This window comes from Arabidopsis lyrata (genome assembly GCF_000004255.2).
Source record: "Arabidopsis lyrata subsp. lyrata unplaced genomic scaffold ARALYscaffold_2, whole genome shotgun sequence".
In the NCBI taxonomy this organism is placed as follows: Eukaryota; Viridiplantae; Streptophyta; class Magnoliopsida; order Brassicales; family Brassicaceae; genus Arabidopsis; species Arabidopsis lyrata.
The window spans coordinates 2,623,143-2,684,704 of record NW_003302554.1 but is presented as its reverse complement, the minus strand read 5'-3'; the positions used below and the strand labels follow the sequence as shown (position 1 = coordinate 2,684,704).

The 61,562-nt window shown below is 32.3% G+C and overlaps 8 protein-coding genes and 1 pseudogene across 14 annotated transcripts; 5 read left to right on the top strand and 4 right to left on the bottom strand.

Annotated features, from left to right (window-relative positions):
• Nucleotides 1–12,283: 12,283 nt before the first annotated feature.
• On the top strand, nucleotides 12,284–18,061 carry LOC9322626 ((E,E)-geranyllinalool synthase). Its single transcript, XM_002888061.2, has 12 exons — nucleotides 12,284–12,999; nucleotides 13,720–13,921; nucleotides 14,020–14,249; nucleotides 14,360–14,483; nucleotides 14,573–14,688; nucleotides 15,254–15,447; nucleotides 15,540–15,655; nucleotides 15,766–15,864; nucleotides 15,999–16,214; nucleotides 16,642–16,771; nucleotides 16,928–17,173; nucleotides 17,332–18,061. The coding sequence occupies exons 1-12, from the start codon at nucleotides 12,615–12,617 to the stop codon at nucleotides 17,908–17,910; spliced, it is 2,637 nt and encodes an 878-aa protein (XP_002888107.1). The 5' UTR covers nucleotides 12,284–12,614; the 3' UTR covers nucleotides 17,911–18,061.
• Nucleotides 18,062–18,173: 112 nt separating this feature from the next.
• LOC9322625 (serine carboxypeptidase-like 32) lies at nucleotides 18,174–22,440 on the bottom strand. Its single transcript, XM_002886513.2, has 10 exons — nucleotides 21,842–22,440; nucleotides 21,581–21,688; nucleotides 21,084–21,179; nucleotides 20,898–20,990; nucleotides 20,678–20,772; nucleotides 20,022–20,288; nucleotides 19,818–19,948; nucleotides 19,617–19,718; nucleotides 19,263–19,368; nucleotides 18,174–19,154 (listed from the first exon to the last, which is right to left on the bottom strand). Exons 1-10 carry the CDS (start codon nucleotides 22,152–22,154, stop codon nucleotides 19,008–19,010), a joined length of 1,458 nt encoding a protein of 485 aa, XP_002886559.2. The 5' UTR covers nucleotides 22,155–22,440; the 3' UTR covers nucleotides 18,174–19,007.
• A 5,570-nt stretch (nucleotides 22,441–28,010) lies between these two features.
• On the bottom strand, nucleotides 28,011–34,360 carry LOC9324170 (helicase-like transcription factor CHR28). Of its 2 annotated transcripts, XM_021034367.1 has the most exons (13): nucleotides 34,096–34,360; nucleotides 33,842–34,010; nucleotides 33,552–33,621; nucleotides 33,091–33,414; nucleotides 31,837–32,978; nucleotides 31,423–31,494; nucleotides 31,120–31,197; nucleotides 30,140–31,031; nucleotides 29,927–30,057; nucleotides 29,619–29,810; nucleotides 28,850–29,401; nucleotides 28,538–28,747; nucleotides 28,011–28,450 (listed from the first exon to the last, which is right to left on the bottom strand). In XM_021034367.1, the coding sequence occupies exons 2-13, from the start codon at nucleotides 33,986–33,988 to the stop codon at nucleotides 28,340–28,342; spliced, it is 3,921 nt and encodes a 1,306-aa protein (XP_020890026.1). In that variant the 5' UTR covers nucleotides 33,989–34,010; nucleotides 34,096–34,360; the 3' UTR covers nucleotides 28,011–28,339. The 2 variants fall into 2 exon arrangements, with proteins under 2 accessions (XP_020890026.1, XP_020890027.1); XM_021034368.1 differs by lacking the exons at nucleotides 33,552–33,621; nucleotides 33,842–34,010; nucleotides 34,096–34,360 and having other exon boundaries at nucleotides 33,064–33,153.
• Nucleotides 34,361–38,891: 4,531 nt separating this feature from the next.
• LOC9324169 lies at nucleotides 38,892–40,236 on the bottom strand (annotated as a pseudogene).
• On the top strand, nucleotides 40,073–42,195 carry LOC9322623 (glucose-induced degradation protein 8 homolog). 5 transcript variants are annotated; one of them, XM_021034459.1, is made up of 8 exons: nucleotides 40,073–40,230; nucleotides 40,421–40,430; nucleotides 40,520–40,543; nucleotides 40,652–40,811; nucleotides 40,920–41,026; nucleotides 41,126–41,257; nucleotides 41,395–41,551; nucleotides 41,787–42,195. In XM_021034459.1, the coding sequence occupies exons 3-8, from the start codon at nucleotides 40,541–40,543 to the stop codon at nucleotides 41,906–41,908; spliced, it is 681 nt and encodes a 226-aa protein (XP_020890118.1). In that variant the 5' UTR covers nucleotides 40,073–40,230; nucleotides 40,421–40,430; nucleotides 40,520–40,540; the 3' UTR covers nucleotides 41,909–42,195. The 5 variants fall into 5 exon arrangements, with proteins under 5 accessions (XP_020890118.1, XP_020890119.1, XP_020890117.1 ...); XM_021034461.1 differs by having other exon boundaries at nucleotides 40,124–40,230; nucleotides 40,370–40,430; XM_021034460.1 differs by lacking the exon at nucleotides 40,421–40,430.
• Nucleotides 42,196–43,210: 1,015 nt separating this feature from the next.
• LOC9324168 lies at nucleotides 43,211–43,845 on the bottom strand (the record flags this gene model as incomplete). The annotated part of the gene is made up of 1 exon (XM_021035065.1): nucleotides 43,211–43,845. A coding segment is annotated over one exon (516 nt), but the record flags the coding sequence as incomplete, so codon positions are not given.
• Nucleotides 43,846–46,317: 2,472 nt separating this feature from the next.
• On the top strand, nucleotides 46,318–46,664 carry LOC110230866 (the record flags this gene model as incomplete). Its single annotated transcript, XM_021035064.1, has 1 exon — nucleotides 46,318–46,664. A coding segment is annotated over one exon (333 nt), but the record flags the coding sequence as incomplete, so codon positions are not given.
• Nucleotides 46,665–52,001: 5,337 nt separating this feature from the next.
• Nucleotides 52,002–53,084, top strand: LOC9324167. Its single transcript, XM_021034454.1, has one exon. It carries the CDS (start codon nucleotides 52,160–52,162, stop codon nucleotides 52,910–52,912), a length of 753 nt encoding a protein of 250 aa, XP_020890113.1. The 5' UTR covers nucleotides 52,002–52,159; the 3' UTR covers nucleotides 52,913–53,084.
• Nucleotides 53,085–56,268: 3,184 nt separating this feature from the next.
• On the top strand, nucleotides 56,269–59,729 carry LOC9324165 (probable disease resistance protein At1g61180). Of its 2 annotated transcripts, XM_021034379.1 has the most exons (3): nucleotides 56,269–58,631; nucleotides 58,698–59,258; nucleotides 59,443–59,729. In XM_021034379.1, the coding sequence occupies exons 1-3, from the start codon at nucleotides 56,556–56,558 to the stop codon at nucleotides 59,461–59,463; spliced, it is 2,658 nt and encodes an 885-aa protein (XP_020890038.1). In that variant the 5' UTR covers nucleotides 56,269–56,555; the 3' UTR covers nucleotides 59,464–59,729. The 2 variants fall into 2 exon arrangements, with proteins under 2 accessions (XP_020890038.1, XP_020890037.1); XM_021034378.1 differs by having other exon boundaries at nucleotides 56,269–59,258.
• The last annotated feature ends 1,833 nt before the right edge of the window (nucleotides 59,730–61,562 follow it).

The following is a 61,562-nucleotide window of genomic DNA, read 5'->3' as shown; positions in this document are numbered from 1 at the left end:
TCTTCCTTCAGCAGGCTGAACACTTTTGCATTGAAGTGTGAGACAGGTAAGTTGGCTAGAGGCAGCTTGCCTTTAGATGTCAGCACACGGTGGAACTCAACATATCTGATGTTGTCTTCTGCTTTGAAGTTGAGGGTGGCCTTTGAGAAGATGGAGGCTGAGGACAAGTTGTACTGTGATTATTTCTTGGAAGAGGAGGATAAGATTACGAGAGTTGGACCACCAACTTCTATTGACTGGGAGAAGGTTGCAAGGTTAGTCAAATTTCTGAAAGTCTTTTACAAGTGTACTTTGATATTCTCTGCTTCCAAGACTGTGACTTCATGTTTGTGTTACTCTGAAATTGTGGACATTGAGAGGAGTCTGATCACTAAGTGTAGCAGTACTGATGAGGAGACCAAAAAGCAAGCTAATGACATTAGGGATAAGTTTGACAAGTATTGGGATGGTTTGAGTAACATGAATCCTCTAGTGATTGTGGCCAGTCTCTTTGATCCTCGGAACAAGATGAAGTTTGCTTCCCTTTGCTTTGACCAGTTGTATGGTAATGATACCATAGAGAGTAGGAAACTGCATGCTTCAGTTTCAAGTGTAATGGAAACACTGTATGATCATTACAATTTCAAGCCCACCAACTCAGAAAACAATGAAGATACTGAAGATCAGACAGAGCAAACAGACTCTCAGCCGCAGCCTTGCACCTTTGAGCTATCAGATGATGAAGATGATTGTGAGGGGATGCTGTCAATATATGATAAGGTGGTTGGATTGAAGATTAATGAAGTTAGCTACAATGAGTTAAAGGTGTATCTCACAGAAAAACCAGAGCCGAGAGTTGAAAATCAGTTGGGGATGCCTTATGATGTTCTCAGTTGGTGGAGACGTAATTGCTCTAAGTTCATTGTCTTGTCAGAATTTGCTAGAGATGTTCTAGCAATTCAAGCTTCATCAGTTGCTTCAGAGTCTGCTTTTAGTACAATTGGCAGGGTGTTGGATCCTTATAGGAGTTCTCTGACTCCTTACATAGTAGAGGTTTTGCTATGCACACAACAATGGTTATAGTGTACCTATAAAAAAGAGGATGCAGTAGCAAACTTGGCCCAAATGTTACAAGAATTTGAATTCTTTGAGTCTCTTGGTAAGTTTAACTATTCTCATTGACAGTTTAAATTTAAAACCTTTCATACTCTTTATCATTATAAGTCTGTAACTAATCTCTTGTTTTCTTCTGTAGATGCTCGGAATTCAGCGGTTGGTCTTACATGATTCTTCATAGTATGGCAGGTATGATTGTGGTTCTATTATAGATTAAGTAGTTTAGGTTTTTGAGGAGATTGTTAATTCTTTGTTATGCTTTTCACAAATAGGTAGGTGCTGCGCTTTTGTCCTTTTTGATGCGGAAAAGCAGCCTTTTTAATGTACTAACTGTGAAGCTGCTCTTTTGGTGCGGATTAGCATTTTTTGTGAATCTACAACTGGTAAGCTAACCACTAAATCATACTTGATATTTGTATGGTTCTACATTGGTTTCTTGATGTAATGCTAGCTTAAACTTGATAATATGCTAGCTTATCAGCTTCAGTAGTAGTTTGTAATGGTCTGTACTGGTTTGTACTTATAGCTTTAACTTACAAACACAGCTTTAAGCTACCAGTACAGCTTTATGTATGGTTGTGTAATGGTTTTTGCTTTTGGATGTCTTTATTTAGTAGTTACACTAGTTTTTTCTTTGAAAATGTCTATTTTGGGTTAGATAAACCGAATTGGTCATAGGATTCAATTTTCTCGGAACAAAATTAAAATCAACTAACCGACCCGAAAAAACCGACTACCGACCGAACCGAACCGAATTTAATTTCGGATTGATTCGGAGAAAATTTCAAGAAACCGAATTTTTAGAAAACCGAACAAACCGACCCGAATAATCCAATAATTCCGAACTCCCAGGCCTAAGTCAATTCCTTCTTCTTTTTTTTGTCTACCTCATTGCGTTTTTTTTTTTTTTGCCGATTTGTCTTTCGATTTGACTTTTCACTACCTGGCAGTTGTAAATTGGACCACTATTGGATTTTTCTATTGGTGTCTCCGTAATGACATGCAATATGAAAACGATAAATCGATGGTGGGACGTATAGCTAACAATCTTCAAGATTTTGATAGATAAGTTGTTTATTTTGAAAACTGTTTTACAGTTATAATTCTTTAACAGTATTTATAATCTCGTATATAAGGTTTAAGTTCATTAGTGTAATCATTATTATCGACATCCGAAATTCTGAATTATTCCTGCCAGAAAATAACAATTACAAAATAATGAAATTAATATAAGGTTTTAATATCATTTAAAAAATTGTAGAGAATTAACTAACTATATTTGCTTACCACAACAATTTTAAAAAGGAAAACTGCCAAAAAAATTAATCTCTTTTTTTCTTGCCACTAAAATATTGTACTGTGGAAAAGCACTCCGCTTGTTCATTGAAATAAAAAGAAATTTTTTTCCCAAATCTTTATTTTTAATTTCGACGGATTTTCTTTCTTTTTTCCCATATCAATTGTATATATACACTTCTACTTACAGATCCTACCCTACACAACCTAATGACTCCTGTGTCTCTTCTTCTCTGCCATTTGACAAAAAAAAAAAGAAAAGAAAAGAAAGAAGAGATTCGTTAGGACTGAGTGACTGCCATATCCGAAACAACCAAACAGTCTGTTTGAAACAGACTTATCACTTTTTAAACTGTTATTAGTTTTTAGATTTTCCAAAGATGGACGAATGCGAAGGTTCTGTTTTGTGGTACACCATTTATTTTAACAATTATAACATGCAGTGCCGGCTCAACATTTTTATGGGCCCTAAGACAAAAAAAAATTTTAGACTCTTAGAAATTTTTTTTTAATGTTTTTTGCTGTAAAACAATTTTCTATGCTATTTTTGTTAAAAATATTAATTACTAATACTAAAAACAATAAATAAAAAATTTTATAGATCTTTCTAAATTTTATTTTTATGTTATAATCTAATTTTTTAATATTTTTTAAAAAATATTTTAGAAAATGGGCCCCTAAATTATTGGACTATGGATTGGACCCCTGGCCGTCGCACCGCCCGCCCACCCATCTGAGCCGGCACTGATAACATGGCAATTTTATGCTAAATTATACAGTAAATCTTGTTTCAGTTACAATTTGCATGCACCAAAATTTTTTGCATCATCATTCTCCAGAACAAACCAAAACATTGAGGGGAAAAATGATTATTCTGACAAGTACAGAGGTGAAAATTGTAACGACCAGGTCCGGATGTTTCGGAAACGAACGATGATGATTAGTCACTTCAGTGAGCATGCATCCGGATGAAGCGCTTGTGACGGTGGCTTTGACAATGACTTCCTAGTACTGATGAGAGGACGGTAGTGCCAAGCGTGAGGAAGCGGCGGAGGATGTGACACGATTGAAAAAAATGTATGGTTGAGACTTAAATATTTATGAAACAAAAATACATCAATGAATAAAATTGGATTAGGGTTTGAGGTTGAATTGAATTTTGATTATTGTCAAAACAAGATGTTGTGGATGCAACGGTAAAGTATCGAGATTTGGATTGAGATATGGATTTGATGCACCAAAGTTTTCATCGGAAAATTTCCCCGGAAATGGCTATATTTTCTTGTAGTGAATGGTCGAGGAAAGAAAGAAGTGGTGCACTATATATCTGTACAATAACTTACGTACATAACTAATTAATGTGGTGCATTGATTCACAGAGATTATATGAATCATTGTAGTTGTAGATGAATGGAGGCAAGTCTACCAAACATCTCTAACGTGGTGCATCTAAGAGCATTCTCATCGGTAAAGTTCTAAAAAAGAGTATCTATTGAATAAAATATATAATTTAATTATAATTTTCTTATTTAAATAAATTTAAAATATTAATTAACTAAATTAGACCAATAGAATTAATACATCTGACAAAATAAGGTTGTCAAGGTATCTCAGAGTTTCTCTGCAGAGAAACGTGTCTCTCTCACTCATTCTTTTTCTATTTTTTCATTATTTTAATTGTTAGAAACTGTGAGACATCTCCCCAATGGAAATGCTCTAACTTTGGCAACCGATGTTCAAGTTTAACCATCTAAAACTTGTTTTTTTTTGTTAAATTTGTTGCATTAATATAAAAGTAACCCAAAACAAAAATGGCACATACAAACCGGATAAGAAAATCGAAACCGGTTCACCGAATTCACAAAACTCAATGTGAAGAAAAAGAAATCTGGCGAGGCAAGCCGAAGAGATAGAAAGTGTCCCCAATCACCGGAATCCCTCAACGTTGACTCTCAGTTACCACCTAAAACTTTGTGCTATAAATAACTATATTCTTGTACACAGGCCCGGCTCACTCATCGGCAAGACCCGGTGCCATACAAAAAAAAAATTCTATCTTTAATAAAAAAAATTGGATATATTTCATAAACTATTTTGTATTTTATAGCTATTTGGACCTATTGTTTTTGTTTATTAATTTTGGGCTTCAATATTACCTTTTAAAATAGAATTTTGGGACCTTTACATATAGATATTTTATAAAATTTCAGCATAATTAAATAGTTAAATAATAGAAAAACTATTAATTTGGACCTTAAATTTGTTGGACCCAGTGCAAATACACCAGTTGCACATGCATATAACCGGCCCTGCTTGTACATATATACAAATATACTATTTACTTAATGCCAGCATTTTTCTGTTATCAATATAGTTATATATATTATGCAATTTTACATAGGGAATTAGGGATGGATCCACGTACGACGACTTTAACACACTGTAGATTACTAAACTACCAATATTAATCTTTAATGTATTATTATAATTAACTAATCAAATATATTATAGTCAACATCATTTTCTCTTTCACATCATAATTCAACATCCATTTAATATTTACCATCTAGTTTTGTTTAATGAAATTATAACATTTTATCCTACTATTTTTATATCATATTTTTAGTTTTCTAGGCAAGCCAAGGAGATAGAAAGGGTCCCCTATCACCGGAATCCCTCAACAGTTGGCTCTCAATAACCACCTAAAACTTTGTGGCTATAAATAACTATTTTTTTTGTACATATATACAAATGTACTATTTATTTAATGTCAGCATTTTTCTGTTATCGATATACCTAGTGATATATATTACTAGAGAGAAACTCACGCGATGCGTGGGATACTGATTAAAAATGTAATTGCAAAATAAATAATACAATAATAGGTTTTGATGTCCTTCCAAATAATTATACATAAATTTGTTTAACACTTTAGTTATTCTTTTTGTTATCAGTGTAAGAATTTTGCTATAAGAAAGGTAAAGTACGTATAGAGTGACTAAAAATAGAAAGTATTGGCATATACATTATGAAATTTATTTTGAATGTAAAAATTCGTATGTAATAAAACTTTTTCTGAAGGACAAAGGTCAGCAAAGAATAAAAAGTAGACATTTTTTGGTAAAGAAAAAATACCCATCTTCCAATGAAAAAATCAGTGATCATAATCTCAAATATTAGATTTTATCCTTCAACTCTATCATCATCTTCTCCTTCTTTTTTCTATAACAAAAGTATAGATAAGGGTTTGGCCATTAATTCTAATTTCAAAATGAGCTCGTCATGAAGTTTTTAACTTTCTTTTCACGACATGTGGTCCTTTTTTTTTGTCTCTAAATGCTCAACACAAAATCCTATATTTTGTCTTTGTCTTTTTTTCATCATTCAAAGTTATAAGAAATATTAAAATAGTTTAGAAATAGATAAGATGCTATATTATTTATTTCATTTATCCCTTCACTTTATAATAAATATTTTGCAAGACCTTATTATTATAATTTATTTTTGAAAATGCACTTATTGGTGTGCCATTTCTAAAAAATGTCCCCTTCTTTTGTGTATTTTCAAAAATACGTCTCATTAAACCTGAAAAGGTTTATGAGGTACTTCTGGATGGTAAGTACTACTCAAGCCTCGATCTAAGTATTTATAAGGTTTTATAATGTATTTATATAACATATTTATAAGATTTTTTAAGATATGTATAAGATTTTATAAGGTATTTATAAGTTTTAATCATGTATTTATACACATAAATGTAGTTTTGTATGCTTTTATAATGTTACATACGTACTTAGGTAAATCTTAGATTTTTAAGGAAATTTTAAAAGGTTTTATGTAGGTTGTATATTTGAAAAGAGGTATTGGTAAAAAGCATTTCTAACAATTCCTCAATTTACAATGTCATTTTAATAATTTTATTACATTTTGCTTTTTGAATAGTATTCATTTATGTAATGATTTATAGTTAAATTAAATATGAAATAATATTTTAAAATAAACTATTATAAGATAATTTGCTGTTAATTGTTTAATATAAATTTGTGGGAAATAAGGTAAAATGTAGAAAAAGACAACATTAAAAGAATACTTGATTTAGTGCTATATGCGTTATAGAACATTGATGAATTTTGAGAATGAATTTTAAGTTTTTAAGTAAAATATTTTTAAGAAAATAGAATGGAAAATGATCTTATAAAAATGTATACGTACATCTTTCATTGTTCCATTTCAATTTGAATCTATATATACATTTTCGAAGTACAAATATGAAATAAATCTTTGAGTTGACACTTATTTACAAGATAATGTTATTGTTATAAATGTTTATCTATTAATTAATATTACAAATTATTTTTGTAACAATTTTTTTTAGAAATTGTGGCTTCTAAATATGGTAACAAATTGATTTTGTTTCTAAATTTGATTAATTGCTGATATCCAAAAACCTCTCTACCTAATTTAGACATTAATATATGATTCTTCTTTCACATCTATATGATCTTATATTTAATTTATTTTGAATTTATGTAAAATACATATAATTAATAAAATAATATATTTTTCAGCATGTAATGTGATTCAAAATTTAAAAAACGGACATATATTACTCAATCGATGAAGAAAAAAATATGTATACAATGTCCAAGATTGCTTAAAATTTTGAGCAATAGTTGAGAGTCATACTATAAAATGGCCAAAATGATTCTGAATACAAATGAGAAGGAAGCTGGATTTATCAGGCGTCCAAAATTAAAATTGTTATCCGGTTTACTACGGTTCCTTATTTTATTGAAACTTTTAAAAATTTTTAAAATATTATAAATATTTAAATTTTATTAAAACTTAAATATTATAGTCATTTAAATGATTGTAAAATTCAACTTTATAAAACGTTTTAAATATTTATATAACTAAACCTTCTATGAAGTTTCAAATATGAATATTTGAACTTTATAAAAATTTATAAGAAGTTTAAACATTATAAATATTTAAACTTTAAAAAATGTTTAGAGTATTTATAATATTTAAGTTCTATAAAAAGTTTATAATATTTGAACTCTATAACAATTAAAAACTATATATATAGATATATATTATGTCAACCATTTAAAGAAAAGTTTTAAATTGACTCGAATTATATGTCTTTTAAATAAAACTATTATTAAAAAAAAATAACAAAATGCTGTTTTATTTTATGGGACGCGGTTATATGATGGGACGAGTTTGGGTCGATATTAATACGAGACGATGTAGCACGGATGAAATCCTAGAATTAAAATAAAAATATAATGATATTATCAACACTAAACAAACCAAACAATATTAACAAAACAAATATAACTTAAAATTTAAGTTTTTAGTTTTAAAAAATCAATCCGCAATATACCGCGGGTAAAAGTTTTAGATACAAAATAATATCAAATTATTATAATAGTCCATAATTATAAATGGTTGCCAATATTAACACTAAATCACTTCTACACCTACAAATCTTCTAAGTACATCAATACAAATTAACACATTTAAAAGTAAACAAATACAACAACTCAAAACAATATTCATATATTTCAACTATATTAATTCTAATATAAATAAGTAAATGAGAAATAATTATTTTATAGTATGAATTTAAAAATCTAATAAATTATAAATTATTATATAAAATACAGAAAATACAAGTTTACTCCGCGGTGTACCGCGGGTTAAATCCTAATTCATTTGGTATTGGTGATTTTCCCACGATAAAATAGATAAAAAGTAAATATCACAGCTTTGAGGAATTTATTTTATACCTTACCAGACCCGGGTCAATAAATTTTTAACGAATCAATGTGTCTTTTTTTTTACTATTCATATTATGACAACATGAACAAAACAAATGCACAAAATAAGTATTACTCGTCACTAACACCAATCTTCGAAATTAAATCATGTTTTAGCTAATCAACACGAAACTAAGAAATGCATTTTACCAATTGGATATAATGTTACTTTTTGCTGGATCATATTTTAAAAATATTTAAAAGTAAACAATACTTAAATGAGAACATACATATTCAAGCGCATAATTTCTTGACACAATTTTTGGCTAGAATGAAGATAAGGCACATACTAAAATGAAGATGAGTGAGAGAGAAGAAAATATAAATTTCAAATAACTAAATAAAAAAAAGAAGTTAATTTAGAAACATAATCATTGCTTGAGCTGAAGTAGAGAGCTTCTTGTAGAGCATTGAAGAATGTTCCAGCCGTTAAAAGATCAACACACCAAGTGTATCGATTTTATGAAATTGATTAAATAAGAGATTTGTAACATGAAAACGTAATGTGAAGAAGAAACGTAACGTAAAGAAATATAATGCTACGGTTTTTATTTATTAGATAGAGTAACGTAAGGTAAAAAGGGACACTTAATTATAATGTCTGGAAAGATATGCTTAGAGAAGAGAAGAAACGAATGTTCAGTTGTTTTTTTGAAATTTATTATGAGTAAATTTGGATAAATGCCCTATTTTTGACTTTTCTTTTGAAAAATACCCTATTTTTTTTTCTCTTTTAAAAACTATATTTTAATATATTAAATTACTAAAATGGCTTTTGTGAAATTTAATATTAATTAAAAAGAATTTATACATAAAACAGAAAATCTATTAATTTAGTTTTGAAATTAATATTTGAAATAACTAAAAATTTTAATAACTTTTATCTTAAATATTTCTTTTAAACAATTTAAAATAATTGTGAATTCACCTATCAAGTGAATCATGTTCCTACATTTGATTAAAAATTAATAGTTCATCATTACTTTTAAAATCTCTTGACTAAAATTACTTTTGATTAGATTTCCATTAGTTTTTGGTTCTCTATCATTAATATTATGTTAGAGCTATAAACCGTATGTTGATTTAATCAATGATACATGTATATTACATCATTCTACCAATGTTAAGTCGTAATCTACGTTAACCTTGAAATTGGAGCAGACTTTGGAGTTGAAGAATTTGATTGTTACGTTGAGATTTTTTTTTGTTTATACAATATTAATTATAAGCGTCCGAATGGTAACAACGTTTTTTGTTGTGCGGGAAAAGCGGTATTATAGTGCGGTACGGTTCAACTGCGGTACGTGCGAGAGAAAAATATTTGCGGGACAAGTGCGGTTTGTACAAAATAAGCGGTACGGAATAATATTTGATTGGTGAAAAAACTAATTGCGGTTGTTTCTGTAGGAGGAGTTGATGTTTCTTTGGGATGAGTTGAACCTGTTCTTGTGGAAGGATTTGTGTTCCGTCGACGATTAGATGACATATCTACAATCATTAAAATCCAACAATTATTTTATAGTTTTTAAAAAAATATTTTGATAGTCTATTAACTATTTTCTTTTATTTTTAAAAGAAATTTTTTGATGTATAAACTCAATTAGTTTATGGATATTTATGTTTAGTAAACATAATATGTTTGTAAATATTGAAACATTATTCAAATAAAAACAGTGATATTAATAAATGTTATATGTTTGTATATACATGTTATATATATATATATATGTATTATAGTAATATTGTATAAATAAACAAAAAAAATTCAACGTATGTAACTATATTATGAAAATAAGTAAACTAATTTATTGTAATATTTGTAAATCAGTTATTGTTAAAATAAAAGTTTTGGACAGAATTAAATTAATCTTATAAATAAGTAATTAGTACAATAAAATTTTATACGTAAGTTTACTTACAATTTTATGGAATCTATAAAATTTTGTCATAAAATTTTTTAAGTAAGTTAGTTTTGCTGAAAGAACTTATTGAGTATATTTATGATAACATTGAAAATGTGATTATGAAACAAATTCTGAAAAAATATTTAACCTTGGATCGTTAAAATTCGATGAACCAACCTGTAAAAGATGAATGAAAAACACTTAGTAGAATATAGCTAAAGTAAATATAAAGAGAGAATAATATAGAAAGTTTGTTTTTTAAAACTTTTCTTACCAAGTATGAGAATCTATTATCTAAGGGAGAAGAGATGTATCTGGTTACTAGAAAATTTTTTGTGAAAGAAGAGTATGAAGGAAAAGAGTGAGAGAAGGGATATATCATATATATATATGGTAAAAAATATATATGTACATAATGATTTATAACATTAAAAAAATCAAAAGTAAATAAGTGGCTATTGTCCACTGCGTTTTTTCGGTTGGACCGCAGGGGGACCTGACTTCACTTTGAAATGCGGTCCATGCCTTTTTATCCCTTTTTTGAAATCCGCAGTTTACTTTTTTTTTTTTTTTTAAAACACATATTTCTGAGAAGGTGTTGAATGGTAACATAGGTGCGGTTTTCAATAACAAAAAATGAAAAACGCCAAAACACTTTCACCATTTACTACCTAAGGGTTAGACTTTATAGACTTTTTTAATATTTTTAGATATTATCTTATTAAATTTAATATATAAAATAAATAAACTATCTTTATCTCAAAAAATAATTATAAGGATAATTAATATTATTTTGAATTTTTCTCTCAATTTTTGAATTTAGTTATAATTTTACTAAAAATACAGCTTTCAATTTAAATATAGACGAAATTGTCATTTTACATATAAAAATTTGTAATTTTCATTAGAAATAGAAAAATGGTATTTTTCAATTGGAAACTAAAAAATAGGGTAGTTTTCAAAATCACCCATTTATTTTCTACGATATAATTTCAAATTAATCATCACTAATTACCATTAATTGGAGAGGGACACATGTCAGATGCATAGGATGCCAAATGACAATGATAATATAGCTTCTTCAAAAAAACCTTGTCATATTATATAAGATGTAATTTTACATAGGCAATTAGGGGTGGATCCACTTACGAGTTACGACGACATTAACACACTGTAGATTACTAAACTACGAATATTAATCTTTAATGTTTTACAATTAACTAATCAAATATATTATAGTCAACATCATTGAATTTTTCTTTCACATCATAATTCAACATCCACATAATATTTACCCTCTAGTTTTGTTCAATAAAATTATAACACCTTATCCTACCATTTTTTATTTCATATTTTTAGTTTTCTTTATGTTTTTATTTTATGATTACAAATTATGAATAGCAACTAATTATATATTAAATTAAAACGATGTTTAAAATGATTTTCGGATCTATTTCACTAAAACGATGTTTAAAGCGAAAAAAACAAAAATTTATTGAATGCTAGTTAAACAAGTTTCTATTTATAGGATATGAAAATGAAGAATTTTGATTTAAATACTATATATATATTATTTATAATTATTATGAAATAATTGATGTTAAATAATTGAGATAATTAAAAAATCAAGAATCTAAGTGACCAATCAATGCATCCTCTGTGTCTCAATCAAAAATCAACTCTTCCTCTTTTTTTTTTGCTCAATCAAAGTTTGCCATAAATTAAAGAAGAATATACTCACAAATTTGTACCAATGTTGAAAACTTTCAACAAAATTTTTGTCACATCATCTCCTATTTATTTTCATGATATCATTATATTGCAAGGTATTTAATAATTGACCATTTTTCAACAATTAAAAAAATTGTCATTGTAAATAGTCTTAGGAAGTTACAATATTGGTAAAGATACAAGACATATGAGCCTGGATGTATCTTTAGTCAAGTGGTTAAGTCTATTTGACTCCGTTTTTCCCACTGGAGTTCGGCTCCACTAAATCGCGTTACCTCGTATAGTAGGGATTGACTATGCATCGGATCTTATCGATCCAAAGATGTAAAAAAAATGATCCATGAGCAGTTACACATATCTTCAATTGTCCTTTTTTTTTTAAGTCTCAATATTGTTTTCTTATTTGTTTTTGTATAAATATTGACAATATTTGTGAGGAGGGAAAGAGACGTACGCATAATGATATGATTTATTTAGTACGTGAGTCCCTATGATCACATGAGAATTTAAAATAATTCGTTGAGGAGTAGTTAATTGGAAGACTAGGAGAGGAGTAGACCATTAAATGGAAGAGTAGGAGAGGAGTAGACCATTGAAATATTCAAACTATCCTACCACATCTTTCACATTGTTACATTTAACTCAATATGTATAGTTGTATACTCGCTTCCTCTATATAAACACACGCAGATTAGTGACCCATACATTAACATACACAATCTAAAGACCATCCTCTAGACAGAAAAAATAAATTAGAAAAACAATGAAGTCCTCTTACGCTTCTTCCTCTGATGATCTCCACGCTTTGGTCAATGAGATCAAGAGAGAAATTCAGTTGTCCAACATTAATCTTGATCCTTACTCATTTGTCTCTCCTTCAGCTTACGACACGGCTTGGTTATCCATGATCGAAGAAGAAAACAACGTAGGTGATGATGAGCTTAAACCGATGTTCCAAGATTGTCTAGATTGGATTATGTGCAATCAAAATGCCAGAGAAGGTTTCTGGGGAAACTCCGGAAGTTATACTACGGTGGCTGATGCCGGAGATGAAGGCGGCGAAGAGGACATGTATATTCTCAGTTCCACTCTTGCTTGTGTTGTAGCACTTCAGAAGTGGAACACTGGGTGTTTTCATCTCCACAAAGGTGCGTTAAGACTTTAACTTTGTATTTTTGTACTCTTTGACTAAGGTTCGTGCATGTAAAACGTATCACTACGTAAGCAGACAAGGATAACTCACTACGTACGAGGCTGTAGGCATCACATGCTGACATGCATGGCCCATATCACGTGCAAATATATACAAAATACGAATTTGGGCTTTTCTTCTACCACGAAGCATATATTTATAGTTTTTCACATGTTTTGTATGCTTTTTGAAAAATGAAAAATGCAACAGTACTATTAATGTGGGTTAATAATATTGTCCCACATCGGTTGGGTTTGTGATTCATAGGCAATATATATGTGTTGTGGCAATCCTCCTCCCTTAATCTAGATTTTGGGTGTGAGTTAGGCCCACACTAATAAGTACTTTAAGCTATCCATTTCAGGTGCAATTTTCATTCAGCAACAAATACAAAATCAAAGAAAAATTGTAATTTTTTTTAATATGTTTACAAATTACAAACACACGTACGCTAAGAAAAAACTGATATTTCGTTTTACGTGTATGGTGTTGAATGAATTTTGTTTAAAGTGGTTAAGCTTACGTTAAGTTGTGGCCTTGTAGGTATACATAAGCACAAATGTTAATATTATAAACGCCTCTTACTCATTCCAGTTTACTTGCTTCTTTATTTTGTAAATAAACAATTTTTTCCAGTATAATATATTTTACCCTATTATAATTTTTATTTCTTAAGGGACGAGATATATCGAAAGAAATACGGAGATGATAATTGGAAAATACATCAACGAAGAAAGATCTTATCCTCGTTGGTTCGTTATCAAATTCACAGGAATCCTAGAGCTTGCTCAACAACTTGGCTTACATTTTGTCTTCTCTAGTCGCTGCATCGATATGATCAAAGGGATGTTTTATCAACGCCAAGAGATTATCAAAAGGTAACATTATATGATAAGAAATCTTGATCCAAAAAGTTTCCCCATAAGCATATATAATAGTTATAAAAAAAGTTGGGTTAACTAATATTGTTTTCCAGAGAAAAATTGGTGGATGATTGTAACTACAAACCTCTATTGGCCTATCTAGAGGTGTTACCATGGAAATTATATGTCAAAAATAAAGAAGACATCATCGTTAAGAGTCTCGACAGTATCGATGGCTCGTTGTTTCAGTCGCCTTCAGCAACTGCGTCAGCGTTTATGCTCACTCGCAACACAAAATGTCTAGCTTATCTTCAAAATCTCGTTCAAAAATGCCCTAATGGAGGTTAATCAACATTCTAGTTATTCCAAAGTTATAAATAATTTGAATATGATTATTATTTAAATGCATTTTAAATATTTAACTGACAAGCTATGTGTGATTTCTTGTCTCAGTGCCACAAAAGTACCCTCTCAATGAAGATCTCATAAAACTCTCCATGGTTAATCTAATCGAGAGTACTGGTTTAGGAGAGTTCTTCGGTATAGAGATTGAACACGTTCTTGAACAAGTTTACAGGTGAGGGAAATTTATAATCAACTTTTTTTACTTTTCTTTAAGAATATATAATATTTAAGCGAAACTTATTTTCTTCGGGTAATTTTAAGGCACTACGAGGAAAAAGATGTCGAGAGAATGTCCATGAGTTATCTAGCTGATCAATTGCACAAAGACTCTCTTGCATTTCGGATGTTAAGAATGCATGGTCGAGACGTTTCACCTAGTAAGAATTCTCGTTTCTATGTCTTTCTTCATCGGGTTCTCGTTAGTGCATCTCCCATCGGTTGGTTTTCAAAGACATTTTAACCACTAATATAATTAAAAATAATTTTAAAAGAGGAAAAAAAAAAATGAGAAACGGTTATCAATGAGAACCCTTTTCCTGCCACATGTTCTAATATTAAAATTATTATTATTTTATTTGTGAAAACATTTTATAGTCTCTACACCGATGAAGGTGCTATTTACAACTCCATATCAAGTCAAGTCCTCAGTTATTTTGTAAATCAAGCTCAAATATCAAAGTGGTAGTCTTTTGTCGGCAGAAAGCACGGCCGTTTTGTATTTCTTATTCTTTGGTTAAGGCTTTCCATTTTATTTGTGAAATTGTATTATATTCTTTAACTGGGAAAAATAAAATCAAACTACTGTGTATACTCTATAAAGTTCAAATTTTTGAAACTGGCCATTATATTAACAGAAAAAAATATATCATCTAGATTGATCAAAAATAATTCTTTATTATTTACTATGCTGATTTTAAAAGCCTAAGTGTAAATCCTTTGCAGGAAGCTTTTGTTGGTTCTTGAATGATCAAGAAATGCGATATCAGTTAGAAAGAAACATAGACTCTTTCTTGCTTGTGATCCTAAATGTTTATAGAGCCACGGATCTCATGTTTCCGGGAGAGAATGATCTTGAAGAAGCAAGAGAATATACTCGGAATTTACTCAAGAATAGTCGGTCCATTAATGAAAAAATGGTACTAATATTTTTCAGTAAGGTGAAGTATATATTTTAAGTGATTTAAAACGCATTGCTTATTAATTGTTTCAAATAATGATTGATGTGTAGATTGTGCATGAATTAAGTACTCCATGGATAGCTCGACTCAAACACCTTGATCATAGGATGTGGATTGAGGACAAGAACTCAAATGCCCTCTCAGTCGGAAAAGCCTCTTTTCTAAGGTATGTACAATTAATACATATGTAATTGATCTATCTAATTCTAAATCCATCAATAATAAGCTAATTCAAGGGTTTTTTTTTTTTCTTCTTCTTGTGATTTCTGGAATCAGACTAAATAGTGCGTATAGCAACAAACTGACTCATCTTGCCGCAAAAACCTTCGAGTTTCGACAAGCCAAATATTGTCGCGAGCTGGAGGAATTGACAATGTGAGTAGACTTTAGTTTACATTGCATGGTAGTTGAGAACAAAAGCATTTTGGTATTGAAAAAATGTCTTCTGATACACAAATTATAATCTATGAAGTGAATATATATAGTCTAACAATAGCGATTTGAAACAGGTGGGTAAAGAAATGGGGACTTAGTGATATTGGTTTTGGTAGAGAGAAGACAAAATATAGTTACTTTGCAACTGTGACTTCGTTGCCCTATGAATATGCCATTAAATTTGGTAAGCTTGCAGCAAAAAGTGCCATCCTCATCACAATTGCCGATGATTTCTTTGATGAAGTAGGTTCTTTCAATGACCTGGAAGCTCTTACTAAAGCAGTTTTAAGGTAAATTTATTAACATCCGGTTATGCTGGCGTGATTAGAGATCCTAATTAATTAATAACTTAATTCTATATATATTTGTTTTAGAACATATGTAGTTGAAGATAAGCTAGTGAATAGTGATCTACTGATTCTGAGAATATCAGGAACACTAAGAAGTTACTGGTTTAATTTATAAAATAACTAAAGAAATCAAACCTTTTTGAACTCGTTGAGATCTCTGTAAATTCATGGAAAAAAAAGATAGACAAAATACTATTTTTTATAAGCTATTTTATTAATTAAAAAAAAAACAACTTCAAGAAATCCAAAGCCATCTTGACTATTTATTAAAAAAAAAAGAAATTGTATTATCTTAATTTTACGTTGCATCAGAATTTAATTATTTTATTGATTCTTGATTGAATTATTGTTTACGTATATATGATAGATGGGAAGGAGAAGAGCTTAAAGGTTACGGCAAGATCATTTTCAGAGCACTTGATGATATTGTAAGAGAGACTGCAAATACTTGTCGTACGCACCACAAAACCGACATAATCGTCCATCTTCGCAACATCGTATGTCTCCTTAGTCGACACTTATCCATAAAAAAAAATATTTTGCAAAAATTAACATACATTTCGAATAGGATCACGTATTCCTTGTTTTAATGCACTGAAAAAAATAAAGTCTCAAATTTTAACTAAATTTTCACTTTTTATTATTATATGTAGTGGGGTGAAACATTTGAGTCATGGCTGCGTGAAGCTGAATGGAGTAAGAAGGGACACACAGTGTCGATGGAAGAATATATTCGAAACGGAATGATCTCAATCGCAGCACACACCATTGCTCTTTCCATCTCATGTCTCATGGAACCTTGTTTTCCCCAAAACAAACTCAAACAGGGAAATTACGATAACATAACTACATTGCTCATGATCATATCTCGACTCTTAAATGATCTACAAAGTTTTCAGGTGATTCAACTTTTAGGTTTATTTGTTTTTTGGGGTTTAATTAATTCAAATGAAATCAAGGAATGTTAATCCTATGACTTGGAAAATGTATATTTTTATTTCACAAGATAATTTTGTTATTAAACGATCAAACTTGTCCATGCAACGTTATATTGCAGAAGGAACAAGAACAAGGGAAGATCAACTCCGTGCTGCTCCACTTGAAGAATCATCCAGGTCTCAAGATTGAGGACTCGATCGCTCATATTGAAAAGATAATCGATTCAAAAAGAAAAGAGTTTATGGAGCATGTACTAGTTGATGGACAAAGTGACTTGCCGAAACCGTGCAAAGAGATTCACATGTCTTGTTGTAAAGTCTTCGAGATGTTTTTTAACAAGAAGAACCGTTATGATTCGGACACGGAGATGCTTCAAGACATTAAGAAGGCTCTCTATGATCCCGTGAATGTTTATGAACTATCAGAGATCGAGCCTATGCCACTAATGACACATGGCGATGACTTTGTGATTCTTCCTTTGCTTTTGAATAGTTTGGCGCCAAATATTATTGAATTTAAGAGGAAGGACGAATACGGAGCAATGAAAACATCTATGTGCTTGGGAAGAACTTATAGTGTTCATAAACGCGTTATGGCCTCACAGCTTGATGATCACCAGAAGCATCTCAAGATTGTTGCCTCGCAGCGGAAACCGGTACCAATGATGCCATCAATATTCGCACCATGCTTCTACTAATTAATATCGTATCATTATATATTATCTATATATAGATTGGTGATTCTTTACATTTGGTATATGTAAAATAGTTTGTGTTTTTTTTTCTGTGTGCAAATTGTTATGACAAGTGTGATTGTGAAAGATTAAGAAACTATGTTGCTTTCAATTATATTTATGATCGTTTTTTTTATATATATAGGAATGTAAATATCATATAAAATGAAAGTTTGAGGTTTTAGAAAAGAGCTTAACCAAGAAGTTGCAACCTTGCCAAAAAAAGAATAAAACACAAGGATTATAAAGTTTGTTTTGTGTCAACACGATTATCTGATACCAAAGAGCCATCAAGTTGGCGAATTGCTTCCGGTTCTTTCTGGCTGTGATGGTAATACGCATTTTCTTCTCAATGTCTTTGAAAACTGCAGCTGGTGTGGCAAAGAACTGGTTATGAAGAATATTATTCCTGAGCTTCCAAAGGTGGTACACGGCGGCCTGGCACGCAAACTTCCGAATAATTGGATGGGAAGAGTCTGTTTTCAACCTTGTCCAGGCAATAAGCGAGGACCAAGTGTGGAAACCACAAGGAGATAAGTGAAGGTGTGATTGGAACAGCGTCCAAACCTGCTCGCTGAAAGGGCATCTTAATAGCAAGTGCTCATGAGACTCTTCAAATATCAAACAAAGGAAGCAAGTTATGGGGGTAGAAATACCCCAAGAAGCTAACCAATCTCTAGCGGACAATCTATGGCTAAAAAGTTGTTCGGATCTCATATCGAAAGTGAAATGGATCTATATTAGTTGTTTTGTTATAATTAGATCTTTATGTTGTACGTATACAATGGCTTGAGTTTTTTCTACTCATTACTAGTTATGCTTTGATTTGAAAGTAAGACACCTAAATAGTACTCTCTATGTTCCCATCCAATTTTTAAACTTTTCACACATATTAAGAATAATTTTTTAATTGAGTATAAATGCATTTTTTGTGATTAACAAGTAAACCAATAGCACATATTCAATTATTGTTTTTTGAATTTTCAATTCATCACCAATAACTAATAAAAAATGCATATAAAATTTATTATAATCTTCAATTCTTCATAACTAGCTTGTCTTTATCGCGACAAAGGGGGAGGAACTCCATTGAGAAAGGCAGAGAAAAAAGCAAGAGATTCGCTGGGTTTGAACGAAGGCACATCATGTCCTGCTCCTTTGAAGGTTGCAAACGTTAGACCTTCATATTCTTGAAACCATCCACTTACCTAAATATCATCAACGTTGAACAAAAAGGATCTGATCACGCTTCAAAAATAACTCTCATTATATGATGAGACATCGATTAGTATATTTTTGAATGCGATCATTTTGACCTGTTTCTCGTGATACCATGGCCTCCAAGTTGTTTTGATTGGTAATTCCAGTTTATTTATGCAGTACCTTGTCGAGAGTACCGGAACTCTTCCGTCAGTATCGCCACTGAGTCACCACAAACAAATTGAAAATTGTTCAGCCAATTATAGTCAAATAGGATAAAATTTTCCTTAAAACCAAGAGGGTAAAGGAAAATAGATGGAAATACATTTTGCTCGGGTTTCAAGCAACCAAGTTTAGAATGTATGTTTCAGTCCCATTGCTCATATATTCCTATGAAGTTTGAAGTAGCAAATGTATAAACTAAAACAATTGTATTGTTTACCAAAAATGTAACCGAGAAATTTATTTACCTATAAACCCAAACTCTATATCCTCCGGCAATGAGTTTCTTATATATAGGCAAAACGGACCGCTTTGAATCAGTCCAGTTCCAGTGATTTAGAATATCAGCGCTGTTTTTCGGAAAAACAAGAAATGAGATTAATTTAGATAATCTTTATCATAGACTATAATCAGAAATTAAATAAGTAAATCACAAGAGTAATACATACTTGCAAATGGTCCAGTTCTTGAGATGAACACCATCAGTCGCGTGAAGAGCCTTTTGAACATCAGCTCTATTGTAGAATACTTTTGTGTAATCATCCAAACACGTGTCAAATCCATCGAACAGCCTTGGTATCTATGTAAGAGTTTCAGGTTAAGTTCTTGTAGCAAAACACACAATTAGTGAATGTATTATATAATTAGTTTACCATCTTGGAGTTGACGTAGGAATCAACCTTTGATGAATGGTGCATGCAGACAGGAGTGTAGAGGCTGAATTGATCGATCTCTTTGTATTGTTTGAGTATTTCATCTACGCCGTCTTTGCAATCTTTAATGTCCCATGTAGTGTTACTACTGAAATTGCAACTCCTTTCAATGACTCTATATATCTCGTCTGATATCACTGCGTGGCTCCACGCATAATCCACCCATCCTGTCCAATCTTCCGCATATGATGTCAATGGATTTCCAAGCTGCGTCCATAATTAATAAAATAAAAAGTTACAAAAATCATGTCTTGAATGGAACATCGGACAACGTACGATGTGTTTGTTTAGTGTTTTATGCGAATTAAACGTATTACTAATTACTAAAAGCTCCTTAAGCTTCAAATAACAAGTCTAGAATATATTCAAAGATTGGTCAAATTTTGAACAATTTACAATATATTCAATTTCTTTAGTGTTGTAGGAGATTCAAATATACTTAAGTGTCCTTAGATTAATGTTCAACGTCAATTTGATAATTAGTGTTATGCGAATCAAACATATACGGAAATGTCCTTAAAGTTCAAATCGAAGGACAGATAGAATTTACGTTGTTTTTGTGTAGTGTTTTATGAGAAACCAAAGGTGATAATTACCAAAATCCCCTTTAAATTAATGTGAAGTGACAAGTTGTCGTTGTGTTCCTTGTTCTTGTCATAAATAACCTCTGCAAGCTCGGGTACATATTTTCCTGTCCATGCATAATTTGTTTATATAATTCAAAACATAATTATCAAACCCTACATAACGTATTGTATAATATATTTTTTTTTGCATAGGTATTGTATAATATTGATTATATACGAAAATCAAAACCTGCATAGCTCTCTCCTGCGATAAAGAAGTTGTTTTCTTTGTAAGCTGGGAATCTCAAGAACCACTTCTGGAGAAAAATATATGAGTCTCTCGCTGTTAATTGAGATAAGAACAATCAATTGACATCCAACAACAAGATTTTTTTATTTATTTATATTATAAATATAATTTATATAAATATTTTACCTGTAAAGTCATCGCCAAGTTTTCTATAATCACTACTTGTGTTTGTATACGAAAACCCAACACCAGCCGGAGATTCAAGAAAGAGAACATTGGCCTCTGCATCACCAAATTTAACCCACTTAAACTCGTTACTCCCTCTGTTCCTAATAGTTTGATGTTTTGGAGTTTTCGCACATATTAAGAACTCAATTATTGTTTAATTATTTTAACATTGTTTTTAATCAAAAATATTTTTAATAATTATTAACCAGTAGTAGTCTAAGAAAGTTAATGATTTATAATCATTGTATCTTGAAGTTTACAATTTATTATATAAGTCAATAAAAATAAAATAAAAATGCTAGAAAATCAATTTTTGTGGAACAAACAATAAAAGCTAGAACATCAATCTTTAAGGAACAGAGTGAATATATATAACATATAAATATTATTGAATGACGATGATGATGGACATAAATAAAATAACTTTAATGTGGAAAAAAAAACCTTTAATATACCTTTATTCCATGCGTAGGGATTAAACTTAAGATCGTTTCCTTCGTTATCAACAAGAAATGGACCAATCTCTTGTGTTGCTCCGTATCCCACAGAAGAACATCCAGGACCTATATTTATTATATTTATCAGCAAAGAAAAATCAAAATGTGCCCACATCGGCCAAAAAGATTTATAAGAAAAAATGTGAATTTATCAACAAAAAAAGAAGTGAAATTAGTATAAATATGTTTCCTTGTAAGTGATAATGTTAGCCAGGTTACCTCCATTAAGCCACAGTACTAAAGGCTTTACGTTCGAATGAGTCATAGCTTCGAAGAACCAATAAAACAAAGCCCTCCCATTTGTTTCATTAACCGTGACATAACCGGCGTAATGTCTGAAGCTCACTTTTGGTTGGCCAGGAAAGTTTGTCACAAGATCTCTCATTGCTTCTGGACTATCAGATGAAACAAATACGAAAAGAATGCAAAGATACAAAGCAATAGACACATTGAAAATGTTCATCATAATTTGATGATTCAGAATTTTAATGGAGATCAAGTAAGAGGTAATGAGATGAGATGGATTAGACATGAAGGCTTTGATGTCAATCTATTTATAAGGAAATATGGTGACTCTATTTTTTTGTATCAAGGGGAACTTTGTGTTTGTTTTTTATTAAATTGAAAATACATAAACTAAGTGGGTATGGAATAGTAGTATCCTATTTGGTAATTTATGGCTTTACGCTTTATTTACTTCTTCTTCTTCTTTTTTTTGTAAGAGGCCCCTAGATGCAACTCTTATTAATGGCTTTAGCTAGTTCTTAAAAACCTGTTCAAACAAAATATACAGAGCAATTAATATATATACTTTTAAAACAAAATATAGCTAGCTAAGATAGCCCAATTGTAGCAGAGAAAGCAATGGTAGTTGTATAATATTAAAGACTTCACACAGTTAATGGGAAGCAGGTAATTTATTGGGTGATTGGGACCTAAACCAACATTAGATTAATGTATCAGGCCACTAATTTTATCAAGAACAACCGTTATTTAATATGACATTAACGTAGTATCTTGTGATTTTTTGAGGAATAGGAAATTTTGACGTACTATACTTTCATATTAAATGATCTAGTTTTTACTTATACTAGGTTATGAACCCCGCAATATCGCGGGGAACTCATTTTCAACAAATATATTTGATTGTGTTTATGTATTAAATTATTATGATAATATATTCAAAAATTTGAATTATTACATAAAATTAATTATGTTTTAACGTAAATATTTTCCAAAGATGTTAACAAATTTATGAATAAAAAAGAAAATAAATAATTATGATTAAAAATACTTTTGAAATAATTTTTGTGAATGTAAAACTATTTATAAGTGACAAAATATATCTCACTTTCGACGAAAAAAAAAAGGTGACAAAATACATAACAAAGAGTTATAATATAGAGATGAAAAATTCTAGCCGGTCAAAACCCAAAAATTCAGATGGAGTTTGTACTCAGTATGACTTGTAGGTGACTAAGAACTTTGCTCGAGAATTGGTGTTTTTTGTTTGTCCATTTTTCTTTTAAATATAAAATTAATATTTATTTTATTATATATATATATATATATTCGAAAGTATATAAAATTTGATGATTTAAATTACATCTATAACAAACAAATAAACATTTACAAGATCTCATTTATTTATATTTAAATTAATTGAGTAATAAAACTTCTCTCTTGAATATTCATGTGACGAATTGAAACCATTGCTTTTTTCCTAATAATAGAGATGATTTATGGATTACTATACTATTTGAAACGGTTTATTTAATGATTAATACATTCAAAGCGCCCAATCACAAGCGTCACATGAGGATGTCTTCTCATATTCCGACTTTGTAATAGTGCTAACTCAACATCAATATTTCGTTGTATACAACCCATATATATTGCTTTAAGATAGAAAGCATCATTGTTACCATATAAAATAGTTAAATAAAAAAAAAAGTTATTGTATAATCCGTCAAATTCTAAGAAAAAAATTGTTGGTATTTTCATTAGAATTTAATATTTAAAGTTGATTAAAACTTCTCCATTTTTATAATCACTCCAAAAAACTTTAGTTAAATTAGAAGAATTTTTTTAATATTAAGATTATGTATGTTTAGAAATAGTTTAGAGAATAAATAAGTTGGAGGCATTTTACAGATTTTTTTTTGGATTTATCATGAAACAAATAATCTATGTTAAAGAACAAAATTTGGAACTACTTAGGAAGAAGGACAAATACATAGAGTTCAAATGTCACAAATATTTAAATAGACAATTATTCATACAAAAAGTTGTGACGAAAAAATACAATGAAATATAGTGAAGAGACGTAACTTTAAATGAATAGATGCAACTATAAAGATACAACCGTAAACTAAAAAAAATATGACTATAATTTAACAAATAGAACTGTCCCAAAAATATTTCCGTCAATATTTAACAAAAATATGCGATAAAAAGACACAACTTAGAAAACATAACGGTCAATATTTTACCGGAAAGTTGCGATAAAAAGACACAAACGAAAAAGTTACCGTCAATATTTTAACGGAAAGTTGCGATAAAAAGACACAACTAAAAATAACCGTCAACGAAAAAAAGTAAATGTCAATATTTTAAAGAAGAGTTGCGATAAAAAGATATAACCAAGAAAAAATAATCGTCAATATTTTTAATGAAAAGTTGCATTAAAAAGATGCAACAGAGAAAAAATAATCGTCAATATTTTAACGAAAAGTTGCGATAAAAAGACACAACCGAAAAAAATAACCGTCAATATTTTAACGGAAAATTAAGAAAAAAAGACACAACCGAAAAAAAATAACCGTCAACAAAAAAATAACCGTAATTATTTTAACGAAGAGTTGCAATCAAAAAGAGACACCCGAAAAAAATAACCGTCAATATTTTAACGAAAAATTGCGATAAAGATACACAAACGTAAAAAGTAACTGTCAATATTTTAACGGAAATTTACGGTAGAAAGACAAAAAAAAATAACCGTCAATATTTTAATGAAAAGTTACGATAAAAAGACACAACAAAAAAATAACCGTCAACGGAAAGAGTAACCGTAATTATTTTAACAAAGAGTTGCGATCAAGAAGACACAACCGAAAAAAAATAACCGTCGATATTTTAACGAAAAATTACGATAAATAGACACAAAAAAATAACCGTCAAGGGATAAAATAACCGTAATTATTTTAACAAAGACTTGCAATCAAGAAGACACAAACCAGAAAAAATAACCATCAATATTTTAACGAAAAGTTGCGATAAAAAGACAAAAACGTAAAAACTAATCGTCAATATTTTAACAGAAAGTTACGATAAAAAATACACAACCGAAAAAATAACCGCCAACGAAAAAAGTAAACGTCAATATTTTAGCGAAGAATTACGATAATAGACACAACCGAGAAAATAACCGTCAATATTTTAACGGAAAGTTTTGATAAAAAGATACAACTGAGAAAAATAACTTTTAATATTTTAACGGTAAGTTGCGATAAAAAGACACAACCGAGAAAAATAGTCGTCAATATTTTAACGGAAAATTGTGATAAAAAAATCAAACGAATAAAGTAACCGCCAATATTTTAACGAAAAATTGTAATAACATAACCGAAAAATAACCGTTAACAAAAAAGTAACCACCAATATTTTAACGAAAAGCTGCGAGAAAAACACAACCGAAAAAGTAACCGTCAATATTTTAACTGAAAGTTGTGATAAAAAGACACAACCGTTTAGAAGTGTAAAAAAAAGCATAAATATTTAAACGAAAGGTTGCAATAAAAAGACGTAACCGTTCAGATTTGCAAATGGTATTTATTGGAAACGACATAATCGTAAAAAAATAACCGATTAAAACAAAAATTGCGATAAAAAGACGCAACCAAAATAACCGTAAAAAAATAACCGATTTAAACGAAAGGTTGCGATAAAAAGACAGCAACCGTTCAGATGTGCAAATGGTATCTATTAGATTGCTATTATATATAGATTAGTAATGAACAAGACTATGTTCTTTATTTATTTTTTATTACGATCCATTATCAAATAACAGACAAATCTTAGGTCAAATTAATCTAAATATTTATTCTAATGAATCTCTTAGATTATATTTTCAAGAAATTCATTTGCTAACTAGATGACTTTTGTGGAGGAGCGGATGGAGCACTTTCTCTTCGATGGGTTTTAATCACAAAATGGCAAAAAGTAATGCAACTTTATTGTCTTATTAAACCTGTGAAAATACGAGAATTGGTTAGCCCCACAATAGCATAACTGCGTAGGATCATTGAATTTTATAAATTTAAATTATGTTTATAAAGGGTAAATATGTTTTTGAGAAGAGCTTAATTAGAGCCTAATCAATCAATTAAAAATTAACTTTTTGTACAGTTATATTTTTATGTTTAATTAACAGAAAAATGAAAAAGATTATGTTAACCTTTTCAAAATTTTATTTTCTGGTTATAATTAATTCTAGTTATATACATTAACTGAATAATATTTTATTAATTGGTCAATCGAATGTCTAATATGAAAAAACACGTTGATTTTCTATTAATCAATATTTTGAACATTTTGGTGAAAACCGAACGTTCGAGGGATTTTAGCTGCATAAACAGACGATTTTAAAACAGAGATTCGAACAGTATATGCATTACATCATAACTAGCTTCTATTTGTATATACAGTATGTGTATACAATTAAGATTAAAAAAAAAACTACACACGTAAATCATCAATTATTCAAATATAACATTATTCCATTGAGCTAGATTGTCAAGAACTAAACATTCCAATAAGAAAAGAAATATGACATGACACGTTGAAATATCTTTGAACAAATAATCTTTGCGAAAGGCAAATGAGGTATATATTCTAAGTTGGTGGTGCCTTTAATTAAAATATTATTTCGTTTCTTTCAAAAACCTAAATGGCTTCATCAAACGCAGAGGATTTCGCGAACTACCGAAAGTAAATGGACCTTTTGTCATTTGTGGCGAGCCTAGCTAGTGCGTCTTAATTTTTGAAATAATTTCAATTTATTTATCATTTTGAAATTAATTAAGTAGTAAAAATTAAAATTTAAGAAACACAGAAATAGTGTTTTTTGAATGGTTATGACTTATGACATGGAATTCAACTTACTATAATTAGAGGGAAATATTATTCCATTAAATCTCCCGTGTGACATTTGGTATTTCCCCTATTAGTCTTTATATTTTATATTTTGTGGAAAAGTAAGATGTGATATAATTTTTCTATCTTGTAATAGAAAATTGGTTTAAGAAGTTCGATGACATCATTTGGTTTACAATAGAATAAGACCTTCGATATTTTTAAATGCTCTTTAACTTATGTAGTCTTCTATAATCCTTTCCATAGAACCCTTTAGTAGGTGAATAGCCACAAGATTGCAACTTATAGGTTATATTTGGTCTATAATTAGAATGCGTGAATACAATTCTCCAATAACTTTTTTTAATCATTTTCAAATGGTTATAATGCTAAGACTTTTTTGTTTGTATACAAGGCCCAACTGACAGTATTCAACTACTTTCTAATATATCGTATACAATTCTCCAATAACTTTTTTGTATCTATGTCATATTTGCTAAGTGATGATAGTATTCAACTACTTTCTAATATATTGTATCTCGAACCTTAATATGCATTAGTCTCTCGAGCCTTTTAGTTTTGTCCTTCAACTTTTTTTACTTTTTAAGTAGCAAAAAAAGAATCATTTGTCAATCGATTCGAGATAAATTGAGACGAAGGATGGTTTGGTGTTTAGATAATGTGGAGTCAAAGAAAGCGAAAGTATAAATTCGAACTTTTGTGATATTACTTGGAAAAAATGATATGAGAATATGGAATTTAAAATAGTAGAGAATATATATCAAAAATGCTCTACGAAGGTTTAATTCTCATCCATCGATTTGACCGGTCTAGAATATATTCGGTCTTGTGTTTGCGTTATATAACCATAGATGTGACATAACTCGGATTCTCTATCTGACATGTTTATTCAAATGTACAAGTCTTCACATGTCACGTATCGTTGTCTGAAAAAATGACGTGAAAGTGCCCAAACGAGAGACTCGAAGCCGATAGAATACTTTCTATGATTTTCCAAATTCAAGGAATTGATAAGACTTATGAGAGAATATTCCGATCCAAAGTTTAGAAATCTAATTACGTGTGTTATCAATAGGAATTTATTTTCGGTGTTGTATTAGGGTTTTGGGGTTGTGTTTGGTTTGAGTATATATATTGATCAAGTTGATCACACCAGAACAGAAATCAAACTTTCTATTCGTGTAATATAGAAAACAATTTGTGAAATCTACTTATGAGTCAATGTACAAGGAAATTGAAGATCGTGAAAGTAAAGCTATTATAACTCGCCGGACCAATCACATTGTGATCGTACAATGATAAATTCAATAGCAAATGCTCCTGTATATTGTCATCTTCCATTAATTGTCAATACCTAAAGTCTAAATGGAACCAATAATCAAATCGGATCAGCTTTCTATTTTTATATCCCAAACCCCAATAGTCTTTTCTAATCTTTCTTTTGCACAAACCTGTAGTCAGTTAAACGAAGAGTTTCTTCCTCCTAAAACTGCACAAAAACCAACGAAAATCCTATCATATGTACCCGCCCGCATTGGTCAAAAAGGAGCTTGAAGCTCGTTCTCATGAATCAGCCATAAACAGATAGCTCAAGTCCTCTACGGTGAGGTGAGACTGTCGGCTTCCCTTTTCATCTTCTCCAAATGCAGAGGCTACCATCATTCTTTTCTTTTGCTGCATCGACAAAACGTGTTTAGAGATCAAAGATGAAATGGCTTAAAGCTTATAGAGAAATTGAAGAGAATGAACCAGTTCACAGACCTGAAGGGCTAATATCCGATCTTCGACTGTATCTTTTACTGTGAACCGAACGACTGTTACTGGTCGTGTCTGTCCTATACGATGTGCTCTATCAATTGCTTGATCCTCGGTTGTTGGGTTCCACCATAAATCCAGCATCAGAACATGACAAGCTGCTACCATATTCAGTCCAAGACTAGCAGCCTTGAGAGACATTATCATTACAGTTACCTAAAAGGTAGAAAAACAGCAGAAAAATTCTATCATCATGTGTTACTATCATAGAAAGTGGGTCAAGACAAATTCCTTAAAATTCAATTAATGGCTATGTACCTCAGGGAGAGTGTTGAAATCCTGCACTGCTTTATCTCGAGCAGCAACTGACATTGTTCCATCAAGCCTTCTATACTGAATATGTGAACTTACAAGAGAAGCTTCAAGTAGGTCTAGCATCTTGGTCCATTGGGAAAAAACAATGGCCTTTTCTCCAGCTACCTTAACCGGAACAACAACGCTAATACCCTCATTCTTAACTGGAGTTACAGGAAGACTGGAGTATTCACTGTTTTGAGAGATCTGATTTGTATCTGTCAAATCCTGTGGTTTGGGCAGTGATTGTAAGATCTCTAGAGCAGCCTTGATTTTAGATGAACCATATGGAAGATCTTCATCAGAACAGGGGCTAAGGCTATTCGAAGCGGCACGATCCTGCATGTCAGGCATAGCATCGTCCGATCTCGTTTTGGAAGATAATGATGAGATGGTGAGTCTGACATTGCAGTTTGCAAGGGGACAGTGATTATTATCACCAGTAAGGCGTTCATAAATGCACTGTTTACAGAAAACATGACCACAGACTGAAACAACAGCATCTTCAGGTGCATCCTGTGTATAAAGAAGGGAAATAGATTAAGTACTACAAGTCAAGAAAACTATATGATGGTTTGACAACGAAAGGTGATATGAAATGAGATAAGTCAAGGATCTGCATAATAGAGTAAAAAACCCTTGAATTTTTTTATAATGTTTTAGAACTCCTCTTTCACGTGTGTCAGGAAAAAAAAACACATGTATAATAATTTACGAGACAAAAGAATCTTACATTGCAGATACCACAAATTGCCAATGAAGCTTCTGACTGAATCTGTTTCTTTGCTAATCCAACAGAAGATTCCCATGTAAAACTGTATTCACCATTCACCAGAAGAGGGTGATCACAAGCTTGGCGAAGGCGCAAGAGCATCAACAAGATATTTACATAATTTTGCTTCACTGTTCCGGCTTCTGCATATTCCTGATATAAAAGAACAGAAAGAAAGAAAGAAAAAAAAAACTTAGGCCTTGGGAATGTAAATAAATACAAAGGCATATGCATACGTACAACCATTTATTCATGGTATATAGCCATACCCTGAATTGAGTACGAGATTCAGCCTCTAGTTTGGAGTAGAAATCACGTTCCTCCACAGTGAAATCCACTTTTCTCAGCTCAATGGACTTCGGAGGTAAAGAAATTATGGGTTTCCCATCAAGAAATGAACCTAATGTGTTTACCAGTTAGAAACCATAAAAACCCTCAGATGAACATTCAAAGTAAATTAAATTCAATACCAGTAGACTGACCTTTAGTTCGGCGAAGCATCACTGTTTTAAGGATAGCCTGCAGCTTCTGATATCCTTTCACCGGGTTCCTAGTTATAGGGTTCTTAATCGTGCTACAGAACAATACGTAGGAAGAATAAGGATCATATTTGAGGAATCGAAAGTAGCTGTAGAGGTCATCGATTGAATTCTGGATTGGAGTGCCAGACAAACACCACCTCCGTTTAGCACGAAGCCCCCAGCATGCTCTTGCAACTTGGGTTTTGTAATTCTTAATGCTCTGTGCCTCATCTAGAACAACTCTAAACCATGAAACTTTCGCAAGAGGGCCAGACAGAAACTCAACTTGTTTCTTCTTCTTTGAGCCCCTCTTTTTAGAATCCGGAGGATATTTCCTTTTCTTGTTTGAGCAAAAGCCAGTAGCTGCAGTTCCCCCATCCTGTACACCATCCTTCTCTTCGTCCTCATCATCAACAAGAGGCTGCTTTGGCACTTCCATACTTACAATAGAAAATGTGGTAACAACAACATCATATTTAGCCAACTCATAAGGATCCTTTGTTCTGCTAGACCCATGGTATACCAGAACAGAGAGATTCGCTTCACTAGTCACCTTCTTATGTAATTCATCAGCCCACTGCCGCATAACACTAGTGGGACAGACAACGAGTGTTCCAGCAGCTGGCCTTCCCCTCACTTTACCCACACTATCTCGACCAACTTTGTTTTCATTGGAAAGCAATTGAGAGTGTTCAAAATGCTCACTTTTTCCACTGGTCTTTAAAGGTGCACATTCTCCACTCTCACTTTCTAGGTCAAAAATTTCTTTTTTCATACTTTCTTCACATGTTTGGGCAGGTTTAGACCTTTCCTTCAGTATAAGAGCTATAGTGGAAACTGTCTTCCCAAGACCCTGTAAAAGATAATTATACCAGGAAATTTGACAAAATTAGCTGAATGTTTAAAATTGACATAAAGATTACAACAGAAGACAAAATAACCTGATCATCAGCAAGAATTCCTCCAGAACAGGGGAAGCCACTTGTCTCCTTCTGGGCCATCCATGACAATGCAATTCGCTGTTCATGAGTAAGATGCAGTCAGTTTTAACAATAATAATTATATCTATTCTCATTGGCCAAAACAATCAACCATCAAGCTGGAAAATCATATAAACAGATTAAAATTTTCCATTTCTCCTTTCGGGCCAAATCATCTTAGTTAAGCATACAATACATCAATACAGTACACCACACCTTTCATTTCTACAGCTTGTGTTTTAATTTTAATAATTGCATACATACCTGATGTCTCAGAAGCGGGACTGTCAAGACACCATCAGGCGGACTTGCTTCAGAATTAGGCTGAGAGAGATCCTGTCAAATAAGACCATGTAATTAGACCTAATGAGTGACTTAAAACCAAGAACAAAGGTTAATATGGAACTGTCATTAATTGTAGTCTCCCATTATAACGCATGACACATCCAATAACAGGAGAAGATTAGGAACCTTTAGCCCCATACAACATTCTCAACTTAATCATGGACAGGGTTATAAATCAGAAATTGCAATACATACAAAAATGTATCCACTATCCACAATCAGCAAAAACTAAGGTGTTGGACTGTTGGTGCCTGGGAGAGAGTAAAATAGAATCAACAAGATATACAATGGCAATTGAACGCCTACTTCCTTATAAGGCTAACAGCTGCTAACCTGCAATGCAGCTTGAAAGATCATATTTTCTTTATTTGACTGAAGCTTCAGGCCTCCAGATTGATTGTAATTATGACCAACTGTAGAATATTCTGAAGAAACTAGCGGCTTTTTCATAGCTAGTGGTCGATGTGGGATTGCAGATTGGCCATTAGGTTCTATTATGCAGATGTCAGAATCATCATCACTATCGGATATACATTCTGAAGAATGACTTTGAACTGATTCAAAGCTGGCATTTGAGAAATTAGAATCAATGCCCCTCGGTTGAACATATTCATGGCCTCCTTGAATTTGAAAGTCTAAATACTCACTGCTTTGTGTCACTGGGCTGGGATCTTCTGCAACATATTGCAAACATGTATCTGAATCATAAAAATGATTGGCGCTTCTATCGCCACTGTCTTGGCTAGGTAGAGCTGTTTGCGGTGCCATATACGAGTATCCTTTCTCAATATCTGTTTGATAGGAGGCTGCAGAGCTTGATGCACCAGACCACCAAGGATTGGTTTCTCCAGAAACATAAGCATCGTCCCTGACACTATATTCCCCTGGAACTGAACTGTAGACCACTTTCTCTGACTCAACCTCTGGTTTAACCGTCACATGAACAGCTTTATTATCCTGAAAACTGCTTGAATAATTATCCGGCCGGTCAAGGTCATTATCAGCTAAATGACTGTCAAAACTGTTGTACGGTTTGACACAGGCAGGAGAAACTGAAGGATTACTTTCAAACTTGAAACTGATCCCTCTTGCACTAGAAAAATCAATAGGAGGTTTACTTTCTAAAGATCCATGATCCACTCTGCCATGTCTATCAAAAATCATCCGGCTGGCACCATCCGACTGGGACTCACTTACTCCACTCTCAACATCAATTACAGCTTCTTCTTTATTAGGAAAGAACTGAAACGCGAAATTGTGGACAAAATTGGGGGTATGGTCTGACAAGGATGTTCCACTTGTATTGTAGCAATCTTTTGCAGAAGAGACATAGTTATCCGCACTGTCACTGAGAGAATTGGAATTATTTAAAAAACCAGACATGACAGAGGAATTATGATTGGCTCCCAACCCCACTCCGTATCCAGGCACATCATCAAAATATGGAGTCGCCATTGTGGGGCTGTGCGATGTAACTGCAATTTGATATAACAAAAAATGAGGAACATGGAAATTAGCAACAGATAGATGAGTAGTGCAAATTTTACAAAAAAAAATAACCTGACATTTAGTAGATAAGGTGCATACATTTGGAATCAATTATCTTGTCATCCTGCTTGGAAACAGTGTCAGGATTGAAGGCCATCATATTGCCATCATGATCAGAGAAACTAGACGATATACTACAACTAGTCATCTCAGATTGAGATACTCCACATGTTTCCACAGGCTGCTCACCCTGACTTAACGAAAACCAATCTTTAAGACTTGCAGAGCAAGTATGAGCAGGTGAAGGACTCAGCCCGGCTTCCATTTTCACATGTTCATCAAATGAACCTGGCTGAACTATCTCAGTCGAGGCTCCTAAGCTATATGAATCCCGAGAAGGGCACCAATCAACCATCTGAGATCCTAATCAACAAACACACATAACAAAACAAAAAAATCCAAGCGGACGTTAATGTCGATAAACCTCAAACAGCTCAAGAACTATTATTTATCTATGTAAACAACAACAAAAAAAAGAGGTACACTTTCCAATTACTAACCATTTTGCAAGTGTGAATCCTTGAGCTCGTCAGCAGATGAACCAACTGGTGATAAATTTTCTTGGCTTCCCTAAAAGTTTGTCACTCTAAATGTTAGTTTCTTGTCTATCCAAAAAAGTAGTCATTAGAGATTAGTGTAGCTACAGAATTGTGAATCACACATACATTATTTAAACAAAATACAAATCCAAACATCTTTAGCAGCATTCAAATTAATGTAATGAAATTGGAGTTAGAGAAGCGTGGAATCAAAATTCTCAAGCTTCCACAAAAGCCAAAAAAAAAACTACCTCAGCAGAATCAGGCTTCTCATCTAGAATCCGATAAAGCGTTTCGATGTCAATAGTCTCGTCATCATCTTCAAACTCAAAACCACCATCACAATCATCAACGTGAAATTCATCTCCCATACCAAACACTGAACCTTCCTCACCCATCACGAATCCAACAAAAGAAACCCTAACCCGAGAAAGGACGAGAAGGGGGAAGGGGAGATTAAACAAACCCTAAATCGGAAAACCCAAAAGTCACGGAATTTACCTACCGGAAAACCCAATCGAAATTCAGAAGTTGAAGAGTAGATCCAGAGATTTGAGAATTTTCAGGTATGAAGAAGAAGGCTTGTGAATTGGGTTTTGAAGGAATTTTCCAGGAAAGGTAGAGAGCAGTTGGGTTTCGATAGAAAGAAAAAAAAAAACGCGACTTTTGTAGCGACGGTGGCTTCTTCTTTATATTGCCTTCGTCTCTCTTTTGGCTTTCTCCGAATTGGAAAAGGTAAACAAAGGCACGAGAGTCTTCGGGACTTAAATAAGGAACGGTCGAAGAAATTGTTTATTTTTTTTTCCATTTTTTTTTAATTTTTCGTTAATTTAATAATGCATGATTATATAATTATATATTATATGCGCCGTCATCTTTATTGTTAAAGCAAAATCACACAATTTAAACAAAAGGGAAACACTTTAATTAGAAGGAAACTGAACAGTGTTCAAGTAATGGAGATTTCTTTGAAGTGTTTGGTAATCATAGTTTATGGTGCAACTTATTTTTTGTTGTTTTTATTTGTGTGAAATATAAGTCTTACATTTATTTGATATACAAAATATTAGAGAGAGACTTTTTGACCAAAAAAACTCCAAAAACATGACTAAGAAAATGAGGATTTGATAATTTCTTATTTTAAAAAGAAAGTAGATTTTATAAACAAACATCAACTTTAAATATATTAATAACAAATATAAACCTAAATCACAAAAGATCAATTCGAATACGATATATATATCCACTCATCATAAAAATGATCATCTCAGTCAATAAAAAGAGATAAGACATATAATTGACTAAATGATCTTACCAATCTCCTTGTCATAATCTTTTACAAAGCATTATATTTTTAATTTTTAATAGTATATTTTTTAAACTGAGACTAAATTTTTCTATATTTAAGAAACCAAATATGGACCAATGAATTGTAAAACCAAAGTTAAAAGAAATGTGGGAGTTGAGAGCAATGAACATCACACACGCTTGTAATCTTCTGACTCATTTGTTAGCCCTAAAACAAGACTAATATTATACAAGATATCAATTTTTATGATTGATCAACTACTTTGTAGAGCGAAAAATTATGTTGTACATACATAAGTCTACGATTTTTGTAGGTAGTTTGATGAGAAAGAGCTTGCTCATTATGTGATCAACAATTCCGTTCTTGCCATGTCTCAATGTAGTTGCTTGCTATCTTGATTGATATGAAGAGCCTTGTGATTTTGCAGAATTAAGAGTTGCCAAAAGAAACAATATAAGGATTGACTCGAGAAGTTTTAGTGTAACTTCTTCACTAAGTCCTTCCAAATCAATCGAGAAAAAAAAAAGATATTTAAAGAATAAGTGGTCCATCGATTCTCAGTTGGTCAACTAGAAGACCTCAAATTTTGCAGTCGATCATTTGTCGTATTGTGTGGTTCCACACAAACAACCATGTGCAAAGAAAAAAACATGTTTTGGGACTTAGTTTTCACTTTCAGTGCAATTAATTAAATTAAACATACTATTAGATTAGAATATATTTTGCACCGGGCAAAATGCTTTTGTCACACATTTGTTACTTAATAATTGATTTTAATAGAATATAAATCCAAATATAATCCATTGCTATTCAATTTTTGTTTTTAAATAATGCGTTAAACTCTAATGTTATTGGTTCTAATTATGCTTTTAAATTTTAACTTCAGTCTTATTTAGTAAGATTTGTGTTATTCAAAGATAAAAAATAGTTTAAAATCTTTGAGTATTAGCCGGAAAAAAAATAAATCTGTGTATTAAAATCATTTGGAAATGAATTCTATTGTAGGATTTTCTTCCAAACCATTTTATCCGGTTTACAAATAACCAAAAGCCAAAAGCAAACCGAGTTCTATAATAATTTACACCGGATCGGTTCATCGACGGTTCGTCAACATCATCTTAGAAGAGACACATGCTAGTTTGCCACTGAACCAGAAATTTTAATCACGACTGCTATTTTGGAGTCTGTATGCCATCCATAGAGTAGATAATACTTTTTTATCCTTAATAATTTATTTGTTTTAATTGAATTAATTTAAAAAAAAAAAAATCAAAATCGAGCTCAGCGAAACCAAACTCGATCCAATCTCGTTTTTTCCATCTTTGTCATCTCCCCCCCGTCAAACGGAAGATTCCCCGGAGCTACTGAGTTCGATTCTTTGTCCGACATTAGTTCCGGCGCCGGCGCAAGAGCTTCTTTTATTTCCTCTATTGTTGGATCGAAATCGAGTTTGAGAGCTCGCCATTTGTTTCGTCTACACCCGCTCCTCCTGTTAGTTTTGAAGTCGACTCATCCATTTGAGAGCTCGCCATATGCTCTCTAATCGTCTCTCTAGTTTCCTCGATAGCTTCACTTCCCGAGAATCGGATTCCTCCAAGCCTTTCCTCAAATCGTTTTCCTCTGTACCGAGCTCAGAGATCAAGCAAGATGCCGCAACTTCTCTTAACCAAGATACTCGCATTCCCGCCATAGATATCACCGGGTTCCTCGGTTCTGGAAAGATATGTGATCGAATTCGTGTTTATATATGTACTGTGTAAAATCGTGAAATTTGTCCTCCTGCGACTTCTGATATATTTGTTCGTAAGTATCTGCAGACATCTCTCTTAAATCATATTTTGACTTCAAATCATGGGAAACGTATAGCAGTCATAGAAAATGAGATGTGAAAGTCAATTTCTTTCTCAAGGAAATGTTTTAGCTTTATGTTGTAGATGAAATGGATCTCTGGTTGCGAGCCACTCTTCTTCCTCTGATGATATAATCATGGTGAACAATGGTTGCTTATGATGTACTGTTCGTGGAGATTTAGTCAAATTTGATCACATTGTCATAGAAACCACATGTTAAGAAGAAAATTTACAGCTTGACTTTTAGAAGTTGGCTTTGTTTAAATTTTTTTGGTCTGTTAGTGAGATTGTGTTATATCAAATAGAGGATTAGATTTGGTTATTATAATTTGGGTATTTTAATTTCAAAATAAAATATGATATTGTGGAAGATAAATGAGTATTAATTAAAAAAATTCCTGATGGATTTGATAACCATTTTTACATATAAGTATTTGTCGTATTTGTAAAACTAGGTTAAACTGAGTATAACTAAGAACATATATGTATTTGAATTTGTCGAATTTGTACGACTATGTTCGACTAGGTACAACTAAGAACATAAATATATACGTATTTGTATACAACAAATATGAAAACGATAAATTAGAGTTAATAACGATTCCAAAAACATCTTGAACTATAAACCAATAATTTTGAATAAATAAAAATCAAATTTATCATTTTCCTAATATATACTATTAGTTCAACTAGTTCAACCACGTTCATTGTATTATGATTTTTATTAAATTATAATAAGTTATTAATTAAGATTTATATAAGAAATTCCTAAAAACATCTTCAAATATAAATAAACTATTTTAAATCAATACAACGAGAATTTCACAATTTTGTAACAATTTTTTTTTATTTTCACATAACACACTTCTTCCAATATAAGAAAGACTTAGTAAGTGATCACTACATATGAAGCAAAAGAGGTGAAAATCAAGTTTTTCTGAACATTTTATTATGAAAACCTCCTAAATGATAATTAATAGTGTAACATCATGTGTCCAACTATAAATTACTAATTTTCCTTAAAGTTCAACTAGAAATACACAAAAATCGCTAAAGTCCAACTATGAATATGAGAGTACAACTGGACAACTAGGTACAACTATGTTTAAAACAAAACAATTTTTTATTAATATCATGCTGTCTTTGGCCCACTTTACCACACGTGTGGTGATTTAAAATTAATATCCCGCCGTCAAAAATCATGCTTACGTGGATCATATTTTTTTTAATTATTTTTTTGACTTCGTTTAAATTTTTTTTTTTTTTTTTTTTAAAAGGTTATTTTTAACTGTCTCAGTTGTACCTAAGTGATCTAGTTGTACCTAAGTGATCTAGTTGTACTTTCTTATAAGTAACTCATACACATAGTTGTACCTAAATAGACTAGTTGTACCAAAATACCACCAAAGTACATAGACAAAAGATCCACTTTACCATACATAAACAAAAGGTCCAATTTTTTTACACGTAGTTATATCCAAATTTATCAGTTGCACCATAAACAAAAAAAACTATCTGAATAATCAAATAGTACAGTTGCACCAAGTAGTTCAAGTTATACCAAAATTGTCTCAGTTGTACCTAAGTGATCTAGTTGTACATAAAACTTCACTTTCACCATATGATTCTATTGTTTACAATCAAACAAATCCGCAATCTTTCAGTCTCTGCTGCAACTATTTAATCTTCTGCTCATTATAGCTCCAAAGTAGATAAATTTCCATGCTTTCTCAAAGTTGTTGCTTCAAATTAAGCTCTTTCTTTCGTTATTGGCTATGATTCCCCAATACAACGAATATATGGAAGTGCCTATACAAATAAACAAGGACAAAATACACAAATAATTACCAATCTGGTTTCTTGAAAACTCAAACTTGTTCATTTTACTTTGGAAGTCAAGAAATCAAAACTTGTTCATTTTATCCTCTAGATCAAAGCAATGTCAGAGTAAAGCAAAACCCTTGAAGTCTGAAAGCAAATTGAATCATTTTTAGTCACAATCTCTTCAGAACAACTATCAAGATAGTTTTAAAGAAAAGAAAATAGGTACAAAGCATCAAGACCAAATTGAAATCCATATCCATAAAGCTTAATTTTTAGCTTTAGGCTTTACTTTTAGAGACCTATAATAGGAAATACTAATGCTAAATCAACGCTTACAATAATTACAATAATGAGAATGGTCCATCGACGGAGTTCCACTATTGTAGCAAAACACAAAATGTGTTAAACAAATTACTAAAAAAAAACTTTGTTTCACAAATTTGCATCACAGGCGATAAGAAGAAGAAGAAGATACATATACCTGCACTTCATGTATAAGCAACCCTGAGACTTCTCAAGAAGGACATCTTTTCCATTTCTTTTTCTTTGCCATCGTCGCGAGCAAAATATCATCTCTTCCTCTTTCGTTCTCCGCTAGCTTCTGAAACTCCTCGCAAGTTATCTCTGGATGCCACTTAGTCCCACACTCTACACACACCATTATATGGCAATGAGGACACTCCGAATCTTTCATCTTCACTTCACTCTCGTCAATGAAAAGCAAAGCAGAGCAATCCTTATAAGGACAGTAAAATCTCTTTGAACGAATCAATACTGCTTCAGAAAGAGCATCACCCCGCTGATCAAAAACCTCTCTGGCCAAGATTTGACGACACTTATCAGGCTCGAGCCGACCAGAGCTCTCGCAACCAGAGACAAGACACTCGATTGAGAGGATGTTGTCTTGTAATTTTGCAGCTATATATTTCGAGACACAATCGTTGCAGTAGAAGTGAGAGCAGTCCTTTGATGTCGCGACGACGGAAACTGAGGAGGAGGAGGCGGGATCGTAGAATAGAGAGGCGAAAACTGAGTGAACTTGTTATCATCGGATATGATCGCAAACTTGGGAATCTCAATTTTGAACGGAGAAACGTGACGGTTCTCCGGTAAAGATTTAGAAGAGAGAGTGAGACATATGTGAGAGAGAGATGAATAATAAAGAAGTGGAAAAGAGACGATAGATCTGGCGAAATAGAGAGAAGAGGAAGTGGAGAGAGCGAGTGTGGATATGGAAGAGGAGGAGCGGAGGAGACAGAAGGAGCGGTGGTTTTTTTTAGGGAATAATTGGAAATTGATTGAGAGTGTTTGGTTGTAAAAATAGTAAATTTGAAGTATGATTTTGTAATTGTTGATCTTTTGAAAGGATTTTTAGACATTTCTTTAGCTTTTAATTTAAAAAAAAAATGTTAAATGAAATTAGAAATTAGAAGGTGGCATTCCAGCATTTTTTTCCTCAGCTTTCTAGCCATTGATTCATCTGAAACCCGATCTCTTCTTCTCTATCGAAAATCTCCAACTTTTTTTGTTTTATCAGATTGTAGAATTAGGGAAGAGACTTTCGCAAGCAATCTAGAAGCAAATCGATTCCCAAATCTCCGGATTATTTGCAAGATTCATTCCCAAATAATCTTCCCCAGATTCTCCACTTCTCCAGGTACATCGTTATTATTCAATTTTCCAGGAAAATAGTCGCACACTCTCTCTTTCTTAGTTCCTGTGCTGATTTGGGATTAAAGCTCGAATTTTGACTCAAGCCCTAAATTACTCTGTATCACTATCTGATTATCACAAAGTCAATTTCTTTTGGAAATAACTCTGATCGGATTATTTCTTCACTTGGAAAGACTCGAACAGGTATTAATTTGTATTGAGTGGATTAGATTTCAAGATATGAGAGCCACACTGGCGTTCTAATTTCACTGTTTCGTATTTTTATTAATCAGCTTGAAGAAGACGACGAAGATATGGTAAATTTTGATTCTTGTGTTCTTTTGTCCAACTTGATGATGGGTTTTTGGAAAAATTGAATCTTTATGCACTTTGTTTAACCTAGTTTTAATCGTGGCTTGTCGCAGGCTACATCGAAGAAAATGATCACACGTGAAGAATGGGAGAAGAAACTAAATGCTGTGAAGCTTAGGAAAGAAGATATGAATACTTTGGTGATGAATTTTCTTGTGACTGAGGGATATGTTGAAGCTGCTGAGAAATTCCAAAGGGAGTCTGGAACCAAACGTATCCTTTTTTGTGATTCCTGTTTTCGGTTTTTGTTTGTGGAATTGGTGTGTTTGATGTTTGGACTTTGGATCATTTACTTCTTTTGAATTCCTTATCGAGAAACAGCAGAGATTGATCTTGCGACCATCACTGATCGAATGGCTGTTAAAAAGGCTGTCCAAAACGGAAATGTCGAGGATGCGATTGAAAAAGTGAATGATTTGAATCCTGAGGTACAATGCTTCTACATATCATGTGTGAACAGTAGTCATTCACTTTTTTGATGTATTAAAGAATCAAAATCTGATTCTTCTTTGAACCTATGCTTGCAGATACTAGACACGAATCCCGAGCTCTTTTTTCATCTTCAGCAACAAAGGTTGATAGAATTAATTCGACAAGGGAAGACAGATGAGGCCTTGGAGTTTGCTCAGGAGGAACTTGCACCACGTGGCGAAGAAAACGTAAGTCTTTCTTTTGTACTTTGTGTCTGTAAAGATTGTGTTTTTCATGTGAAATATTTATGTATTGCTCATTGACTGTGTGTAATACCTGTTGTTGCTGAAACTCCATTCATACAATCTGTTATATCTTTCTGCAGCAAGCGTTTCTGGAAGAATTGGAAAAAACTGTAGCCCTACTTGTTTTTGACGATGCCTCTACCTGCCCGGTTAAAGAGCTTCTTGACCTTTCCCACCGCCTTAAGACAGCAAGTGAGGTAAATGCAGCGATTCTTACAAGCCAGAGCCACGAAAAAGGTAACTTTTGATGTTAGATTGGTTGTCTTTTAGTCGCCACAAAAATGCTATTATAATCTCGAGCATCATTCATTACCAGTCTTAAGATTCAGAGTCTATGCAACTCTTCTCTACATAACAGCTAGAATATTTCATTCATTACTTAATCCGCAACATGTATCATCCAAGTTCTTCTTGAAACTTTCCACTTTCCTCGATGGTTAAATGTAGCAACTCAATGTTTGTGAACAAACAGATCCTAAACTTCCAAGCTTGTTGAAGATGCTGATTTGGGCTCAAAATCAACTGGATGAGAAGGCAGTGTATCCGCACATTAATGATTTGTCTACTGGTCAGCTCGAAGACCCGTCAGAATGATTCCGTACTTCTTTCTGCAATTGAAAAATAGTAGCAAAAAGGAACAATGAATGGTGCTCTTCTCTTCCCTTCAATCTCAATTTCTTATAATTCATATGCTTTCTGCTTTTCCTTTTCTTCTGCATCGGGATTTGTTGGACCCGCAATTGTTAGGATATGTGGAGGGGAACATAAGCTGTTGTAGGCAATGATTTATTCTAGTCAAATGTTCTTATTATCAACATATTTCATAACTCCTTGCATATGTGCATTTGATTTGAATGAAGTTATCGACTTTTGTTTGGATCTTTGTGTTTGTTTTGAGGAATTTTTTTGTTCCGAAAGGTTCGAATTTGTAAACAAGAGAGATGGCTTATTCATCACATGTATAGTTAGATGAATCAATGAATCAACTTGGCAAGGTTACTTACCTAGAAAGGGACATGACCTATTGAATGAGTGATGTTACAGCCGAAATGTAGAATCTCTGTGAACCGTACCGAAACATCATCTGATTCTTCTTCTTCTTCGCAAAATATTATTTTGGCAATGACATAGCTTTGAATCTCGCCTCCAACCTCACATTACTCAGCAAAAGGGTCACGGGCGGAGGGAGAGAAGAATTATAGGGGTCAAATGACCCCAGTGGAATTTTGAAAATATTAAGTTTTTATTAAAAAAATTATATTGACCCTAGTCCAACAAATAAATTGACCCCTATGAATATTTTAGTTCACGTACAAGCAAAGGGAAGCTTAGTAATATGTTGAATTATATACATATACAAGCCCAACAATTGTATTAAGCTATATATAATATAAGACCCAACTAAAATCTATCAAAATTAACATAAATATAGAAGCCCAATAATTGTAATCTAACCTAAAACATACGTCGTTACTCGTTATAGCCTATAAAATGGTTTGGCTTCTTCTTCTTTGTTTTTCTTATAATCAACAGATCCTTAACGATTCCAAAATATGAGTGAGCGTAGAGTTCATCTTTAGGATCTATATTTGTGATGATATTGTTATGGTTTTAGTAAAGTCTAAACTTTTGTTTCGTTAAAAATTTTTTGACCCCAGTGAGTCGTTGTCCTGGCTCCGCCACTGAAAAGGGTACGAAGGAAATGAAGGCAAACTTTATGAGTAATAGCAACTTCTTAATATATATAAATAGGAAACCGAATAGAAGATCTAATGAGCAAGATTTTTGGTGAGCCGTGACTTTGGAGATCACGAGAAAGAGATACATGACAGAGGAGGTAGCTCAAGAAGCTTTGGGCAATGAGCCTAACACATCACTTAATACTCTTTTCTTAACAATATCAAATGAAAGAAACAACCAAACCAGTTCAACTGAACACGAAATCATCAAACCAACGAAAAGGAAAACCAAACATAATCCACACGACTCAAAACCTTATGTTGACTCTAGCCACCTCAAACTTGCATGACATCGTCTTCCGGATCATAGGGTTTGCTCTCCACCTCATCTTCGAATGCGCGTTGGCCCAAATCAACATCAGCAAGTTCCTTAGACACGAGCGGCACCTTTTCCTTGGTGCTTCTAAGTTTGGCCTCTACCTTCTCAGCTTCATCTACTACATCTGACACATAATTGAGGATCCATCCGCAGTTCGCTGCACGTACCCCTTCGTGCAACTCCTCGAGTAGCCCTTCCTGGAACAGACACGCCAGCTCCTCTTCCTCCAACTCTCTTCCCAGGTTCTTGACCTTCTTAAGGAACTCTTTATAATACTCACGCACTGTCTCTGTTCCTTGCTTCACCTCAAAGAGTTCCCAGCTCAAGGCAATGTTGACGTCCACCGGCTTAGACTCGACGAAGTCTCCGCCCTGAGAAGCTTCTCGGGGCGGCTGATCCTCCTCCCCGACTGCCACTGGACGCTCAAAGTTTTTTGGGTCACCAGATTTCTTGATCGACCCGGTCTGCCTGCGGGTCAATAATTCATCGTGTTTTAAGTTTAATTATTTATTACAAAATATGAAAACAAGGATTGGTTTTTCAGTGACTTAGAAAAACAATTATCTTGACTATTCTAAATCTAATATATTTCTATAAAAAAAATCACATCAAAATTCTAACAAATTATCAAATATTATGGATTATAAAATTTGGGAAAAAATTTGATAAACGTAAAATAAAATCATAAATCAATTAAAAAAACCAAACTGACTTTAGTGAAACCATAATTTACACGAAACTCGAGTATAATAGGATGAGTCGAAATGGATCAAATAAATTTAATCAATCGTAAAGTTAAAGTGGAAAAGATATCTATGTTTTTATGTTTAAAATTATTTTTATTGAATTTAAAATATTTTAACCAAAAATATAGAAAAATTGATTTAATATGAGAGGTAAAGGGACCTCTCAAATTAAATGAACCTAGATAAAATGAGTAAAATCTTTTGATCATGATCCTTAACAAGATTTTCATTTCATCCTTTATAATTTCAGAAATAAAAATTCTAGAAAACTAATCTGAAAGCAAAACAATTGAAAATAATATAATTTCTTATTGTATTTTTTCACAATCATCATTAGATATTGTAAAATAGAAAATAGAAAATTGAGAATATCTAAGGAACTTACAAATTGAGATTACTTCTTCCATCAGTCATTGTGAAGAATGAACAAATAAGAAAAATGGGAAATGAAGCTCTTAAATTGAGTCTCACCAAATTATGTATGACTTTTATAAATTCCCAAGATGGGATATTATTGCTTTATGTTCTTTTTTTTTTTGTTACTTGATTCATTTTCTTATATAATATTTGATTAAGACTTGCGCTCGCAAATTTAAAATCTTTACGTCCGCGCGCAAGTCAATAAAATATGGAAATACAATAAATGATGTTTTATTTTGTTTTGATAATTTATAATAAATTAATAAATATCTCATTCACCCAAATTACAGTATCATATTTTTCATGTGATACATAAATATGATACATAAATTAGTTTATTGTTCATGACAAGGAAAAAGTAGGCTAGCAAAATATAATAATTATTAAAAATTATTTTATATGAAATAAGTTCGAGTTAAAAATTAAATCGTTATGAAAATCTAATTATTATATGTATATAGTACATAATTTTCAAAAATATATTTTTCAAATATGGTAAATTTGTTAAAGATAAAAATTAAACTATATTTCCCATATTAAAACAAATTTCAAATTTAATGAATTTAATATGGAGGTTGACTTTTGAAGTCTTTTTACATGTTCATTAATGATGTTTCCAAAAATAGTTTAATATTTTATAAAAGTTTGGATCTTTGTGTTGATTGATGCATATTTGGTATCAAAAGCTTCAATCTTTTTGATGAAGTTACAAAAAAAAATGACATTTTTTTATTTCTTCTTGTGTATTTTGATATTTTATGTGATAGAGATGTGTTACAAATAGTTATTTTAATTGATTTGAACACTTTCTTTTGTACCAAAATCAAAACAAGAAAACATCATAGGGTTTGTGTACTCATTGGTATTGAAACTGACCCACACATTTGCTTTTGCATCATCACTAATTGCTTTCGTCATTTTTCTTTCCATAATGACGAAAGAGGAGGGGAAAAAAGGTAAAATAGTAATGTGATTTTGTATTGGAGATTGATTTGTTTGTAAGTATTTATGAGTGAGGGAAAATAGTGGATTCTATTGCGTGTGGAGATAGAAGAAATGGTCTCTACTCTACTATTTTGACTTGCATTTCCTAGGAACACAAAATGGCCTAGTGGCATTGTCCCTTTGTTTCATTGAGATTAGAGAGTGTCCTCTTTCTTTTCATGTTCTTGTGAATGATATAGTTTCATAGAGATTGAAGATTCCCTTTTGTCTCTCATCTCTTCAAGTTTTGATACTAAGCATTAGCTTAACTGAATAAAGTGATTCGGACTTGATAATATCGGTTACGGTCACAAAATTCGAATAAATCTAGATCGACTTGCTTGAGAGAGGATTTGGTTCTTGGAATGGCAAATCTCACTCAAAGGTATGAACTTGGGTTTGAACTTGAAAGTGGGTTTTGTTGGATGTGAGATCTTGATCCCATTGTCTTGATTATCAATTGGAGATGATTTTGTTTTTGGTTAGGACTTAATAGTCATTTGAGGGTTATCAATTAATTGGCATGTGACATATACACAAAGAACCTACCATGTGAACATAACTAGAATCATTCAAACATGGGAGGACCCATACAATGTAAATCTTCAAGTCCTATCTTTCAATTTAAGAGGTTTAGATCAACTTCATTTTTGTGTGACTTTGTGCGAACATCAAATTCTGTATTGGGGAATATAACACATTACATTTGTCCAATACATACGGGTTTTTAGATATGTTCTTGGCTTCTCAATAAAACTGTTTGGATATCAATTTTTATAGTTTGGAAACTGATTTTATGGCGTTTATATCGATTTGCAGATAGATGTGTACTCAAAAGAAGTCTCGGTGTTGATGCTAGGAGAGGATATACCTACATTCATTGCCTACCCCGCATCTGCACCCTGTGTTTCAAACAATCGAAATTCAAGTCCAAACTCCATTCTAGAATGTGAAACGTTTGATTTTTGTATTACGTCATGGTTTGTGCTTCTGCGGTTAACTTTTTCTTCTTGCGAACTGATTTCATCTTCATTGCCGAGATTTGTTATGAGAATTTTGTGTATATATATAATTAGAAGGAACCAAACTGCAAAAGCAAGCCTTGGCTTAAGTAAATATGTATTTTAAGATTTTTGCCAAATTTTCTTTTTGTTGAATTTCATTTTCTTATTACAAGATAAATGAGTTGAGAAGAATGTGTTCGCTGTCAGTGAACTGTAGTGGTCATGAATATGCTATTGTCGGCCTGCCCAAACTTTAAGCCCGACCCAATAAGCAATAAATTGTTAAAAGTATTGTACAATGTGGATGTGATTGGTAACATATCCCTTATATATTAATAGAGAAGCACTCTAAAAAATAAACCTCACTTTGACGTGTTATTAACTAAACTGCCATGCTGACGTGTCGCTTTCAGAGTGATTTTCCATCCATTTAAATTATTACCCAAATTTTACTAGACTATTTACAGATTTTGCCATTAGTTTTAATATATATATATATCACACAAATAAAAAACGAAATTATAACCAAAAAGCAAATAATTAGGCAACTAATCTTCATTTCTATATTTAATAAGAAATCACGAGAGCTTTGTTTATTTATATTAATGATTTATTTTTTAATAATTAGAAAACATACACTTTTTGTTTATCTTATATTAATAAATCTTTATATTTATATTTATACTTTTCTTTATATATATTTATATAAATCTTCGTCAATACTTTTTTTATCACGTTGAAGCTTTATTCCAGGTTTAAATATTTCACGGGTGAAATGTATTCTTATACGAAATAGTCCCAAATTTGAATTAAAAAAATAAATTATTACCTGTTTCTATTTACACAAAGGGATCTTGGATTCCAGATAATAATTTTAATCATAATAATTTTACTTAAATCACTTTATCCCGCACATAGTGCGGGCTGTTATTTAGTGTTCAAATATTACAGAAGACACCATGATGTGTTCCCGAGATTAACCAATATTCCCTCTGTTCCTAAAAAATTGATTTTCTAGAGATTTCACATATTTTAAGAAACAATCATTGTTTAATTATTTATTTTTATTAAACATTTTTAATAACTTATGAACCAATAGTAATCTGAAACAGTTAATCATTGCGTCTTGAAATCTACGAAAATAAACTAAAAATAAATAAAAAATCTAGAAAATCAATCTTTGTGGAACAAACCAATTACAAAACGCTAGAACATCAAACTTTTAGAAACAGAGAGAGTATTGTCTATAGTTTTGTCATTTTGTGAGGTTCAAATTTTACTCTATACGAAACTATTTTATAGTCAGAATTTTTATTTTAATCGATATCTATGTTTTATAGTCGTGTATGTGTATGTGTATGCGTACGTAGTAATTGTATAAATAGGGTTGTGTCCCAAAAAAAAAAAAAAACTAGATCTAGTCGTAAGATTCGTCTTATGTTTTTTTTGGTCAAAAGATTCGTCATGTTATTATGATACGATTTTAGATCTCTGACATAACCTTTATCTCTGACCTTCATTATTATCACTAGGTTATGAACCCCGCGATGTCGCGGAGGAACTCATTTTTAAAAATATATTTGATTGTGTTTATGTATTAAATTATTATGATAATATATTTAAAAAGTTGAATTATTACATAAAATTAACTATATTTTTAAGCTATATCGTAAATATTTTCCAAAGATGTTAAAACAATTTACGAATAAAAATGTAAAAAAGAAGAATTATGATTAAAAACACTTTTGAAACAACTTTTATAAATATAAAATTATTTATAAGTGACAATATACATAAAAAAGAGTTATAATATAGAGATAAGAAATTCTAGCGGGTCAAAACCAAAAAATTCGGATGGAATCAGTACTTAGCACGACTTGTGGGTGACTAAGAACGCCCAAGAATTGGTGTTATTTGGTTGTCCATTGTTCTTTAAATATAAAATTAATATTTATTTTATTATATATATTCGAGAAGATATAAAATTTGATGACGTAAATTACATCTATAACAAATAAATAAACATTTACACAATCTCATAAATTTATATTTGTATTGATTAATTAACTTAGTAAAAAAACTTCTTCCTTGAACATTCATGTGACGAATTGGAATCATTGCTTTATTCCTAATAATGAAGATGATTTATGAATTACTATACTATTTGAAACTGTTTATTTGACGCTTACCACATTTAAAGCGCCTAATCACAAGCGTCACATGAGGATATCTTCTGATATTCGAACTTTGTAATAGTGCTAAATCAGAATCAATATTTCGTTGTACCCATATATATTGCTTTATGATAAAAAAAAAACATTATTGTTTTCATATAAAATAGCTAAATAAAAAAAGCTACTGTATACTCAGTCCAATTCTAAGAAAAAAATTGTCGGTATCTTCATTAGAATTTATATTTAAAGTTGATTAAAACTTCTCTCTTTTTATAATCATTCCAAAAAACTTTGGTTAAATCTAAAATCAAAAGAATTTTTTTAATATTAAAATGAATTATGATTAGAAATAGTTTAGAGAATTAAGAATTTAGAGCCATTTTACAGATTTGTTTTTTTTTATTCATCATGAAACAAATAATCTATGTTAAAGAACAAAAATTTGGGAACTACTTAGAAAGAAAGACAATTATTTAGAGTTCAGAAGTCATGAACATTTAAATAGACAATTATTCATACAAAAAATTGTGACGAAAAAATGCAATGAAATATAGTGAAGAAACGTATATGCAACTATAAAGATACAACAGTAAACTGAAAAAAATATGACTATAATTGAAAAAATAGAACTGTCTCAAAAAAATAACCGTCATTATTTCAATGAAAAGATGCGATTTTAAAAAATACAACTTAGAAAAAATAACCGTCAATATTTTAACGCAAAGTACCGATAAAAAAAACACAAACGAAAAAAAGTTACAGTCAATATTTTAACGGAAAGTTGCGATAAAAAGACACAACTGAAAAAAGAACCATCACCGAAAAAAATGACGGTCAATATTTTAACGAAGAGTTGCGATAAAAAGATACAACCGAGAAAAATAACTGTCAATATTTTAACGGAAAGTTTCGATAAAAAAATACAACCGAGAAAAAATAACCGTTAATATTTTAACGGAAAGTTACGATAAAAGACATAACCGAAAAAAGTAATCGTCAATATTTTTAACAGAAATTTACGATAAAAAGACACAACCGAAAAAGAACTATTAACGAAAAAATATAACCGCAATTCTTTTAACGAAGAGTTGCGATCAAAAAGACACAACCGAAAAAAAAATAACCGTCAATATTTTAACGGAAAGTTGCGATAGAAAGACACAAACAAAAAAAGTAACCGTCAATATTTTAGCGAAAAGTTACGATAAAAAGACACAACAAAAAAAATAACCGTCAACAAAAAAGTAACCGTAGTTATTTTAACGACGAGTTGCGATCAAAAAGACACAACCAAGAAAAAATAACCATCAATATTTTAACAGAAAGTTATGATAAAAAGACACAAATGTATAAAGTAACCGTCAATATTTTAACGAAAAGTTGCGATAAAAAATATACAACCGAAAAATAACCGTCAACAAAAAAAATAACTGTCAATATTTTAACGAAGAGTTGCGATAAAAAGACTTAACCGTGAAAAATAACCATCACTATTTTAACGGAAAGTTGAGATAAAAAGACACAACCGAGAAAAATAACTGTCAATATTTTAACGAAAAGTTGCGATAAAAAGATACAACCGAAAAAAAAATAACCGTCAATATTTTAACAGAATATTTTGATAAAAAGACACAAACGAAAAAACTAACCGCTAATATTTTAAATATTACAATAACACAACAAAAAAATAACCGTCAATAAAAAAAGTAACCGTCAATATTTTAACGAAGAGTTGTGATAAAAACACAACCGAAAGTAACCATAAATATTTAAACGAAAAGTAACAATAAAAAGATGCAACCGTTCAGATGTGTAAATGGTATTTATTGGAAACGACATAATCGTAAAAAAATAACCGATTAAAACGAAAATTGCGATAAAAAGACGCAACCAAAATAACCGTAAAAAATAACCAATTTAAACGAAAGATTGCAATAAAAAGACGCAACTATTCAAATGTGCAAATGGTATTTATTAGATTGCTATTATATATAGATTGGTTTTCTTTAAGAAACATTCTCTCTTTTTTTCTAAAAAAAATAATAAGGTCATCTAAAAACTTCAAATTGGTGAGTCAACTGTTTCATGAATTGTATCGTTACAGAACTAAACTATATATATCATCTGCTTTTGTAGAGATTTATTTTTGTCATAATTTTTTGCCTGGAAGCTTAAGAGGATGCTGACAAATAAAAAATTTAAGTTCAATGATATTTAATGGAAATGAACTCTTTGTTGGCTTGTTTAGATCTCTAGCCATTTGATGCATGTGAGTCATGTGACTTAGAAAAAAAAATGTAGATATCTTCAACATTTTAACAATTTTCATTTAGACCTTTTTTTAACGACTATCTACAATATTTTTTATCATAGATTTTGGATCCGATCAAATTTTAAAGGATGTAAATGGATCTCAGCCCTTGTTCAAAACATCGCTAGGCGCTAGTCGGGCGTTCGAGGTGGGCCTAGCGCCTAGCGATAAAATCGGAGATTATACAGAGATTAATCGGGGATTAGTTTTAGGGCTTTTATATTAAAATCTATAATATATATAAACTACCGCAATCATTTTCCAAAATCTACTCTAGCTCTGGTGGTAAACTCCTCTGTGTTTCTCCACATGCCTCCAGTTAACTCCATATTGGTCACATTTTTTGGATTTCTCTATTAATAAAGGGTAAAATCGTAATTTTCTTTCCTTCTTCCTCTTTATGTCCTGCGACATTCAACCCTAACAGCCGTCTTAATTTTTGTTTTCACCATTTTTGGTTGTTTTTCTTGCTTTATGTACCAAACTTTCTATAGATCTAATATATTGATAAGAAACTAAGCCAAAATAACTTCACCCAAGCTTCCAAACAGGAGATTTACTCGAACAAGCGATTAATACGGCCGATTTGGATTCTTCACGGCGGAGGTCCACCGTTGAGCGACTTTGCGGCCGCCTCGGCGGCTAGGCGTCCGCGTTTTTGAACAGGGATTCTCAGCTAAAGACTCACATTATATACACCTTTTTTTTTTTTTTTTGTTAATTTACATCTCTCAAGTCTCAACGAACAAAATCCATTAGTAAATCGCTCCAAGAGAAATTAGTTGGACTCGGAAAAATAAGTAATCACTACGTACACCTCATATTGGGTTAAGTTTTTTTTTTTTTCTTGACTAAAAAGTTATCATAACTTTATTAACGTCATTATATCAAGAAAATTGAAATTTGCATGGGGTTTAATCACAGACACAATTACTATTGAAATCATTACAAATTAAAGCCGCTTTGGGGTAGTTGTTCTATAATTATTCTTTTTCCTCATCATATTATCAACTGTCCCAAAATATTAACAATAAATACTCTCACTAGACAATCATCCTCTGCTGTCACCACACAACACAACCAAAGAGTACTTACTACTCTCTAATCTCCGATCAAACGACGTCTTCTCTTCTCTCTCTCTTCTCTGAATGGGTAATTGCTGCGTCGGCTCCGGTACCACAGATCGGGAAAACGAGAACGTTTCCGACAAGAACACAACCATTGTTGAAGAAGAGACAGTAGTCAAAGAAGTCTTGTCTGAGACAACCTTGTTCACTCCTTCCTCTAGTTTCCACTCTTCGACGATCAAAGATCCGGTGAAGAAGAAGATCCGAGAAGATGAGGAGAAGAAACCCGGTTTCTTGAAAATGGCCTCAAACCCGGTTATGATTCGACCCGGTTCGGTTGACCCGGAAGAAGGATCGGAGGTTTCGGAGATTTGTAGCTTGAGCTTGAGTGAGAGTGTGTCTTCAACGGTTGTGATGAATGGTTACGATGAGGAAGATGTGATGATGAAACAGAGGAAATCTCAGAGATCTCCGGCGAAAACTCGGACCCGGGTCACGGGTAATAATTATCCGACCCGGAGAACTGATCAATCTCCACGTAAGAGAAACAACGGTACGTGTAATGGAGCGAGATACGGGTCGGGTGTGAGAGACCCGGGTGAGAGATCCGGAAGAAGGTCGAGATCGCCGGCGACGAATAGATCGGTGATGGATTCGAATCAGAGTAGTCGGGTGGGTGGGGCAAAGACTAGGAAGAATAATCAGTCTCCGGGTCGGGTCAGGCTAGATCCGAATAAAAACGGTTTGGATCAGCAGCATCAGAATTACGGTTATACCACTGAGGAATTGTTAGAGAACCCGCTTGTTTCGTTAGAGTGTTTCATATTTCTCTGAAAAAAGGAATATTTCGATGGGAAAAATATTTTCTCATTTTGACGTTGGATTTGTAATTCGTAAAGCTACTTACTTAATTACGTACCTCTGTAATTCATTTCTGTTATATTTTTGTGCTGATTATAAATTGTAATTTCGGTTGAATGATGTAATGTTCATTTTTTTTTTGTCATTCGAAATTAGAATGATGTAATGTTAGAGTAAAGAAATTCAAGATTATAAATGAATATGTATGTTTTAACACCACGTAGAATATATATCCAAAATAACTACCACTCATTTATAAAATATAAATTAGTCATTGTTAATGTTCGTTATATAGGTCTTTAATGGATATATGACCGTTTCTATTTAGTATATATATTAAGAGAAATTGTAATTTGGTTGGATTAATGAAAGTTAGAGAATTTTAAACACAAGGTGAAGGTACTATTATATCAGAATCGGGTCAGACGAGAAATTAAGTAATCACCGAATTAACAATCAATTCAAATTAATGGTATAATGAAAGTTATTACTAAATTATATTTTTTTAATTGAAATTTGTCATCCTATTTGGGATCGTCACTAGCAGTGAAAGTGGAATACTTCTTTATGTCGCAAGAAAGTGGAACCCCTTTTACACTCGTTTTGAAAATTTATAGTTTTTCAAAGAGAAAGATAATCCAAGTTGGCATTCAAAAGTTTGCTTTTCTACATATGAACGTTGCTTCTTTTATATATAACTTTCTCTGTTTTTTTTCTAACAAGCATGCATGATTTTAATCTAAGGGCCGGGTTTTAAATTTTACATTCCATAGTTTTGTTTTTCAACTAGTGACTATAAGAAATTAATCATGTCATGTTATAGTCACTTGAACCGCATCGAACTCACTCGAGATTGAACATTAATAGCTCAATAAATTAACAAAAAAAAAAGTTTGCTATCCTCAATTCTAAGAATCAAAAGCAAGAAAGAACACACAACCAACCAAAACAAGGCGGTCTAGTGATTATATTCTAATGGAAGAAGATTGCACTTTTTCTGATTTTAGTGTCTGATTTCAGTCTTCATTAAAAACTACATAACTTTGTTAGACCACTTTAGATTCCTGAGTTTCGGGTTAAGATGTTTAAGTCGTGGTGATATTGCCAAAAACTTTTACAAACAAATCAGATGAGAAAAAAAAAAACAAATTAATGAGAGCACCTTACCTCACAAACTTCCGATTACAGCGGTTCTCTCCTCTCTCCATCATAAAAAGTCATTAACAGAGATTGGTTCAAGAAGAGTTGGTGCACGACGTGGTTCGTGAAATGGCTCTATGGATTGCATCCTATTTTGGGAAACAGAAAGAGACTTTTATTGTGCAAGCAAGAGTTGGATTACATGAAATACCAAAAGTAAAGGATTGGGGAACTGTGAGAAGAATGTCATTAATGAATAATGATATTGAAGAGATAACCTGCGGGTCCAAGTGTTCTGAACTTACAACTCTGTTCCTTCAAGAGAATCAATTGAAGAACCACTCAGGTGAATTCATTCAGTCTATGCAAAAGCTAGCTGTTTTGGATCTATCAGGTAATGAAAACTTCAGTGAACTTCCAGAGCAAGCTGGCGTCCTTGCAGTATCTTGACTTATCTTTTACAAGTATAGAGCAATTGCCTGTTGGTTTCCAGGAGTTGAAAAAGCTAGCTCACCTGAATTTGGCTTCTACAGAGAGACTTTGTAGTATTGGTGGGATATCAAAGTTGTCGAGTTTAAAAATTTTGAAACTACGAAATTCCAAAGTTCATATCGATGGAAGCTTAGTGAAGGAGCTGCAGCTCTTGGAGCATCTACAAGTTCTAACCATAACGATAACGGATTTGGCTTGGGAGCTACTATTAGGGGATGAAAGGTTGGCAAACTGCATCAACATGTCTGCAAATTCTCGGATTCCAACAAAAGCCATTTGATATATCATTACTGGTGAGTATGAAGAATCTTAGTGAGCTCTGGTTGGAAGTAATCATAGTGAGTATATCACAAGCGCAGAAACTATAACTCTTTTTTTTTTTGTTTTGTTTTTTGTTTTACTGGGCTTCTTTCATGTATGAACATCATAAAATTTCCAAAGCCAACAGTGCTCAAAAGAAAAGATGAATCTACCATGTGAAAATAAAAAAAGACGATGCCTAAATACAGTGGCTCAATCGAGTCCTCTTCAGAAAGAGATGCAAGACAAGAGTCTTCTTCACGACTTCACCATTGTGACTTTGACATACAATTAGATGCAAAACGGTAACATTTTATTATTGCAATCTCAGATTTTCATTGGTCATCTTAAAAACCAATTCTTTGTAGCTGGTTTCTTCAATATAAATCTTGGTGTTCATTGTCTAAATCATTCTCATTTTTGTCTTCAGCAGTGACTAATCCATGGAACGCAACACAGTCTGTAAAATCTTCTTCATCTTCTTTCTCTGATCCAGAATCACTAAAGGTGAGACAAAGACACTACTTCAGAAGCTTAGTGAAGGAGCTGCGACCCTTGGAGCATTATATACAAGTTCTACCGTACGGAGATAGGTTTGGATCAAATATGTAGGCGAGGCGATCAAAGGTTGGTGAACTGCATCACTTCTCTGCGTATTCATGCTTTTCAAGAAAAGCCATTCAATATATCATCACTGGCTAGTATGGAAAATCTTCATGATCTCTACGTCGAAACTCGAAAATAGTCATCTCTAGGAGATTGTCACATATATAGATTGCAGAGAAAGCTAGATGGACTCGTCTAATTTACTCAAATCCGACAATTCCTTGCTTTACCAGCCTCTGATCAGACGTGTTTATTCGTGAGTGCAGTGGCATGAATGATCTGACTTTGCTTCTGTTTGCTCCAAATCTTATCTGCCTGGAGATTACATGTTCAGATTAGGTGTCCTTAATTTTTCATGTTGTTCTCTCTTTCTTCTTGTAATTTGTGATGTGTTGTTCATTTGGATTTTATCATTACTTTTTTTTTTTGCATTTTTTTCTTTCTCCCGTATGTTGTGGTTGTTCACTTGGATTACTAAAAGAGTTAAAACGGATTGAATTTATCCTTTTCAAACTACATATTTACACAATCAACAGTGTATGTTTTTCCGTCTTCTTAATTTCTTTTCTAGTACTCTGTCCCATTTCCAATTTATTAGTTACAAGACTTGATATCAGAGTGACAAAATACTTAAATGGTTCTACCACTGTGCTGTGGGATGGTAAAATAAACTAATTTGTAAGCATGACAAAAAGAATTATTAAATTTTTACTCTAAAGTCTACACGAAAATGGAAGACAGTTGTCATTTTCAAAAGTAATATTATTTTGCAACAAAAGTGATGGTCGTTTGGACTCTAGCTGACCAAAAATAAGAATAATCAAAGTCCTTCAATGGGAGAATGACGGAGATATCTTCTTTTCTTAGAAAAATACATTTTCAATCTCTCTTTATTAGATCTAAAGAGATCTAGAGAGAGAAAGATGCTCCCAGGCGTATATCTTATTTTCTTTTCTTCTTTCTTTCTTTCTTTGATAAAGCAAGATGTTATCTACCTATATTTTCACCTAACACACTTCTTCAGCTTCATCTTTAGCTTCGTTGTTGCTTGGGGAAAATATTACCTCTTTCTTTCAACATGGGGAATGGTGTGTCTTTCCAATGTTCTTGCGATCAAACGCTGAATCACATCTTTAGATGGTTTTGTGGTAAAGGTTATATTCGAAACCTCAAGAAGAATCTCACAGCCTTGAAGAGGGAAATGGAAGATCTCAAAGCAATAAAAGATGAGGTGCAGAACAGGGTATCGAGAGAGGAGATACGACATCAACAAAGACTTGAAGCTGTCCAGGTATGGCTTACCCGTGTCGATAGCATTGATTTACAAATCAAAGATCTACTTAGTACTTGTCCCGTTCAGCACCAGAAGTTGTGTCTCTGTGGTTTGTGTTCAAAAAATGTATGTTCGAGCTACAGTTTTGGGAAAAGGGTATTCTTGTTGTTGGAAGATGTTAAGAAACTCAACTCAGAGAGTAATTTTGAAGTGGTTACTAAGCCTGCCCCGATATCTGAAGTTGAGAAGAGGTTTACTCAGCCTACTATTGGTCAGGAAAAGATGCTCGAAACAGCATGGAATCGCCTTATGGAAGATGGAGTCGAAATCATGGGTTTGCACGGCATGGGTGGTGTAGGAAAAACTACCCTTTTCCATAAAATCCACAATAAGTTTGCTGAAATACCTGGTAGATTTGACGTTGTGATATGGATTGTGGTGTCGCAAGGTGCAGAGATTTCAAAGCTTCAAGAAGATATTGCAAAAAAGCTACACCTTTGGGACGAGGTGTGGAAGGACAAAACTGAAAGTGTTAACGCCGCTGATATACACAATGTTTTACAGAGGAAGAGATTCGTTTTGATGTTAGATGATATATGGGACAAAGTGGATTTACAAGCCCTCGGAGTTCCAATTCCGACCAGAGAAAATGGATGCAAAGTAGCATTCACCACTCGTTCCCGAGAAGTATGTGGGCGGATGGGGGATCATAAACCAGTGGAAGTTCAATGTTTGGGACCAAAGGAAGCATGGGAATTGTTTAAAAACAAGGTCGGAGACAACACATTAAGAAGAGATCCTGTCATTGTCGAGCTTGCAAGAAAGGTCGCTGAAAAATGTGGTGGGCTGCCACTGGCGCTCAATGTCATTGGTGAGGTGATGGCATCTAAAACTATGGTACAAGAATGGGAGGATGCAATCGATGTTTTGACAACATCCGCCGCAGAGTTTCCTGATGTGAAAAATAAAATTCTTCCAATTCTAAAGTACAGCTACGATAGCTTGGTGGATGAAAATATCAAGACATGTTTCCTATATTGTGCTCTCTTTCCGGAAGATTTTAATATAGGTATGGAAAAGTTGATAGACTACTGGATATGCGAAGGATTCATCGGAGACTACTCTGTTATAAAAAGAGCGAGGAATAAGGGTTATACGATGCTCGGTACCCTTATTCGTGCAAATTTACTGACGGAGGTTGGTAAAACATCGGTTGTGATGCATGACGTGGTTCGCGAAATGGCTCTATGGATTGCATCTGATTTTGGGAAACAGAAGGAGAATTTTGTGGTGCGAGCAGGAGTCGGATTACATGAAATACCAGAAATCAAGGATTGGGGAGCTGTGAGAAGAATGTCATTAATGAAGAATAATATTAAAGAGATAACATGTGGTTCCAAGTGTTCTGAACTTACAACTTTGTTCCTTGAAGAAAATCAATTGAAGAATCTATCAGGTGAATTCATTCGGTGTATGCAAAAGCTAGTTGTTTTGGATTTGTCATTGAATCGCAACTTAAATGAACTTCCAGAGCAGATATCAGAGCTGGCCTCCTTGCAGTATCTTGACTTGTCGAGTACAAGTATAGAGCAACTGCCTGTTGGTTTCCATGAGTTGAAAAATTTAACTCATCTGAATTTGAGTTATACATCAATCTGCAGTGTGGGTGCGATATCAAAGTTGTCGAGTTTAAGAATTTTGAAACTAAGAGGTTCTAATGTTCATGCCGATGTAAGCTTAGTGAAAGAGCTGCAGCTCTTGGAGCATCTACAAGTTCTAACCATAACGATATCTACGGAAATGGGGCTGGAGCAAATATTAGATGATGAAAGGTTGGCGAACTGCATCACTGAACTGGGGATTAGCGATTTTCAACAAAAGGCATTCAATATAGAAAGGTTGGCGAACTGCATCACTGATCTGGAGATTAGCGATTTTCAACAAAAGGCATTCAATATATCATTGCTGACGAGTATGGAGAATCTTCGTTTGCTCATGGTGAAGAATAGTCATGTTACAGAGATTAATACAAATCTGATGTGCATAGAAAACAAGACAGACTCGTCTGATTTACACAATCCGAAAATTCCATGCTTTACCAATCTCTCCACCGTGTATATAACGTCCTGCCATAGCATTAAGGATCTGACTTGGCTTCTGTTTGCTCCAAATCTTGTCTTCCTACGTATTTCAGATTCAAGAGAAGTGGAAGAAATTATAAACAAAGAGAAAGCAACCAATCTTACAGGTATTACACCATTTCAGAAACTAGAATTCTTCAGTGTGGAAAAACTGCCGAAGCTGGAGAGTATCTACTGGAGTCCTCTCCCCTTTCCATTATTGAAGCACATATTTGCATATTGCTGCCCAAAGCTGAGAAAGCTTCCCTTAAATGCTACAAGTGTTCCACTAGTTGATGAATTTAAAATTGAGATGGATTCTCAAGAAACTGAGCTTGAATGGGAGGACGAAGATACCAAAAATCGATTCTTGCCTTCAATCAAACGGGTAATCATTTCTTTTAATCTCTTCTGCTTGAGTTATTTTTATTTCTTACTAGTATTTTCTTTTTCCTCAACTTAGCATGAGATATGATCCATCTGCAAAATTGGATCAAATAATATGTTGTGCCTCTCAATTTCAAAGAGTTCCACAAGTGTCTCTAACTTCGTTTCTTTTTCTTCTTCTTTAGCTGCTGGTTTATGGGATCTAAAAGATCCATTACTCAGGATTGGAAATCCTCACTGTCTAAAATCAGAATCCACATACGGTTTTTCTTCTTCTATTGCTTTATCTTTATTCTTCTAGTGTGTGTTGTGTTGTTCACTTGGAATTTTTTTTTTTTTTTGGACAAATTTGTTCACTTGGATTATGTTATTATATTTTTCTTATTGTATTACTTATTGGATGTTTTTTTAATTTTATTTTGGGTTTTGATTTAGATCAAATTCCAAGCTTCTATCTTTTGCATTTCTCTTCCATCTTGCAGCGTGTTTGGGTGATGGTTAATTTTGTTAAATCATGAAGATCGTGAACTCAGGTCCTCTATATGAAGATACTAAAAATGTGATCTAATTCTAAGCCATGTCTAGTGGTGGCTTTCTGATTTGGGGCAACAAGAAGAGCTTATTTTCTCCTGCAGTGAATGGGTTCACCACATCAACTATCATTAAAACAAGAACCAAAACCAAATTCAGAAACTCGATTTTGATCAATTATCCACCGGTCTTGGACCTCGGTTCATCCACTGTCTCCAAAGACAACTTGACTTATCACGATTAATCTTGTTGAGTATTGTGGTAAACTTAATCTTATTTTCTTCTCGCTTTTGTCAAGTCTTTCTCTTCACATTCTCATATAACATCCCTCTATTGATGATCTTTAACAATTCCGCTAGATTCAAGACTCGATTTGTCTTCTTTGCTATCCCTTAAAAGCATCAGAGCAAGGATTAGAATATGCCTCCTCTTGTCGTCTCGGAGAAGTGATCTAGGAATCTCTATGAGCCGGGCACAAAACCATCCAAAACCCAATTTAAGCTCTCTTAACATTCAAAACGATTCAAAGTAGATCAGTCTTAGTAGAATGTAGATTGTATCAAAGATTCACCATAAACCTCTGCAAAACCCTTAAAAATGGAACGTTTTCTTTTCTTGTACACATTGTCTTTTAACACCTTCAGTTTCATAAAGTTACTAGATCCTGACCCGCACATACGTGCGGGGTTTCATATTTTAAAAAATTTTCTAACAAATTTTAATTCAATATAGATTATTTGTTGTTTCTATGATATATATTTTAGTGTATTAGATCTGAATTCACACGTATGTGCAGAGATATCTTTATATATATAAATTTTTATATAGATTTTAAAAATATAAAATATTTTGTTGTGTTAGTGAACTTCATAATAGTATAAATATTATATAGTTAGAGTAATGAACGAAATTCAATTGCGTTAGTGCATAGTTATATTTTAAGATTCGGACCTACACGTACGTGTGAAATTATATTTAAGATATAATTTAGTTGCAAAAGTTAAATGATGTTACGGTTTTTATTTTCTAAACTAATCAAAACATTTCTAACAATTTGATTACATGTGTTATATAGGATATGGATTCGGTTTTAGTTTGGTTATTTCATGTATATTAGCTAGGCATAACTATATTGGAACGGAAAACCTATCCCGTCCTGTATCTGTCATAAATTCTTCGTTCCATAACCCGTCTCGTATACGTGAAATAAATATATGACGGTCCCGTATCCGGCATAAATAGAATATGTGTAAATGAAAACGTACGTACAGAATTATGTGTGTAAACAAATTTATTTTATATAGTGCTCATAAGCCGAACACATACCAGTTGGATATTTAGTTTGATTTTTAATTTATGTTCTCATCTCGTCCCGTCTCGTAATTCCTATTTTCATTTCATTCCATTAAATTCATAAACCAAATTCTTGTTTGCTTACCTTTAAATACCATACAATACATACTGTGAGTTTTGCAGATTAATATATATGTTGTTAAAATAACAAATATATTTTAAAATTTTTATTAATGTTTCTTTCCTTAGCTAAATTATGCATATTATTCTTTTCATTGTTTAATCATAATTAATTTGATTTTTGGACTAAAAATAAAAATTTGAGATACATCTCTAAAAGGGATATGCTATTGCTGCATAATTTATTTTGAATACAAAATATATATTTAGTTTACATTATTTCGTGCAATATTTTAGGGATTTATTTAAGGAAGATTCGGTTGAAAAAAAACGCAAAATAATTGGAAATTAATATGTACAA

What these genes read in the sequence shown, in the direction of transcription:
- LOC9322626 (XM_002888061.2), top strand. Translation starts at nt 12,615, where the DNA reads ATGAAGTCCTCTTACGCTTCTTCCTCTGATGATCTCCACGCTTTGGTC. An exon ending in GAGCTGGAGGAATTGACAAT is followed by an intron (nt 15,865 to 15,998) that starts GTGAGTAGACTT and finishes GATTTGAAACAG; the next exon opens with GTGGGTAAAGAAATGGGGAC. An exon ending in ATGATCTACAAAGTTTTCAG is followed by an intron (nt 17,174 to 17,331) that starts GTGATTCAACTT and finishes GTTATATTGCAG; the next exon opens with AAGGAACAAGAACAAGGGAA.
- LOC9322625 (XM_002886513.2), bottom strand. Translation starts at nt 22,154, where the DNA reads ATGTCTAATCCATCTCATCTCATTACCTCTTACTTGATCTCCATTAAA. An exon ending in ACTTGGCGATGACTTTACAG is followed by an intron (nt 20,991 to 21,083) that starts GTAAAATATTTA and finishes CTCAATTAACAG; the next exon opens with CGAGAGACTCATATATTTTT. An exon ending in TTAATTTAAAGGGGATTTTG is followed by an intron (nt 20,289 to 20,677) that starts GTAATTATCACC and finishes TTATGGACGCAG; the next exon opens with CTTGGAAATCCATTGACATC.
- LOC9324170 (XM_021034367.1), bottom strand. Translation starts at nt 33,988, where the DNA reads ATGGGTGAGGAAGGTTCAGTGTTTGGTATGGGAGATGAATTTCACGTT. An exon ending in TCCCGCTTCTGAGACATCAG is followed by an intron (nt 31,198 to 31,422) that starts GTATGTATGCAA and finishes ACTCATGAACAG; the next exon opens with CGAATTGCATTGTCATGGAT. An exon ending in AATCTCGTACTCAATTCAGG is followed by an intron (nt 29,811 to 29,926) that starts GTATGGCTATAT and finishes CTTTTATATCAG; the next exon opens with GAATATGCAGAAGCCGGAAC.
- LOC9322623 (XM_021034460.1), top strand. An exon ending in CACCACGTGGCGAAGAAAAC is followed by an intron (nt 41,258 to 41,394) that starts GTAAGTCTTTCT and finishes ATCTTTCTGCAG; the next exon opens with CAAGCGTTTCTGGAAGAATT. An exon ending in AAGCCAGAGCCACGAAAAAG is followed by an intron (nt 41,552 to 41,786) that starts GTAACTTTTGAT and finishes GTGAACAAACAG; the next exon opens with ATCCTAAACTTCCAAGCTTG.
- LOC9324167 (XM_021034454.1), top strand. Translation starts at nt 52,160, where the DNA reads ATGGGTAATTGCTGCGTCGGCTCCGGTACCACAGATCGGGAAAACGAG.
- LOC9324165 (XM_021034378.1), top strand. Translation starts at nt 56,556, where the DNA reads ATGGGGAATGGTGTGTCTTTCCAATGTTCTTGCGATCAAACGCTGAAT. An exon ending in TCTTGCCTTCAATCAAACGG is followed by an intron (nt 59,259 to 59,442) that starts GTAATCATTTCT and finishes CTTCTTCTTTAG; the next exon opens with CTGCTGGTTTATGGGATCTA.